Consider the following 66,632-nt stretch of genomic DNA (forward strand, 5'->3'; position numbering starts at 1 on the left):
GGCACACAAGTGAAGAACACATGGTTATGCACTCAGAGTACTACAATACCTATTCTATACAAAGGAGCTCTCGTTAACCGTAAAACCTGAGATTTACCATTATAATATACTAATAGAATGCTATTGCGATGCCTCGTAGACAGCCAGTTACGATAAAACTATCAAGGGCTATATTATACTTGCTAATCGCGGCTCTACCTTCTGGTCTCCCTATCTGGTTAAAACCAAATTTAACAGATCATCCTAAAGCTGGATATCTGCCATTATTAAAGTTCTATCAGACACCGTTGCATTACAAAATATAATTAGAGAACCCCTACCTATTTTTGATAAAAAAATTTAATTATACCATAATGCAGACCTAAAAGATATATTGAAAGCGATGATTTAAATTGGGGTGTAAGGCATAACATTATGACCTACCACAATTTAAAGATGAATTATAACAAAAAAGTTGTTTGAAGAAACATATTATTCCACGATGAAAACTCTTAAACTTGATATGATGGATTAACATAATTAAACTTGTTAACTAAAAACCTTATTAAGCTATAACCATTTTAGAGAAAAAATTAAGATAAATAAATTCTAGTCAAGGATTTTGATGAAAAATGTATTGAATATAAATTGAAACAATCTACTGAATAGATCTAAAACTAATTCAAAAAAATTAATACGAAACATGCATTTTATATTTAATTATAAATGCAAATAATATAGAGGGGTGGACTGCTTTCTATAATAAATTTGGATTAAAAAATTTTTTTATTAGCTTTTATCTTTAATTATATATATAGTACTTTACTAGACAAAGTAGTTCAAGGGGATTTTTACTTTTTATAACATTATTTAATTCCTTTTTTTAAATAAATTAATCATTTATTTATTTTTTTTATTTAATGATATGTTTTATCTCTACATTTACTTTGTTTATTAATAAAAAGAACTTAGTAAACTTCATTGACCCACGTGTAATAAAATTGAGCTGATAGTACGTATTGCGAGCATGGCACGCCAGAGGGCTTAGTGTATTAGGATTTATAAGGGCGAGGTTACATACGCGACCATCTACGACCGAAGGAAAGAGCCGCTTAGGTGGGAATCGAGCCCGCTCTTGGGTGTACGCATCAATGATCTTAACCGGTAAGCTACGATGCCAACTCTCGACCCTGTTATGTTGGTTTTACGTATTAAACACGTTATAATGCACCTGTATAAGGTGGCCTGTGCAACGTAATTTTTTTTTTTTCATGATTACTAATCTGCTACGCTAGTGTGATAAATGAGGGAGTTAAATTGCCAAATATATCATTACAAATCTATATTATACAGCAACATAGTCTATAATATCGGCTTATAATACAGAACGTAATAATATAAATTAATATTTAACTAATCAGGATAAACTATCGTAGCTTGGATCTTTGGTAGTTTTTTTAAGTGTATTAGTTGACAAGTTACAAAACCGTGCTTTTCTTTAAAAAGATTTACCTTAAAAAACTCGTAAGGTTTTTAATATGTAGACATTTTAACCAAATAGTTATGTTTAAGAACTTTTCTAAACAATCAAATAGATAATAAAGTCTAACGTTTATCAGTTAACCCGGTATATTCAACTTAATGACCCACTAACTTTTTGTTAAACGGTACACTTTGTTGTACAGTTGGATAGTTAGGTCAGTGATACCCACTACTAAAATTTATGTTTGTTTTGTAGGTTATATGTAACTATAGATTATAACTGGATAACCGTTTTTGTAAGAATGCAAGGGGTATTTGACAATGGTTCAAAATTAGCCAGGACTGAGTTAGGAAGTTTCAAGAGAGTAACGTAAATATTATAATTAGTATGATTGAGGCTTTATAAATATAAGTCGTGAGAAGGGATTACTAAAGGCTAACACACTTGAAGCAGTAATTATATAGGATTCGGGCAAATCTGGTTCAGGAAAACATATTATAGTGATTTTATTTGGTTTGCATGTTATTAGGGTGCAAATTTACTTTTTTGTATATATTAAAAAGTATAAACTAGTTATTTTTAATAATTTTACTTTTACTTTTTTAAAACTAATTCTTATAATAAACCGCCTAATTCAAAAATATTTCCACCCAACCAAGTGTACACTAAACAGCAGAACCACATAGAGGGCAATTGTATTCTTTACAAAATTGTTTCAAGTAACTATATTAGGTGATTTTTGAGGTATGCACATTTGTGTTCATAACATTTTAGGAAGTTAATCTTTAATAAAATTTTTAAAAAAGGAAGATAAAAAAAATTACAAAACTATTTAGCTTAAAATGTTAGAAGAAATACCAAAAAAATGATAAATGAAAAGAAAGTTTTACAACATATTTTATTAATTAGAAGCATAATTTCGTTGTTTTTTCACAAAAAAACAATTTAGATTTTTATGAGTCAATTAAAAGCCATCTTTCATTTATAGTTGTAAACCAGCTTATAATATGGTAACTAAAGATTTTGTAACTTGCTGATTTTACAGACCGTAAGTCCTCGAGAATAGATATGAAACAATACATTTAATAATATAATAATTAGATATATTATAGACTACAACATGATATAATTATGACGAAGAAAAGCTCTGTAGAGATTTGTTTGATAATACAGGGCCCTCTAGGAGCACCAAACAACCTAACAGAAAACAAGAAGAAAGATTAGCCGAGCAGGCATGGGCAATATTTATACCTGCTCATGTTGCCCTCGATTCCTTTATTACATACTAAAAAATTTTGTTCATACCACCAAAAACAGAAAATTAAGTTATTGCCAAAATAAGTAAGCCTTAGATGGCCTATATATTAGTATAAACCATACCAGTCTATTTTAGTTCTTATAACTTACTATACAATTTCAGATGAGCTCACTCTTAAATTCTCGCTTAAAAAAATGGAATCTATTTGGTTTTAGTATATCTGGATATTTTATTTTAAATTATAACTATCAATAAAAAAATGAGTGCTTAATGGGTTAAATCATATTTTTAATACACAACTATTTTATTAATAAAAGGATTTCTAGCTGATTTTATCGTCTGTTTTATGCTTGTTTGTCTTCTCACTGCTTTCCCGACTGTTATCTTTTTTCCAGCATTGCTTTCAATGGGTTTCTCTGGGCTTGAGGTCTCACTTTCTTTGAGCTCTGATAAATTCAAAATTTTCATTCTTTTAATTATAGTTTTCACTTGTGGTGGAAGTGTTTACCTTTTTACTTGGTTTAAAACCCTTTTTTAAAATCTTTTATTGCTTTCAAGGCTTTTGGATTCTAGTAATTTCAAATAAATTTTAAACGATATTATTATAAATACTTTTCATGTAACTATACTTCCCCCTATAAGTAGATATTCCTGCCAGCTTTTTACTACTTTTGGGAGACGAAAAACTATTACGTACGAGGGTGTTATATTGGAATTTCTCTGACACTCTCTCGCTTAGTGATACACTCAGGTTTATATTAAAACTCTCCGAGTCGATTACTAACGTTCCTAATTGCCGGTGCAAATGTCCCCTCCCCATCACTTTTGTTAGTCTTGAAACGGGGCTTTTAAGAGGAGCTAAAAATGGTGTGTTTAAAGTGTGTTTTGTTAACATCAGATTAACAAGACGATCTTAGTTATGTGTAACTACATGGGGAGGGTCATTTTGCTTTGATATAAGGCCATTTAAGTTAATTTTTCAAATAACTAATAGTACTCACCTCAAGCCTTCATCGAGCCACACGTGTTGGCTGGGCTTGGGCCACTGCCTGCTTGCTCTTCTTGTGCTTAAGATATGCTAGCAAGTCCGCCAATCCAGTATGGTCTTTTGAGGGTTATGGCAAGTTAGTTCACCTTACAACTCCATAACAATTGTATTTATAACAATTTATGTATTCAACCAAACGCCACGTGGCCAAATATGGTTGGGAGGTTAAAATAAATTATTGTTCTTCAGTTATATATGTCGACGTTTTTATTAAATTGACGTCTTCTGTGACTTTTGTTATACAAGCGTTTTATCTATTATATTTTGTTATAGGCTCATGGCTGTAATAGGTTCCCTCTCAGCGGGTATATATTTGGCAGTAAGCAATGTATCGTCTGATATTTAACCAATAAACCTATATAAATATTACAGTTTGGCTCATTTATGAAAACAGTTTTTTTCCTGCCCTCAGACCAATAAACGCTAAGCAGTCTTTTTCGAAACTTTCTTGGGTTACCTTGTTACAGCATTTATTAACCAAATCGTATGTTTCATTGCCTTGGTCATAGGTCCTTCCCAGCTTGGCCTATGGATCTCTACAGTTTCTTGTTTTATGGCTCTTCACTAATTACAGTGTTCTCTGCCGATGGGCCGGTGTTGATCCCACCTACTTTGGGCCAGGTTTTTCAATTGTGCTTTTTGTAGCTGCTACTTATAAAATTCTGTGGATAGGAGTTATCTTGACTCTGTTCTTTGGTTTTCTAGCCGGCGGCCTCCCTGCTCTGGTTTTCCCTCTGCACTATATACAAATTTTAGCCATTAGTAAAGTAAATTACTTGGTGGGGCAGTTTTAAGCGAAACGCTACGTCCTGCCTATATACTTTCACATATCTGTTTAGGCCTGCTAATTTTTTTTAATGTGTTACTTTAATATTATAGAGTAATCGATTACGCGCCTTCCTTCACCTTATTTTTGGTTTTACCGGAGGCGCGCTGCTTTATTACGCATCTCCTCTTCTTTCGTACTTGGGGGTGCCCTTTACAATCATGTTACGTTTTTCAAGTTCAATTGTTTTTCTCAGGGTTTAGCTGTAGCTCTATTTGTGGCATCATCGTGGGCGAAGGTTTTAGAGGGCGTTCAGTCTTGGGCTTTATACAAGGGAAGGTTGATAATACTAGTATCTATAATAAAGCTATCTTACACTTTTCATAAAAAAGGTTTTTTCTTTTGGCGCAGTCCTGCCTGCTGTTTTTAGAATTTACAACGGTTTGGAACATAGCTTATATGTTTTTAGGAATAGGTTCTATTATTCACGCTTGCTATAAATATTTTTAAACACCACGTGGTCTGCAGGTGACGCATTTCGGGAAGCTCCCCATTACCCACTCTTTTTTGCCATCCTCGTTCTTGGTTTCAACAACATTTACTCTAGTGTAGAGTGCTCTCCAGAGCCTTCTGGTTAACTATGCGACTTTGCCTTATACTTTCGTCCTCGTTCAAGTTTCCTTTTTTTTTATCGCTACAGGCAACCGTCACAATATTAAAAAGGAAGGCAGCGTAGAGTTGTCCTATCGCTCTTTTTCTTTAGAGGGGCTATTATGGATGACTATTTTCTTTTTGCCCTCATTTATGGCTTCCCTTCTCGTGCGCAGCAGTCCAGCTCTGACTGTATCTAACCCTCATCGTGTTTTTGACAAGAGCGAACGCATTAAGGCTATGGTTGTCTTTGCAAACTGGCGGCGCTTGTAAGCTATAATTTACAGATTGTCGGTCAGGTTTGGAATGTCCACACAGGATATGACAATTATGGATTTGACAACTATGTGAGCGGTGTACGGTTATTACAAGACATGGAGGTTGCGCTATTTATATTTTTTCCTTATAAATTTCCCCAAACAGTTTCGTAAGGCTGGAATAATTGCCATCCTCGAGAGCGACCAGGCTCGCTTAATTACCGACAACCGCGATCAAGTCGAGTACTTTGGTGCATCACTCGGTGCTTTTACTCTATTTTTGCTAACTGCTCCCGTTGTACTATTATAAACTTTTATAAAGGTTTTCCTTATTACCATTATGGCATCAAAACTCGTATGTGCACGTGGGGGTGCGCATTACTATCTCTATATCCAATAGTCAACAACGCCGCGACTGTTCTCCCCTCTCCAAAAGGTGCTTCGTTCTTATGCCTCGGGTCATTTTATAAGTTATTTTATATTATAACTCCTCGTCACAGGAACTAAATCTTGCTTGATTGATGTCGTATTAAACGTGAGTGGATATGAAGTCTCTGTTTTAATTAGGTTAACTATGCATTTTACTCCTCCCATTATTCAGCCTTCTGTGCCAGAGCGTAGCTACCTGGTTTTAGGGTCACAGTAAAAGCGGCCATACTTAGAGATTGAGCCTATAGCGCAGTACGAGGCACGCTTGTCCTCCCTCATGCTTATCATACTACTTGCTCTTAACAGAAATCAGCTCTTCCCTTTAGACTTTAGTCGTTGATATCACTTAATAGTAATATAACTAGTCACTTTTCAACGGAGGAATTTCCCGAAGACTTGGATATGCAGAGCTCAGAACTTGCAAAGATAGCAGGTCTCTAAGCTTTGACGTGTATTATGAATTAAAACAATTTTTTAACTTTGCTCTCCTTTCGGAGAGTGCAATTAGCTGCCAAAACGATGCCTACAATAGTCTTATGCTACATAACAAGTGCCCCGACCTCGGATAAACGGTTTCTGAGTCTTCGGTTAATTACCTCCTTTCGTTAAAGTCTACGTGCTGCCTCTAGCAAACCGCCTCATATGAAGCAAAATTATGAAAAACTTATTAAAGTAGGAGGCTTAAAGGTGCTGAAAACTACCGTACCCTTTACTTATCGGTTAAATATAAAAATTACTTTACGTAGGACCCCGACCCTGAGGACTTTGATAGATGGTGCCAGTATATTTTTTATAAGAACATCCAGTGTTTAAATTTTTACCACGTCAATACCTTGTGAGTGTGCTTGGCATAAAGTTTTTATGGATGTTGTGTTCCTAAAAGTTTATTTCGTTGCCAGCTTTTTATCGGACACGGAGGCTCTTGCTGCTGACTTTTCCCTTAAATTTTCTTGCCATGGTTAGCAACGCTAGCCTAGAAATAGTTTATATATATTGATTTTTCCCACTTAGAGAAGGAAAAGAGTAAATGCCAGACTTCTTATAAACCGGTAGTCGCCAAGGTGTACGACTATGACATTAAACATAGAAAACTGGTATACAAGTACAATAGAAGCAGATTATAAACACCATAAAAAACTTTTTTCTTATAAAAAATTATGATCCCCTGACTTGTGAGGGATAACAAAATATTTATTAAGAAAAAATAAAATACTATGATTTAAATGCCTTCAGGAGATTTTGTCGTTAATGTGCTGGTTACACCCTGCCCTTCCTCGAGAACCGACTCTTTTAAACGGTCTAAAGCTGGCGGCGCCAAAGCAGAGTCGATGCTAAACAGGCTTTCCTCTATACTAAGGCCTCTGTTCTTCTTAACTGCCATGAACGAGTAACAACGTTCGTTTCAAAAACTGAAGATACAATGCGGTGCATATCTAGTCCTTACCCGGACGCCGCGAGAAAGCAATTTCCTTAGTACTAAAGCCGTAACGTTTGAGTTCTTCAATGAGGTAGCTTACTCTATTTGCATCACCTAAAAGCAAGGAAGAGTGGGTGGATAGGTAACGCTGAGCGCTTAATCAACCGGCTACCGGCAGAACTACACCCGCTAAGCATAATAGAAAGGATGATTGCGTCGGGCTCCAAGCCACTCGACTTCATGTTCTCGTATAACTCAAACATTTGACCCACCTTTGACTTTCAGGTAGACCAAAGCGATAAGACAGGCGTGATGAGTCAAAAGATACCGCAGCAAACTTAGCGCAGGCGTTCAGTAAAGTACCTACGAAGTGTAGAGTAGGTTTTTAAGCGCATAGAAGCTATAAAGAAAACTCACCGTAGGTGACACGATCCGGCCTGACGTCGGTGGGCAGAAGAGAGTTTTCGGAAAACTCGAATTGCTCTGTTAACAACAAGAGTACGAGAGAAAATAAGCAAGAGTGAGCACTGCCGGACCCTTGAAAAATAGAAGAGTCTTTTCCAGCTCCGAACGAATAGAGCAGACATTTAAAAGCATGTTAACGACAAACAGGTCGGGGCGGAAGCCGTGATCCTGCAAAAGGGGCCACCCGAGTCACTACCCCTGTCCCATTCGCCCCTCCAATCTCTAGAATAAACCTGCTTTAACGTGTTCAAGAACTCGAAAGCCTTCTCCAAACCAAAAGCCATGCCCTTCGCGTACAAGAGCCCTTTAGAGAGTCGAGCAATGAAAAGAATCGCATGGAGTTAAAAATGAAGACAATACCACTTAAAGTCACGTGATCTGGTTTGGTGGAGCCGTCCTTAAGCATCTGTTCGTAGCATTCCCATGCCGCGTCAAATCTCTTGATCTGTAAGCAGGTCGTGAGAAAAGGAACGCGGCGGCTGAAGCAAGGCAAGGTAAGGGCAAGGGTAAGGGTCGGTTACCCTCGCTGCAGAGAAGATCAGCAGGTTACAAGAGAGTGTGTCGAGCAGGCCATCAGCCTTCATCATTTCAAAAACTTTTTGTGTGTACTGAAAGCTCTGTTTCCTACCAACCGCCAGAAGCGAATGGTAATTGGTTCTGTCCAGCTTGTAACCTGCACCAACACAAATTGCGTTTTTCATAATATTCGCAACGAATATCCATAACCGTCGCGCAGCAACTCGAGAGATATGCGTTTAGCTTCTTCTAAATCTTCAGCAACATAGCAGCAGTAAAGCAGAGCCCTGTACACCGCTGGACTTCTTTTGTCTGTCAGCTGCAAGCCGCAGAGAATATGGTTATTAGCCATAAAGAAAAAAAGGAGGGCGAAGTACAGCATCGATTTCAGCAAGAATATTAAGTGCAAATTTGATATCGCCCGACCGAGCTACGGTGGCCAGGTATATTTCGTAGGTCCTCAAACTGTTGAGCACCGTACAAAGAAGCTATGAATAAACGAGCATGCGCTCAACAGGAAGGAAGCACCTCAGTTTCACGCCCCGCTGCTTCATAGTTTGGACGAGGTCAACAGCCTCTTTTAGATTGCCCTCTTCTTTTAAAACCTCCATGAAGGCGTCGTGTAAGCTAAAAGGGGACGGATCAACGCGAAACAACTTTTAGGTAGCAGGTGTAGTGAAGAGTGTCTGCAATGCCCAATGACTGCATCTCATTCAGCAACAGAAGTAGTTTCTCTAGCAAATGGATAAAAAGGTACTGAGTCAGTTCACCCTATAATAGACCTTACCTTTATCGTGAACGCCACAAGCCTCCATCAGCAAAGTGTAGGTTACAACGCTCGGTTTAACTCCAGACTTCTAAAGAATAATAGAAAGTTGACTTTCATAATTATATTTACAAAAACGACTGGCCTTCATGAAGTCAAACAGGAGGAGAGCGTCTTGAACGCGACCATTCCTGCAAACTGCACCATTACAAAACGCTAATAAAAAAGAGAAAAGAGGGAGCAGCCACGAGGAAAAACCTGCATTGAAGAACTGAGTCCAGAGGCTGGAGTCTGGTTTGACGCCTTGGTCTATAGCATCGTTCAGTATAGCCAACGCGCCTATCAGGTGTTCGTGTTACTGAACCGAAGCTACCAGCGCGGCCTTAAGCTAACTGTAGACCTTTCATATCTCCATATTGAACCAAAGCAACACAATAGGAGAACATGTGGCTTGTCAAAGGTTTCTTACCACGTAATTTAAGGCCTTTCTAATAAATATGAACCAGTGACGTGAAAGGTGTTTTTTTTATATTTCCACCTTCAAAGATTTTCTTGACTAGCTCTGGTGAACCCAACTCTCCGCAACGAATAATTGCGGGGTTTAAACAGAACAAGGGAGGTAGATTATCCAGCTGGAAGTACTGAAGCAGAGCAGTCGAGAGATCCGAAAGGCGAGTAACGGCTTATATATAAATGAACAAAAAGTACTCCGATTATAAAGAAATTTTAGCGAAAAGTTCTATTGGTTACCTTTAAAATAATTGAACCAGTCAATAAGTGGAGCCGTATCGTCATTTATAACGGTAATTGGATCCAAGCGCCTAACTATCAGAGAAATAGCCTTAGTATTATTAGAAATATCAATATTATTATTCTTTATTACTATTAATATTATTAGTATTTATCGACTACCGCTATTCTTACATACCCATCTTTTTTTCTTCATCCAATTGCAAATGAGAGGAGCCTTTAATAACTTCCACTAAAATTTCTTGATCTACGTTAAGTTTTTTTATAAAATCCAGTTCCAAGACCTGTTAAAGAAATATAATATATATGCTCTTAAAAAATGAATGCGAGAAGGAAAAAATACGATAAAATAAAACCAATGCCAATAAATAACTTACTTAAAATAAATACTAAACAAATAAGTTTTAAAACAAAAAAAGTATTATAACTTTCTTATCTAACCATGTTTTAGTTATAAAATAAAGTCAACATAAGATGTGTAAAAGAAAAGGTTACCTCTTTTAGAGGAATATAGGAATAAAAGCTACTTTTGTTCATTTTGGCAAGGTTAAGGTCACTAAAACTAAATTCAACATAAGTTTTAATATAATCCAGGGAACTGCTTCGCTCTCCGCTTATAGGTCTAAACTGAGAGTCAATTTCTATAGCTGAACGAAGAGAGTCTTCAACAGGTTTTATATTACAATTTAAAACGTTAGGCTTTTTCTTTTCTGATTCACTATCCTCACTTCCCTGTAAGGTTTTAGCAGGAGCCTCCAATTTTATTACTTCTTCATTCAAAGCTTTTCCCTCTAATTTGGTTTCAGTTATGTGTTTCTTGAAGACAGAGATCAAGGCTAGCTTTGGTGCTAACTTGGCAATCCGAGGAAAAAATAGTGTAGTAAGGGGCATTTACAGTGATGAAAAAGTAATTTTTAACGAAAAGAGCGAACTTCAAGAATAACTAGTAATGCGAGCCCATTAGTTTTTTCAGTGGCTAACTTTATAGTAACGCCTTGCTGAAGCACGCGTTTAAAGCGAGCTGATATATGTTGTGGATGGATTCCGTTAGTCTTGTTAAAAATGATTTGGTGACATTATATTAATTATTTTTAACTAATTATTAAAATTCAGCAAATTTTTTTTACAACTTAAAATGACCTATTTTTAGGGCTTTTAAAAAGGATAATTAATACTGATACCTGACATTCAAAAATGAGAGGCCTTATTTTACTTTTACCACCGAAGGTTATTGTAAATCTTTAATCAGGCAAACTTTTTAACCTTTCGTTTATACTGTTTAACACCTTATCTAATTTATGATTTAGTTTAAACGTCACTCATTTTTAAGCAACACCGGTTTTTGGAAAGTAAACGCTAGCTCGAGGGCTAGGTATTTTACTTGCAGAACGCGCCGTGGTTAGAAATTAGATATATGTAAACAATAAAAAGTTAAAAAAAATTAAATAAAATCTAAGCATTAATTTTTTATTTGGTATTAACTCCTTTTTAACATTTATTGAAACTCGTTATCAAATTATTATTAGTACAAGGATAGCAGCGCGACTTAAAGCTTATAATGAAACAATCATTTTAATTATTGAAATGAGGTTTAGCGAAGTCCCCAACGTTTAAGTTTGTACTAATATGAAACTAACATTTTTAACTCTTTATAAACAATAAATTTTTTAGTTAACTAATATTAAACAAGCGCAAGTAAACCATTAAATCCTACTACAAAGAGGTTTTAAAACCATTTTAACAGTATTAGGGAGTGTGTCTTTTAAAGTCAGAATGGGGACCCTTAACTTTAGGGGAAGTAAATCATTTATTATAGTGTGTCCTAACAGTTAAGAAGTATATGCAGGGAGTTTTTATTTTATTGAAAACATCAGGTTTATTACATTTGTGAAGATAAAAGGAACCTAAAAGCTCAAGTTATATAATTTTTAGCTCTAGACTGTTCATATTTATAACCACCCAAATTAGTTTCGTTCAAGAAGAACCCACTTTATTTCTCAATTATTCTTTTCTTAGAGAGATGGCCTAGCAAAAGGTAGGGTTAGTTTGCCTTTTAATTGGTTTAATAATGGGGTAAACTGTGTACCTCTATGAGCTGGCTTTTACTTTATTAGACATAGGGGAATATGGAACTATGAAAATCCGTTTAATTAATTTTTTATAATAATTAAGGCAGCTGCTCGGTAAGTTCGAGCGCAGACTGCTTAGTTAGGCTAATAATACAGAGTATTAGGTGAAGTTCGTATTTGGTTTTCGCCACCTATCGCATCAAGTTATATATACTATATGTGGAGAGGCATGTACAAACTATAAGTATGCTTCAAAGGGCATAACGGGGCCAACCGAAGCGTGTGCCTTCCCAGGGTTTGTATGTAAGTTCTTGCCTCTGGTGGTTTTGATGCTTACAAACACCAAAAAAGACAGTAGGTGCATTAATGAAAAAGAGCTAAGGTCGTTTTAAACTCAGGTCGTCGTGCAGCGTGTCATTATACACCAAGTAAGGTGAGCAGTCATTAGCCGCAGCTTAATTTGCTCTTTGATTCTCGTAAATTTAATGAAGATTTTCTTAAATTTGGCAGATGTGCTTGCAGAATATTTGTTGCCTAATTTGGATATCGTGCCCTATTGTGGTGGTGCATCCGACCTCTTTGGATTTGAATTTCGTTGTGTTTGTTTACTTTCTTCTTTTTTAGCTTTGTAGAAACACATTTCGCATTACTTATTACTAAATGGTCAGATGTTGGGCATCAAGTGTTTCAGTTGTCTGTAATTTGCATGACCGTAGATATAGTGTTCAGGAGGGATCGCACTGTTATTTTTTAACATCGTCATGTTTAAAGATAGTCTTAAGTGAGTAATTAGTATTATTGTGTGGTGTTTCGATAATGTTAAGGTCATTTTTCGTCGACCTTCTAATACTGTCTCCGTTGGTTAATGTTATTGTTACCGTTCGGTTATTAAAAGTGGGTGTGTATCCGCTTTCGTTTAGTTTGGCGGAAAAAGATGCTATTGACCATTAATACAAAACTTAGGTACATTAAAAAAAATTTATTATTGAAGTTAAATTATTTCAGCTGAGAGGAGGGGTCTATTACCGTAGTCGACAGCTCTACCGAAGTGCAAGGAAGCTGAAGCGGATCAGGCTTGAAAGAACTTCTCATTAAAGCCATGCTACATGATATTCTCTCGAGAATAATTAAATTAGCAGGAAAAACTCACCCCATTAAAGAACAACCCTATTGGGTTCGTTTTCATTACTTGTACTACTCACGAGAATTAAACCCATCACTTAGACTGCTAAAATCTACGCGTATACCTTTTTGCCTAAGTAGTAAAGTTAGATTTGGTAAAACTAGGAATCAAACCTAGTATGCATAAAGAAAGTTTTACAAAAACTCCTTAAACCGTTTATGTTACTTACCATTAAATGAAAGTTATATTTTAGCGTTCAAAAGAAGAGATGCAAAGGTTTTACTTTAGCATCACGAAAAACTAGCACCCTAGAAACGATAGCTAACTAGCTTGTTCTAGTAAGGTAAAGATATTTTTACCTTTCAGCCTTAGGGGAGACAACTTGCAATGTTGTTTCGTAGTCTAGTTTTCTCCCCTGCAACGCAACCTATGAAACCGATTCAAGGGTACAAGGAATTTTTTTGTAACTACGGGCACTGGATACTCTGTTAGCCCTCTACAAGGTATTAACGACGAATCTATGCTTACTCACCTTTTGAGTTAGTGCGCTATCGTCATACCTTCGACAGACAGCTGGTTGTCCGCAGTACTCTCTTTCTCCAGCCCTTCGCTCTGTACAAGCGGACACTCCACTTTCTGCAAATCCCCCACATTCGCGTCGCACTCTAGGCCGATGACGCCGCCATTTACGCGCCCCCTAAGAACCTTTACTATTACAACAACATCTACAACGCTACCTGGAAACATTTGCTAACTGGTGCGGGCAGTGAGGAGAGAGGAAAGGAAAGCAGTTCTCATTTTAAAAAGATCGTTACACTACTCACATCTAAACCCTGGAAGGTGTGCTGTCTAATAGGGCTCTTAGGCCAACTTATTTTTTGCGACTTGCAACCCATGCTCTTTATGCACTATTGTGAGAAAAATTTTTATACTGGATCTGCAGAATAATTTAATTAAAAACCTTCGTCGACTGCACTCCTGCAGACGCAACAAAACAAGCATCGTCAAATTAGGGTTTAATCATTGTACACAAAAGGTATATCCCGAAGAGACATCTCAAACACAAGCAAAAGCCAGCACTTTTTGTAGAGATCAGAGTCGATAACGGCCCAGCAGTCATTAACTATGAACTTATCGACGGCTTAATCAAATTGTCGCCCTCAGTGCCACCACGCCAAAAGACTGTTATCAGTACATGATCAGTGAGCCATGCATTCAAACACTAAGCAACATGACAAGAAGCACCTCAAACCAGCAAGGCTGGGTCTTCAATACTGGGATGAAGCAATGACAGATGCAATTTTTATAACAAACACACCCACAAACGATGAAAACCTAACCCCCAGCCAAATATTTGTAATTAAAGAGAGAAATATTAATCACTATAAACTCCTTGGATGTAAGGTTTTGATCATTAACCCAGAACACAAAACCAAATCATTACTGATGTGATGCCCTATATACCTTATAGCACAGCAGATGAATATAGAATCCTTAACCTAAAGACAGGAAAAAGATAATTAAATCAAGAAACATAGCATGCTTTGGACGTATATCCCTTAAAATATAAAATAAAGACGATACTATGGAATAACATAAAAAAAAAATTGGTAAAATATAAACGGCCTATGCACTTATTAATTAAATCCTCATAAACCCTTTGTTAATGACCCTATTATATGACCGCCTGTGCAGCATACGAAACAGGGAAAAGAAGAAGTACAGATTGAAAACAACGAGAAAAGCATAAAGAAAAACATAGATCAAACAACAGATACTACGACCCCAAATAAAGTACAAAGTGGTGAGGAGGAAGAAAACAATATACGGCATATTAAAAGAAAATCATTTGCAGCAAACAAGCACATGTGACAATAGCCACTTCACTACTCCATCGCAGGATATCTAAGAGGATAAGATCCCTAGAACTAAAAGCAAAAGCATCCAGAAAAGTTTGACCAAAACTAAGGACATTCGAATTAGAGGAATTCACAATAACAAACCCGAAAACGGTTGACGAAGACACAACTCAAGGACATCTAAATCATGACACTAAACAACTACACCTAAATAACGCCAAATTTACCATACAACACCAACTATGGCAAACAACTAAAACTATACGAAGAGCCAACTGTCCTTGAACAAGAAAAAACCCGAAATATTATCACAGTTCAAAATAATAAACAACCTAAGCAAGAAGAGTGATTATTAGTCATCGAAGATATAAATCACAATAAAGCCTTAGACACACTCACATAGAAAACTAAAGAAGAATTACTCACCACCATCAACACTAAAAATCAAGACACACAAGACCCAGACATAAACCTATACAAAGAAAAAAATTGAATACTGGTTATCGAATATGTTAACCAAATAAAGTACAAGAAAGGAAACGAGTTAGAATAGAAGAACCTACCATAGGCGATGAACTCGAGATGATAGTTGAAACTAGTATAAAATCCTCTCTATTAACTACAATGAAGCCTTGATGGAGCTTGATCAGGAAGACCACGAACAGGCGGCCATTTCTGGATTTAACTCAATTATTAGTCACAAAGGGGTTGCAATCATTGGCACTGTGAACTACCAGAAGGCGCTAACGGACTATCAACTACATGGAAATTACGCATAAAACATAACAAAAGATATAAAGGAGGACTAAATGCGAGGGGATATAAGCAAGGAATGGGCGTGAACTGTCACAAAACCAAATCTCCTGTTCTCGACAAAAGTACTCTCCGAACCTTAATAGCCTTGACCCGACTAAAGAAGTTAGATATACACACAACTGATATTACCACTGCCTTCCTCCACGTGAAATTGGAAAAGCCCATTACATTCGAGGTCCCCAAGACATGCGCCTAATAAGGAAACTTGGATCCGCATCAAAGAAGACTGTTCAATGAACATTATAATAAGAAAGAAAACTGCGTGGTAAGGGTAAATGTTGCAAGTTACGTGCTTAAAGAGTCAGCAAGACTATTTTTCCGCCATAGTACCTCAAGTTCATTAAAATATGGGTAGTCTCTCATAGACAACTGTGTTTTCCACTATGGAACAAGGGACAAATTTCAGGAATTTATGTAGATGACTGTTATGTTCTTGGCAACGAAAAACACATCATGAATAAGCTAAGAAAAGATTGGAAAGTAGTAACTTCTAATTGCGTTGAAAGGGTTTTAGGCTTTGGAATTGAACAAGAAAGTGGGAGAATCTCTACCAACCAAATAGACCTAATCTCAAAATTATGATAAATTAACGGGACCACAGTGATAATAAAATAAAGACACCCCTGCAAAACTCTCTCAAGCTGGAACCTCCATCAACACACTGCACAAATAAAGAATATGCTAGACTAATTGGAAGCCTACAATACATAACATTACACCCCTCCGGATATCTCATTTTCAACTTCGCAATTAGACAATTCTACATAATAACGACGTATCACATCTAAAAAAAAATTAGCTCGACGTGTATCCGCCTACTCCCTAATATACAAAAAAGGAGTAATAATGACAACTTTTTAGAAATAAGATGCTATTCGGTTTCTTCATGGGCTGGTACCTACGATAAACGTACTACCATGGAATTTATTATTACGATCAATTATTAGTTTCATGGAACTCTAACGTGGACAGATGCAAAATACACAAGTCGACATGCGAAGCTATATACGTGGCACGAGCAAGAGCATCACAGAAATTAAAGCACTAGAAAACTTTATAAATGAAATGCATCCTCAACAGAAAACAAATATCTCCATCTTTACCGACAACGAGCTAGTGTGCAACATAATCAAAGGTGATGCTCTTAACAAGAGGCTAGGTCGTGTGGATATAGTCCACCATTACGTTAAAGAAGAACTAAAAATCTCAAACCATAAGGTTTTATTCACTCCGTCCTCTAACAGCATCGCAGATAGAATGACTAAAAGTTATCTCATCAAAAACGACAATACACCCATAGTCAACTACTGAACACTAACTATTAACAAGCACGTAATAATAAAGTATGATAAAATAAAAATTTTATTCGACGCAATACACAGACTAAAATTCTTCTTTATTTAATTTTGTATTATAGATAACGGAATACGTTAATATTGCGAAAGGATCCTAATCTTACTTAGATCCGAATTATAAAAAAAATCTGATCTAACATCTCACGACATGTACGCTAGGGCCAGAGTATTATTATAGATATAAAAAAAAAATAAAAAAATAATTGAGCAAGGAACTGCTCCTCTAATGGTTTTAATGGCTAAATTAGGGGGAATGCGGTTAATTATAGTTCAAGGTTTAATTGATAGTACGGATTTATAAAATTTTGTACCATTTGACTTAAATAGCCATCTGGCAAATAACTGCGTGCGTTCTACTGGTATTCCTGGGGCACCTAACTTCTCTCAGTAAGGATGCCTAGTATTTTATGGGTGTAAGCTTACTTGCTTAATTTCCTGAATATGTTTAAAGGGTCTATCACAGAGGCAGGAAAGATATAATGGCCCCTTTTACCTGGGTTGGAGAAGTTAAGTCAGGAAGTAAATGTATCACAAGTGAGCTAATGTGATATCATTTGTGTAATGTACGGTTTTATCCCTTTAGCTAAGGAGCTAGCATAATGAAGAATCTTGACCAACACTATACTGAATTGAATCCTTCTCAGTATTATTGCACTGTATAGGCTTGACTCGATTCAAACCGTCTATCGATGAACGCAATCGTCATTGTAAAAAGATAAATTTTAAATTACGCCTTTTTCACCGTGCGTAATAGACCTAGCTAGACCTAACTAGCTACTCCTTTCCATGCATCAACGGTTACGACCGTGATCCACCAGGGATTGATTTAAAATACTCTTGGTAGGAGTCTAGCAATTACGCAGTAATTCAAGTGAATCGAGAAAGGATCTGATTAACTAAAAAATTTTTCTAACATTATTAGTCGTCAGTATCCATATTTACCTGAAATAGTCAAGATTGTCGGTAATTTAAGAGGTACTACTAGTGAAATGGGAGGTAAATTCCTTTGTTTAACTGTGCTGTTAAGTACTGCTTCTTTCGACCCAAGCTTTTGATTCACGCTGTCTAGTCCATAGCCCCCTGGCACCTTTCATAGGTGAGTTTTACTTATTGGGACTAGGAATGGCATGAGTTAGGGGTTAGTCCCTCTCCGTAGTGGTTAGTTGCGGAGAAAGGCTTCGGACATACTGGGTTATCTTCATAGAGAATTAGTAGAATTGTATCTTGATGCTACCTGTACGTAAAAAATTTTATTAATTTATTATCTTGATGCTATCCTGTACGTAAATCCTTTAATATTTGGTATCTTGATGCTTACCTGTACGGAGCATCTTTTCTTCGCGCGCTCTGAAGGGCACTCTCGGATTATAGAGAACTTAGTAATTGTGCTAGCTTCACAGTAATACATGTCTCTAGTCTTGTGCTATTAACTTTCTAGGTCTATGCTTAGTACTGTGCTATTCAGTTGGTTTAATACCTTGATGAAACAAATTTGGCCAAAAGAGTGCTTACTGCTCCTATGGTATTATCTTAAGTTCTCTATAATAGTACATCCTCCAGTGTACTAATTAGTGGCATAAAAAAGTGGTTTATTGTTGTTAATAAGCCCTTAATGGAGCCCCTAGAGTACCGCGCTCCGGACGGCACTCTTGAGTTAGAGTTCGAGTTTTAGAGTCATGCTTTTCTATGACCCCCTGCACGGCTCCTTTCTCTTTATCTTGATGCTTACATGGACAGACCGTCGTTTAAACTCGTTAGAAAGTGGTGGGATATATGTATCTTTTTAAAGTACCCTTAGAGACTTTCGCGTTGAGCAGTGCTCTGTTCTCCTTTTTTTGGGTAATGATACTGTTTTGGTCTTAATAAAGGACATTTTAAAAAATCAAGGACTCTAAAAAGCATGTATAAGAGATACGAGCTTGGTCGCTCGTGTCGATGCTCACCTTGTTTATCTATCTTACTTAGTGCGGTATGCGCTCGGTATCCTAGGCTATCGTCGCGATGTAGGCTTTGCGCTATCATTTAAAGATCCACTCTTGACGACTGTGTAGGTGCTGCACAAAGTGTAGTGCGGTGCTGATGGCTCATAACGCATGAGCGTCGCGATTGACAGTACCCTCTTTATGGAAATTAGGATTATGGTTGATCACCAGATCCGTCGTAAAGCGCACGTAAAAATCGTGCCTTTAGTCAAAACTCAGCAGTCCTGCTTCGAGTTAATGCTCACCAAATAGCATGGAGTTGTCTTGATCTACAAATCAAGGATAGTGAATATGTTTGTCTTGCTCTGGTTAAAAATATCAAGATTATCTCTTATCCAAAAGAGTTCTCAAGTTGCTTTACGCACGGCTGGAAACAGTTGCATTTAAAAATGGGAAAAACTTGAGCAAACACCTTACCTATGGAAGGTTCTAGCTAACCCTTGATCGTTTAGGTGTGTTATGCCTACAATTTCACTGTGGCCAGGTTACTCGAGAGTCAAGTTGTGACTGTTTTGAGACTCACGCCGGTGGTCGATCACCTGGTGGTGGTGCTGCTTATATTTTTTTTTTACTGCCTGCGCCTTAATCTATGATCTTCCTACATTGCTCCCCCAGCTTGGGCCTTTCTGGAGGCAAGGGCTAAGTACCTGGAATACAGATAACTTAGCAAAGGCGATTAGTTGCGGACGAAAGCTAGGTTATCGTTGGTTCTTGAAATGAGTGATACGCGAACAGCACTATTAGTGCCTTCAGGATGTTAATGCACTAGTTGTAAACTGGTTCTATTATATTAACGCTAAGCTATATCTTCATATTGTAGCTAAGTGATTAGCCTTTGCTTGGTATACGAGCATAGCTCGTTGTGGCGTGCGAAAGGGTGCTTACTTCTCATTTAGTACGCATTGTTGGTATAGTACATGAAGTACACCAATACAATGGTGCGATTTAGCAGTATATACTATATTGAGCCCGAAGCTGTCCACTCCACGAAGCGCAAAAATTGTTGTGTCGTCGGGTTACCCTTTCGAGATCCGAACTGAAATCCCGGAAGCGCAGTATTTGTTTGTATTAACTCTTTTAATCGGCATAGCAGAACAGATTATATATATTTTACCCATTGCTTAAATTAGGCTACTTGAACGATTTTGCTAGGCTCTGGTGAAGCACGCGGAGTCTTAGGTAGCAATACAACAGTGACTAGTGGCTATTTAAAAACGTTTTGAGAATCAGTCAAGGGGCATTGCAGGAGTTTGTAAAACAAGAGAAGTGCTTAACCGCCACAGGCGGCAATCTTTCAGCATTTCTTTGGTAATGCCGTCGGGGCTGGGTGCTCCCCATTGCGAGACCGCAGAGATTATAATAGCGATCTCACAAGCTGTCGCTCGGTTTAACCTGTCCATTGTTAGCAGTTAACGGGGGCCGCGATTTCTTATCTTCGTCCCCTAAGGTAGCCCAAGCTAGAGGAATACACTGAGCTTCAAGGTGGTCGGCAAGGAGCATCGTCTTATTATAGTCGCTTTCAGACATAATCACGAAGCTATTAAGCGGTGAAATTGATGGCGGCGGTTTTTTAATTCGTTTAACTAAGTTCCAAAAAGATGGTCTTCCTACGTTAGCTGCTACAGAACGTCCCGCAATCTGGCCTCCCTGCAACTATCATGAAAAGCGGTCAACTCTTGTCTAAGGCATCTGTGAAGGCTGTAGAGCATTAGTTTGTCAACGGTGTTTTGTGTAGTGACTAGGCGTATTAACCGGTGGCGTTGACGAATGTCCTATAAAACGGCTATATCGAGTATGTCCAAAGTTCCTGTTTTTGATATGTGCGTCCGAAGTTGAGGAGCCAGCACTCCCGTTTGATTTTTCAATGCAGTTGGAATAGCCACGGAGAATGGCGGGCATGCGACGTTAACTTAATTTATTCTATCCAGGTCACTTATTAGTAGCTGCCGGTCGGGAGGTTTGTAGACCAATACAAGTCGGCGCAAACTACTCGAGATACGTATTACGTAAATATTAATTTAGAGCATTGAAAATAAAGACAAATTATATAATAATTTCAAAACTAGAAAAAGAATATAAACAAGAGATTTAGAGTAAAGTAACGGTAAGTACTATATAAAACGCCTTAGTACAAAAACAAAATCAACGCTAAAAACGTACTAATAGAACGGATATACGTGAATAAACACAAAAACGACCATACACAGTTACCTCACTTATACCAAAACTTCCAATCAAAATTAACCAAAAAACAAAAAACGCTCTTACAAAAATAACGCATTTGAAGCAAATAAGTTACATAAAAACAGTATATACTATTCAGTAAATAACATTAAACAAATTGACAACAAAATATTAGCAAAGTGAATAAAGTTGAAAATATTTTATAGGAAAACAAAACCCATAACAGAAAAAATCTATAACATCCGATGAGCGAATCTCACTTTTTCTGAACTAATTAAAGATGCATAAAGACCATAAACAGCGAACAAATTAAAACCAAAAAAAAAGAAAAATATACTACAAATGATATTATTCAGAGGGATAAAACTTCGACAAGCATAAAAATAACAGCATTCTATAAGATATAGACAAATCTAAGTTTTTTTGTAGGGGTAAGTACATAGACTAATATATCAATCAATCGACAGTTGATCAACATAGTAGTCATGCTGACTTTTTTCTCCGCTTTTTTATAGATTAAACTGGACAATAAAATATATATATATATATTTAACTGAGCTAAAACAGAAGAGTAAAGGTTAAAAGTAAGACAGGACCTAACTGTAACAAAAAAGTAGTTTTTTAAGATATTAATCACTTGGTTATCTTTAATGTTCTTTAGGAGTGCTTCTCTAGATACTAAAAAAAAAAAATTAATAACCGCTTCATATTGTGTTTCTTTTTTTTACGAAAAAGTAAACGACTTTCTATGTTTATTTGTGTTGCTACGTTAAAACTACCACTGTCAGAGTAGTATTTAAATGTAGAAAAAAAATTTTTAAGACCAAAAATTAAATTTGTATTCCCGACTTTTAATATTTACTTAGTCTTTATAGTAAATTAACAATCAAAATTTACTGAAGTTAGCTATCAACGAGATTCTATTGAGTATTAAGCAGAAATTTTGTCAGGTTAGAGTTTGCAGTTATAAATTTATAGGTAAATAGAATTTTAAGTAGAATTTACCCTTACTTACCAAAGTAGGCCTTAATATGATTGTAATAAATATTATTTTCAATTATAGAGTATATAAAATAATCATTTGTAGCAACAGAGGAGTTTTAGGGGAACTTGGATAATCAGACACTGCCACCACTGTTAACTTAAGGGACGATACCAAAAGACAAATCTCCTCGGCAAAGTATGTAAATGTGCGGGAGACCGCTTTACATTAAAGTGCAGCTAACCGAGATACTGCCGCTTCTTCTAAATCTATATAAAAGAATGTAAATTTTACCTTAGAATTGCTTAAAATAAAGTTAAAAACATAACAAAATCCTAACAGTTCTTAAAAGAACTAGAGATAAAGTTCCCATCAAATTTCAACGAACGGAGTTTTGTAAGTGGATGTTAACATAGGCGATTAATGTGTAATTAATTAGCAAATGATAACGAGCCTAAAATAAAATTAAAAAAAGAATTTAAAAGCACACCCCTACTGCCTTCATTTTCGACTATTAGTAAACTGATCACCTACTTTATTTAATAAAATTTCTAAGCGAAAAAGTAACAACCTTAATGTAGAAGTGGTGAAACGGCTAGAATTTGCCCACACAAGCTTTGAGATTGTTCTTATTTCCGAGAGGCACTCGAAGAAACGAGTTTAGCCTTTATGTAATTTTAAAATGTTCAGCACTCCAATATAAAGCAGAAAAAGGATGTGGGTGGCATTCACTGTGGTATGACCGAAACCTAAATTAGAAATAAAGTAAGTCGAGGCTCCCTGCCGTAGGAGAAAAGCTGAGCGTTAAAGAGGTATTATTTTATCTCTGCTTGGGGGGTTGTACACCTAACTACCAGACCAGAAAAAAATGCGAGTTGGCACCGACGAGAACCGAACCGATGACCTTGAGCTTGCACGACTAAGCCCCAACCACTTAACTACAGCGAGAACTGACACTTCCAGCTAATAAATTACGTATACAACTTATGTAAGATTTGACTGGCAGTAATGCTGGTCGGTGTTTCAGGAGATTTAAGGGCAGCCACTCCGGATGGGAAATTTGTAATTTTTCACCACTTTCGGCTAGAATGCGGTAGTTCCGAAGGCATAAGTCTTGGTACCCTTAAAAATGAAAAAAATAAAACATCTAATTATTTATTTCGGTAACATTTATTTCACCGTTTCATTATAATGTGATGTGTTTCAAAATTATACGGCGTGAAAGTAGAAAAGCCCTATACCCAAATTAAACTATTTTCTCTTGTGCTGGCCCAAAATCGTCTTTCCGGCGCGTGAGGTGGAAAAGCTTAAACCGTGAGGGCGAAGATGGATTCTAAACGATCTTTAACAATTTCAAGCCATATGCCGTTTCTCTCAAGATGGGTCCGTTTTAACAGGATGCGCCTTTAAATTTTGTATATGCGGTCGCTAAACACAATTTATACAAATATGCAATAAATAATCGGGGTTACCTAACTAATCATCTGGGGATCTAAACTTGCTATAAGTTGGCCTATATGAATATATAGACAATTTTTTTTTAATTGGCTTCTTTTACTACAGATCTACAAGGTTTTCAAAATAGACATGCCCACCTTCAATAAAAATGACCGCAAACCACGTAGTAATCTGACTTAAATAAGTTTATTACATTGATTGCGTGGGAGCAGTAGAGCCAAAAAGCTTCTATTAATTTGCGGTAGTACATGAACATATAATTATTACGCACTTATATTCTTTTTAACTGAACTTTAATTATTCTCGTAATAGGTTACCAGCCTTCTAAAAGTACAGCAACTCAACTTCAAGTGGCAAAGACAGCGTGTTCGCTCAATATCCGAAAAATATAAATGACTAAGCTTAGAAGGTATACGTATATCAAACAATTATGGGGCATTACGGGGGCGGCGGTCTCGCGTGCTACACGGTTTTATAACAGTTACCTCGCTTCGTAGCAATTCTTAAAAATATATTCTCGTGACTTTGAGTTTTTAAGTTAAATAATTAACTAAGTAATGAATATACCTAATATTTTGTAGGCATGAAAGTAGATATATAGGTTATTATTAAATTGTTTTATATTATCTTTTTTATATATCTGTCTTATATTACCTTATCACTTTCTTTTTAAGTTGTTCTGGTTCATTTAAATATTTAATACGTACATTAAAAGGGATTTTATAAACGAAATGCCGTAAGGAGTACACGACGCACGCGTCAGAAGGTTAAAGTAAGTAAAAGCTGTAGCGACACGAACAGTGCCACTGAACTACGTAGTTTACTTTAAGACTTCTGGAGACCAAAACTTGTTTAGCTTTTTCAATATAAGCCATTGTTTAAAAAAAATTTCCTTAGCTTGCTAATTTTTCCAAATGTTTATCGCCTACTATTTAGGCGTTTGTAACAACTCCCAGACGTGTAGTTGTACTTCTAAACTATTAAGATAATTAAAAATATATAACCAAAGTATACTGACGTGTATTTATTTGAAGGGTTTTCACTCTTTTTAACACAAAAGCAGTATATTTTATAAAACTCTATGACTTTTCTATAGCAAAGAGGGATTAACAGCTGCATTCACTGGAATTCGGATTAAGCTGCTTTGTGGAATCAAACTGCAAAGGCTCGTTCTTCTGATTTCTTAAGTTTTCAGGGGGACCGAGTCTGTTCTTTATTTCCCGTGCCATTGTAGTGAAGACTTCGTTAAGGTTAGTAGCAGTCTTGGCAGACGTTTCCATAAAGGTGATGTTTAACTTATCGGCGCAATCCTAGAAAGAAAGACCCTTCAAGATTGCGCTCTAATAAAAAAAAATCAAAAGAATACTTTGGCCGTTTCGTAGTCGACTACTTTCTTAGAAGTGAGATCATTTTTGGTGCCAATGAGAAGCTTGTTCACATTTTCATTGGCATACCTGTTAATTTCTTTCAACCAAGTGTGCACATTGTCGAAAGAAGTCTGGTCTGTCACGTCGTATACTATAATAATGCCATGAGCCCCTACATGTGAAGATAACTTAAAATGAGAATTTGTTTACGAGAATCCTCAAGGATCTCACAAAAAAGAAAGTAAACACAGTCTTGAAGAGAAACGGACCTCGATAATAAGAGGAGGTAATAGTTCTAAACCTTTCTTGCCCAGCAGTGTCCCACTAAATATTAGAAATAGTTTAGAGCAAGACACACTCTAAAAGAGATAAGGTACTATTTGCAATTTAATAGTTTTCCCGTCAAGAACGATAGTTTTTATCTTAAAATCTACTCCAATGGTAGAAATGTAGGTCTCTTAAGTTTATAATAAACATAATAATAATAAATAGAAGATTTACAGCAAACAAGTAATCAAAATAAATTTCTACCAGAGTAAGTGTCATCGGCAAAACGAAGCAACAAGCAAGATTTTCCAACACCAGAATCACCAATCAACAAGAGTTTAAAAAGGAAATCACTTTAAAATAAGATATGAGTTAGAAAGCAAACTTCTTCATCTGAAAATAGTAAAAGAGTTCAGTAGAATATTTGTATTTTATTTTATATAACCGATAAAAATGCTTACTATTCTGGGTTCATACTTCCTAAGTAGTAAAACAACGGAATTCTTTGGAGAGGGTAGCGTACTTTTGATGGTCCTTTTATGGTGATAAAAAATATAATTAAAACAACATTACGTAAGGAGGCTCTGGCATAAGTAATGTACACTCAAAAAAATTTTAAAAGGTTTGCAGAAAGCACCCGACTATGCCTCCCTTGCGCACAAAATAAGCAGAGGGAAAACGGTATAGCGACCGGTTGATAAACTGAAAGGTTTGCTAATCTTGCGCAACTTCTGTTTAAAATAATATTTAAATAGGCCAAATTTGTGTTATTTGGTAAGGATCAATTCTGAATCAATTTTGTAATGATCTCATTCAAATCTGAGCTTCAGTTCGAGGGCTAGATATAAAAGCAAAATATGATAATGCCCCGCTTATTTACCACTATGTAACTTAAAACTGGTTCTTTGTTTTACTTAATTAAAGTGAATAAAAGTTTAATTAACTGCTCTATACTTCTTTTAGTATTGTTCTCTTTGAGCACCTCAACCGGTAATTTAAGTAGTTTAACATACTATCTACCAATTGGAGCTTAACATAATTAGTTCCCAAAGCACTAACTGTTTTAATATATTGAGAGCACACAGCGAAGTTAGAGTTAATTAGGTTAAATACATAAATCATAAGGCTAAGATTGAAGGTTGGCGTCAAAGCTCAGAGATTAATGGCACGGTTTCATTAACATTAGTAAAGATCTCATCGGTTCTATCCTTTTGCCGTTTTTTTTCTTCCAAGTTTATTTCTTTCTATTACAAGTTTGTTGGTGTGGACATAAAACTCTCACTCCTTAATTCAATCTGCTACCATTAATAAGTCAGCTGCTTTTTATAATTAAGACAATTTCGCGAGTAGTTTTGAACTTAACCTCAACTGTTATTATAGTCAGTATAGCTTGCGTTCTTAATAAGTTAAGGTGTTCAGATTCTTACATAGAAAGAGTTGGAGGAAGAAGTTGCCAACGTTTTAGTTTTCGAAAATAACCATGCTTTTAGATACAAAATGACAATGGTCGGAAAAATAAAAGTTAATAGGAATAATAAAGAAATTTAAAAAATTTCGGAAACCGAGAACAATACTTGAATTTTTTTGCAGGTAAACCTTTAGTGCTTATGGTTTTCTATGTAGTGGAAACACAACACTCAGACAATGCAGCAGCGGAAGTTGAGAATAGCAAGTCTCATATAAACTTGTCTTACAATGAAACCAAAGGAGGCGAGTGTATACAATTTAAAACGTTCCACTCGAAGGTGACTGCCTTCGACATTTTACACTCAAGTTGATATTGTTGCGATAAATCTTACACATGTTTAAAAAAAAATTTAAAAATTTAAAAAAATGGAAAAAGCAAATTAATAACAAAGGAATTTATTTTTGCGAGCACTAGGAATGGGTTTTATCAAACCCCAAATTGAATTCTGTGCACAAAGTACACTGTCTTCTTAAGAATGTAACTGTGGAGAAAGGTATTTTATGGAGAAGGCTAACGACCGCACCTGCACCACCATCCCATGTACGAACTCAGTGCACGTCGACTAAAAGGTGTTTCATTTGCTGTTAAATTTGTGAGCCCACAATATCCAAACTTAACAGCGATCGTCTGTACTCGCTGTAAAAGAGTGAGTGTGAGAAGTATTCCAAGAAAGTTTACGTGTGCGACAACTCCTAGAAGGGAAGACACAGGAGAAGCAGAATAATTTTTATCAGCTTTGTATTGTGTTTACAATTTTGGCAAAATAAACTTTTTTTAACTAATGTTACGACTCTTTATGTATTTAGAGTAAACTGAGTTCATTTTCTAATTGTATATTAAAAAAAACACACTCTTTAATATTTGTCTTGTGGATAATTTCTGTCACCTTTAATCAGTGTGACAAGTAGCGTGGCCCTACGATAGTTAAACTAAGGGGCGTGGGGTTTAATAATTTTTACCTAGGTGACTCTCGATGTGGGTAATATTTCCCCGTAGTAAATTGGTTGTCGCTTTGTACGTCACATTACAAGAGGTCAGGAGTTGTAACTTGGCTACTTAGTATTAAAGGGCAATTAATTTGATAACAATATTTCGCACTTTTTCTTAAGCCCTCATTTAAAAAAATCTGACTTCTCAACTTACGGCGTTAAAGGAGCATTTTCTAAACGAAAAGGGATATTATAAAGTCAACTTCTTATTGTTTAATTTTACTTCTACAAAGTAACTGTGTTAGTATCTTACACAGACTTCCTGCATTAAGCCTAAAATATGCTAACTGATTAACTTTTATTTATATTTTAGTGGTTAAAATTTAATTAAATTAATTTTTTAGTGGGTTATTTAATAATTTAAAGTCATAGAGATTATAACGCGCTGCCTAATTTTTTCATCATAGTAGAAACTAGTATATAGAACTTTTTAGTCTAGTATCCCAACCCAGTATTCATGAAATGAGAGACGCGTTTTAACTCGGCACACCGCACATAGGTGGAAGCTCAAAAACTGGAGGAGCTTATTAAATAATTTGTTCACCTTTAGCCTTTTTAGGGGGCCGGGTCATTTGCAACCCCCGCCACATTTTAGGAAATCTAAAATCCGACCTTTTATTTTAGTCTCTCAAGTTTCTCGGTTTCCTTATGTTGCTGAGATTTCATTTCAAGTTTCTGCTTTTCATTACAGTGTATAAAAGTACACTCCCTGGGCAAGGAGGTATAGTCTTGTTACTATACAGTAATCGTCAACGCTTTTTTATTTATTATTTTTAGTTTATATAGAAGATTTAACGAATAAAGTTGATTTATCTTCTTATCAAGGCCAACTTATGGCCTTTGGCGATATAAATTCTGATTCTACTACGGACCTTGTAATTTCAACTGACACTGAAGTTCAAGTATTGTTAGCAGATCCAAAAGGGTTTTTTACTTTGCAAAATAGCTATTCAGGTCATTACCTTAACTGAGACTTAAATTTTCAAAACTGCTGTTAACTATTTTTTTTAGTTAACATCTCGGAGTACGACACTGAAGCTGTAAAAATTGTCAATGTTGCACCTGCTGATTATAATCTCGACGGTTTAGTTGACCTTGCAGTCATGTACATCAGGAAGAACAACGCTTCACTAATTTATGTTTGGCTTTTTACTAACAAAGGCCACGCTTTTGGTTTGAATTTACGTTAGCTACACTTATATCCTTTCTTTCTTTACTTTGCTTTCTATTAAGATAGAATCTTCCGGTCAATTGGGTGCTGAATTTACGTCTCAATTGTGCGTGTTGGATGTTAACGGCGATTCCATTCCCGATTTTTTTAGTTGCTAACTTTATTAAATTCTTTTTATGTATTATAAACCTATTTAGCTGAAAGTCCAGGAGCTCTTGGTCGTAATTTTTACATTACACATCTCGTTAACGGAAGTATCGCACACAAACTGTTAGGGCTACTATTAGAAGCTGCTAACTTTCTATTTTTTTCTTTATATTGTCGATTTCGTTATACTTGACTGAGTTATGGTTATTTTGTTATGTCCATTAATCAGGGAAAAACAGGAAAGTATAGATAAAGTAATGGTTCCCCATTCGAATTCCTTTATAGATTTAGACGGTGACTGCTTGGCAGGTTGTGTAGGATTCCTGATACACGTTTCTATAGAATTTTATTTAAAATTCTCGAGCCTACTTTCTACCAGATTTGTTTGTCACCTCGGCGGATCCGGTCACTGGTCTTCCCCAAATAGAGGTGTGGCTCAACAATCACCGTCAATTTAAACGCTATAAGAAAGAAAATCTCCTTCTAGACCCCGAGGTTTTGAGGCACATGGGCATTTTTTCCTTTGGGGACTTTGGTATGGGTTCTGATCCACTCGGAAGGGAAGCCCGTCTTCACGATATATCCTCCTACTTATAAAGACGGCGATGGGCATATGGACATGATCGCACCTTTTTGTCAACGAGCCTCTGGGGAAGAGAAGTGCGCGGTTTGCTTGCGCTGTAACTCCTTGATTAAGTTTTTTTACATACACTCGAACCCAGAATAGCTCGATATATATTTTTTTCAATGTTCCAAAAGACAAGAAACCGTCTGAGTTGTGCAAGCCGCGAGAATTTTACTTTTCAATGGAGGTTTCCTGATCCATACAACTTACATTATATTTATTAAAGCACCCGTTGGTTTGTAATCTGCAGCAATTTATCTTTAATATCTACTTCAGGAGTCCCTCCATATACCACTGGAAGACTCCCGTGGGGCACTGCTGTCCTTTTTCTACGAAAGAGACATGCCTAACCTACCCTTGCGCGTGGCCATCGGTTCCTATATATATGACTTTCTTGGCGAGACGGCCCCCACTGATATAAACGTACTCGCTAGGCGATTACGACGCTGACGGATATCCGGACTTGCTTATCGTGGTGAGGGATAGCAGTGGACGGCGACAGGTATTTTCTCTTGGACTTGGCCCTTTTCTCTCTGGCATCGTTTATATATTGCAAATCCTTAATCTAAGGTTGCCCTGTTAAGAAATGAGATACGCCAGGCACCAGAGCGGCAGGGGGTGAGTCGAACGGCAAGGCAGTTTGTAGCCGTTTCATAGCCTCGTTTTTCTATACAAGGGCATGAGAATGATTGAGAGCGAGACGCTGGCAAGTATTGAAAATCCGCTCTATGCCACCTTCTTCGACATCTTCGAAAAGGTAGCCAAGTTTATGCTTTGTTCAACACCGAGTCTCACTAGCTTCCGTGCAGGGACGCCTTGATATACTTGTGGCGTGCGGTAAGTGGGATATGGACAGCAAGACAACGCGGGTTTTCACTAAAGCCTTTACGTTTCGCGATATCTCGGACTCGTTTTTTGTGAAAACGATCGGTTTGCTTTGCTCGCGCCCGACTAATGCGGATATTGTCACCTAACGGGAAGGGCAGTAATGAGCAGGCCGAAATCTGCAAGCCCTGTCGTCGGGGCCTTCTTAGCAGCGCAGTTTGTGGACATCCACGGAAATCGCGTGACCAGAGTTGGCTCTTTCATGCCGAGCGCCTGCTACTACTCTTTAGGGACGCCATACGTCGTTGTCGGGCTCGGACGAACCACCAATTACATCGACTCTTTAAGTGTGACGGTTCCATTTTCCTCCAATAATGTCTACCATTTCTGTTGTATCGCTTGTGTTTTTTCTAACACGTACTGATAGCTGAGGCTCAACCACCACGAGTTTCCTGCAGTCATTCCCAACTCTCAACTTATTATTTTTCCCCAATCAACAAATGATCCGCCAAGGTTCTTAACTACTAAACACTGTTATCGCTATCGTACTACTGGGCTGGCTGTGTAACACCGCTTACAAGTTTATTACTACTGGTGCAGATGGACCATTAAGATATATTTGCTCCCGCGGAGGGTTGTTCTCTGGGTGGCGGTAGCAGCGCTCTGTTCATGCGCTGTATTGGCCACGATCGTCGCAACTTTCCATCTCTTGGAGAAGGTCGAGTATTGCAGTACCCTTTCCTACCCAGTCTCACAGTTGACGTTATTGCAGAGCGAAGACGAAAAGGAAAAAAGAAAAATGAGGCATCTGTTTAACTATCGCGCATTATAAGGCGATAGAAAAAATCAAGCGAATTCATAGCTTCTCTCGTCCCATTCCGTCTTTTGCTCGAGACCTCTTCTTAAGAAAAAGGCCAGAAAGACCACCATGCCTTTGTCTTGCTGGCCTCCCCCTTCTCTAAATTTATTAAGTTTATATTAAAGTTATTAATAACCACCGAGAAGACAACTTTTATATAAATTTCATTCACGGAAGGAAGCTTTAAAAATACCTTGTACGACTGGGTTTTTGAAAAAGAAGCCCGGAGCGCCTGAATTGCTCATCTAAATAAAATTTAATATATAAAAAACAACTTCCGTGACGCAATAAAGGCACTCTTTTCACAGGTCAATTTTTAAAATAAAGTAAAACTATATACTTCGGTTCTTTTTTCTTCGCGCGTAAACTCACCATCTGAATTTTGTTTTTCAATAACTTCAACTATTTTATTGCCTGTTATTTAGCATTATGTAATAATTATAACTCGGTGCATACAACAAATGCAAATAAAACCGCTCTGTGTGACTATTCTTTTTTCATAACTGCCGTTTATCACTTTAAACTCTAAAGGACCGCGAATGTTCTCTAACAAAAAAATACATATCAAAAATTATTTACTAGTCATGCTACCTTACCATCAACCCCAGCAGAATTTCTTATTAAATTTTTGAGACACAGAAATTCATTTCTAGTGCCTGCTATACCACCAAGTTCTGCAAACATGTCTTCAAAAGCACGAAAAAAGGGAAATATAAAATCTTGACTGCTTGCAGGTAACTCAAAAACTTTAGAATTGGGAATATCTCGTCCAGTGTTACTTGGGCGTTCAAAGTCAAAATAAACTACGTTCATATTACGTAAAAAATCCTTTTCCGGCGCACTTTCAATGAGGATCTCGTTTCTTAATGTTTTTGGGTTATTTTCCTTTTCAACTACAAGGCCTGGAATATTTGAGGGCCTATCGTCTGCACCATTTTCGTTTATGCCCTTTAAGACACGCTCTCGAAGAGTTAAAGGCTTTGAAAAGTTTTTCGGTCCATTGTCCTTATTTCTGGTAAAACGAAAAGAAACACAGTTACTAAGTGGTAATTATATATATAATATACATATATTATATAATTCGGACTTTACAAAGTTTTCTCTATCGTAAAAAAAAAGTTCGTTCAGAAGGTCAAACACACTCCCAACCATAACGCCTTCACAATAAAAAGCAAAAGATCTCCTAAAAACGCTTACGTATCGTATTTTTATAAGCTGCCTAATTCATTAATTTTCATCAAATAATTCACACCATAATTTTTTACTACCAAAAAGGTTTTATCATGCTAGTACCCAAGGTCAAATCATTTTACCGCACATGCAGTCGAGGCTATTCATATTGTACCGATAAACGATTTTAGGTTTAACTGAGTACTCTCAACTTAAAGGCTCTTACTTTGCTAAGGGTTGTCACGGTAATCTGGAAAATAAAAATAAACAATAAACTTTTCAAAAGGCTTGTAAAAAAGTTGTACTTATATTGTACATGTACTATTCCACTCCGAATATTTTTATATTCCTACTTTTATTTTACAGTTTAAGCTCTATCTTACTTCAAGAAGGGGTTGGTCACAAGTTAGGATAAAAACAGTGTACATTTGAGAATTTTTACAATTGCGTACCACAAGCTCTTTTTTAGTAAGTTTATTTATATTGTGGTAATTTCCGTAGTAGTTTATTACAAAAGGTTTTAGTTGTGAAGTATAGATTGTGAGTCTTAAGCATATGTCATCTTAGAATTTAGCTGCAAATTTTAATGTAATATTTCTACTTATAAATAAGAAGTTTAGCACATTTCTTTAACCAAGGATGATACTAACTAAGGTAGTTCAACCAATGATAAATATTGAAATATGTATTACTTAACAAAAATTATGTATTTACCTACTACAAGCAGTTCTAAACAACTGCTGCGCGTAATAATGTTGCCCTCAATATTTCACACAATGGTTAGTTATTAACTGTATGTAAACCTTAAACACTACTATTTAAACCTTCATGCATTTGAAAATAACTAGATATAAATATTTAAATGGCACAAAATTTTGAAACGTAATCAAATAGAAAGCGCGCAACTTCTTGTTTATAATAAGTGAAAGTTCCTTATATATATAAATTTAAACCGCCAAAACAATCATTTAAATAATCTTTAGAATTAGCAAAATACTGGCGATTTGATTAAAAATGGATAGCAGTAGGCGGATGTATTCTTTAGTCTTTATTTAAAACTTCTGTTTACGTTAAAATGAATTTTAGAGTTTAGTTCTTAGCCGGAACTCTTTAAAGGTTATATATGGCTTATATAATTTTGAATGATCAGTAGGTTAAGTTTAGGTTCTCTGATTGTTGTTTGTAGTGTGAGAGAGCTATGGGCGCAACAGATAGTAAGTTATAATTTCAATTTTACTCTGCATATTTTATCAGAGCTCTTCTTTTTTTAATTTCTCAGTATAAGTAGTTTGTTATATATATGCGGTTATGATGTTTACTTAAATAACCTATGAATTTTAAACCCGGTTGGACACCTGGCTTGATTGATGAGACTTAGTACTTATAATGAACTTGTAAAATGTTAATTATTTTCCGGGGAAGGACTTGAAAATTTTTTCCCCTTAAATTTACTTTTTTATAATAGTGTTATTATTTTTAAAGGTTCTCCGGTAGCCAATCTCGGAGGTTTAAAACGCTGCTAGAATACTATGATACATTTTTTAAATCTAAAAAATGTTTGAGTTTTGCATTTGAGGAGCACATATATAAACATATATACTTAATATAAAAGCAACTCTCCTCTTTAGTATTTCGCGTTTCTCTGCTTTGTTGTTGTTCGTCCTGTCAGCAGAATTTAGTAATTGATTAAAACTGAAACCAAAACCAAACAAATAACCTTGCTTCATTAGTGATCTAAAGGGTTACTAATAAGTCGAAACTTTGTTTATAAAGAAAGTTATACTTAATTTTACTAAGTTTACGGCGAATTTCATATGTTCTATTGCGTGTTATGTAAATTGGTAACTTTCTTAACCTTAATTGCATTTTATGCATATTTTGCAGTATTTCATTGACAAAGTTAGAACTCTAAGTTACACATGCGCGCAACTGTGTCTTTAAATGTGTGATGTAGTATTTCGGTTCTTGGTTTGAAAACGTATGGGAGTTTGTAAAATAATTGATGTAATACATTTTTAAAGTTTAGACATATCGTTCATTTTTTACGGCTAATATTGTTAATAATTTTTATGTAATTAATATTTTCATATAGTTTACTTTACCCGAGTTTTACGTTCCTTTAGAGTCCTTGACAGTTAATGTGGTTTGGGTGTTAGAACCCGATACCTTTTTAAACGACTCTATATTGTGAGGAGGGCATGCACTTTCTGACGTGGAGGAACTAACAGTTTGGAGAGAGTTCTTTTGCACCTATTCTTGACCCCCGTAAAATTAAAATAATCGCAACTATTGTAATTTAAAGAAATGGAAATAGATATGAAAAGCATTTAAAAAATAAGGTGTAAGTTAGTACTCGATACTGGACCCTGCAGCACCCGCTTTTTAGCTTGGAGGTAAAAACATTCGGGTAAACTAGAACCGGTGACAAAGTTGAAAAGTTAATGTTGAAATTCTAGGTTTCTATGTAGAGACGCAACCCTTATTAGTATTCTTTGAGGGAATATTAGTCTTCTTAAGTAACGCATCACTCCTTGCAAATGAATTAAGTTCATATTTACTTCTTGAAAGTTATCATGTAATTGGTAGTACATAAATTACTTAGAGTCGAAATCGAGATCAACTAATTAAAAATAATATAAATTTTATTTTGGTCGTGATTTAATCAATGCTTCTTAAAAAAGACTGTGGTGACCAGTATGCTTCTTCAATTAGCGCTAGAACTAGGTCTCAAGATAAATAGGTACTATATTTACGCTTTCTAAGAAAGGCTAATCCGAGAACTCTGAATCGTCTGCCTGCAGGCGGGCTTTTTTATAATCATGAGAGACTCTGCACACTATTGTTATCTGTGATGTGCTTTGAGTTATTAATTTCTGGTGATGGTTTATTAGAATGACAAATATCAAAAATTAAAAAAGGTATGCCCACCTATTAAGTGTTTAAAAAGCCTCGCCTAAAAACTATAATTTATAAAGCTAAAATGCTTCAAAGCAATTGAACATAGAGTTTCCTCTTGCTCAAAAGTCAAACCTTCATTGAAGGCAGTCCAACTTTGTAGACTATGAGCCACCTTAGTTTTAAATCTAGATAGTTTTTAATCTACTCATCATTAAGTTGAGGGTGTGTCTTTACACTGCTCAATCACACTTTACTTGAGGTTTTTAATGAGTCGCAGTTAATCTTTACATAACTTACATGTAATAAAAATTATCTAAAAAATATATGTATAGGAATAAAAAAATGAAGAGGAAAAACGCAGAGAGAGAGAGAAAAATAAAAGATGCCAAGATTCTTTTCATTTATATTTCTCTTGTTGTTTTTAGTTGACCTTTCACGCAAATTTTCGTTTAAACTATTGAGCCTTTTAACTAATGAGTGGAAAAGGAATGGGTAGAATTAATGTCTTTTTATTAAATTGCTTTACACTACTCCGGAGAGATTTTTGCCTTGGAATTTAGATTCCAGTTTCGTAATGTTTACTGTTTTAACAAATAATGGTTCGAGTTATTATAGTAACCCTTTAGATCACTAATTGAGTTTATTTTGCTTGCTTGTTCGGCTTTGGTTTGAGTTTTAATCAATTACTAAGTCCTGCAGACTAAGATGAACAACTACATAGCAGAGAAGCGAGAAAAGGAGAAAAATCCCTTAAGTCTTTTATTAGGTGCATACATATATATATAGTCCGCTAGTGCGATAAAGGTACATTTTTAAGATCAAATGGCATTAATTTCCTTTCACAATCTTCTAACCTTAAAAATGCATCCTAGTTATTTAGAGTTTTAAGCCTTTAAGATTGATTACCGAGGAATTTTTAAACATTTTCATTTTAACATTTTAGCTCACATTCTTTATAAGCGCATACTTTTAGAGGGGCGTTGGTCTTGCGTTATTTTTATTTTAATTCATGAATCGATCGGCTTTCGTTAGCAGTTAAATCTTTAGAATACTTAATCAATACTAAAACTTATTAATTTTTGGAGTTGTTTCAAGGTTTCTACGTCGCCCGCACACCGTCGCGCGGAGAGGGTGGAGCCAAATGCACCGATCCCTATTACACTTATTAAAGTATATCCTAAAGAGGGAGTGGTTATGTTCGCTTGTTTCTGACATGCAGCTAAGTTTAGACTCCCCAGAAAGTGTGCTGCGCCAAAAAAAAGATATATGTATGAAAATATAGATAAAAATAGTCCACTCTACTAGCAGTTGGGAATCCCCTTAAGACCAAGAACTTTTGTGATTTTAAATTGTAAACTGTCTTTTATACGTTAAGTTAGGATAAACCTTTCCAGGAAGTGAAATCTCAATTTTTGGATTGCATTAAATCAGTGAGTGCTAATTGTTATGCCGTCATGTGAATTAGCTATAATTGGGTTATGTTCACAGTTTTAATTTAGCGCTAAATTGTTTCACAACGCTTGCAAGTTAGCACACTCAATGCAGGCGATTAAGGCGGTATTCAGCTTTATGTATCGACATAATGCCGTATATGTTAAAGATATTCTCAAAGACTATAATCTAAGAACCTAACGAGTGTTCTTGGTGTCTCCTTACCGACGAAATTCAGCTCGTCTTATTTGTCCATTTTCTGGATGTACGTGGGAGTGCTTTGACTCTACGACTCGCAGTATCTCCTTATCGGTCTAAGTTCTAATTTTTCATGGCGGAATTGCCACCCTAGGGAAGAGTGGCACTCGAAATGTAGTAACCTACCTATTTGCAATCTTTAGTAATCCTCTACTGTCCTGGGTTTTCTTTGACTTTAGCTGAAAAGATAAAGTAAGCTATCCTTTTTTCAAAGGAATGCTTAACAACCTAGGGCCGTAAATACGGTTATCTTGTTAGTTTTAAGTTATTAATCTCCTCGTGACCTAGGATCTATACAGTTGCTTTCTGCACAGGTTTCAAGACTAGCTCTTAATAATGGGAAAACCTCGAACGGGCCAGAGACCTTCCGTAGGTTTTCTAGTGCCAACGATTTTAAAAGGTAGTATCTTATGGGCATGGTCTCATTTAAATAATGGTAGCGCTGTATTAAGGACGCCGGTAGGAGGCCGTATCTTACGTCTGTTTTTAATATACTAGCCCTTGATCTGTGTATTAGACTTTAAAATTTGAGGTTTGTAGTAGATTACCGGGTGACTTACGAAAAATGCCCTTAATTGGGCATTTTGAGGGAAATTTAACTAAAATGTTTTGCAGTCTACAGAGAAATCACGTTGTGTTGAAGGTTACGTGTGACCAGAGTAGCTACATGTCACCTCTATCGAGTTTGTCTGTTACGTCGAGAAGTTGCAGAACTTCCTGAGCACCAAGAAAATATATTTTTTTTCGTTAATAACACACTCTTACAACTCATGTATTTTGGAAAATATCGTCTTCGTTACAAACCAAAAGCCGGGTGTCTCAGTTGCCCATAACCTAAAAAACCTCTGCAAACGTATTCCAGGCCCTTAGCCATCTCAAGCGTCCTCGCCAAGTTTGTTGTTAATATGCCAACCACTACTCTTAACGTTAATTGCTGTTGAATTTTTTGCGGTTGTTGGAGCATTAAAAAGTCGTAAACGACATAGCAAATAATTTGGAAATTTTATAGTTATGCAGTGGTGTGCCGCATTCAACCACATTAGATGTTTATCCAAATTTTTACTTCAGGCTTATTCCTATTTGCTTCGACAAGAGTAATAGAATTAATCACAAAAAAAGAAAACTAGTTCTCTTAAGGGTTGCTGAGAATTTAAAAGTATAATTATCAAAACATTGATATCTCACCATGTTCATTGCCATTGGTAAGTGGTTAAATTTTTTCTGGGACAGTATGACGTAACCTGCATAAATTACCAGGGAAATTTAACAAATATATAACTTTATAGGTGTAATCAACGTACTTATAAAATAACTTTTAAAAGTATCTTTCATTATAATTAATTATATAGACAAATTTTCTTACTTTGAATAGCTTCCTAGTCAAAGTAAATTTTAGGTCGTAATACCTTAAAAAATAAAAACTACACGTCAAATACAAGAACTCCTGGTTTACGGTCAAAACCCTGTCCAGTGACCAATAAACTACAGCGATCTGTTCATCCTCTTAAATTATAACTCTGCTTGGAGCCTTCCGCTTTAGCTTATAGCCACTTAGTTGTACGTACCGGCATGTATTTCAATATTTGTCCAGAAGACCTTCAAAACTTTTTTGAACTGCACGTACCTTTTATTTATAGCTCGTAAATTTCGACATTCTTTTCTCCCTTTTATAAATAAAACAGTCAGACGTTCAGCTGAGAGCAGGTATACAAGAACAGGTGGCAAAGGCGTTATTAACTAACTTGGAGGGTAAACTAGAGATTTTGACTTATTTACTTTAATTAAAAAGAAAAAAAACCTGTTCTATGTCCATTTTATATAATAAATTTTTTTTCGTTAGAAACTTTCCCTTACCACTTTTTTCTATTTAGGTGGGATAGATACCTTAGATGAAAAACAGTTATTGGCCAGAAAAGAGATCTTTGGGGAAAATACTTTGCCCGAGAGAAAAAAAAAGAGGTATTTTTTGTTTAATTGTTGTTCTTAAACAACTTAAAGATAACTTTGGGTTAGCACTAAGTTTCGAAACCCACTTTGTTCTTAGCAGCCTTTGAATATTAGGTTTTGGGAGTTCATGGTGGATGCCTTATCCGACGTTACTCTTATTGTTCTAATAGTATGTGGTATCCTATCCCTCATACTTGGCCTCACTATTGAAAAAGGTTTTTTCTGGTCTTTCTTTGTGTACTGAAGAATCTTTAATGGACTTCTTAAGCTTTTACTGTATTGTATAGATAAAACTGTGGGCTGGATAGAGGGCGCCTCCATTCTCGTCGCTGTGCTGATAGTAGTTTTAATTTCGTCGCTTAACGACTTTCAAAAGGAGAAGCAGTTTCGTGAGCTTTCAGCAATCAAAGACGATGTGATAGTAAGCGTGACACGCAACTTTAAACGAATGCAAATTCCAGCAAAAGAACTTCTAGTTGGAGATCTGCTTCACCTTTCGACGGTCCGAGCTTCATATATAAAGTTAAAGGTTGCGCTTCCCATTTAATCTTTCAGGGAGATATCGTGACTGCTGACGGGTTGCTGTTGAAGGGCTACGACGTAAAAGTGGATAATTCCTCTCTCACCGGTAATAAAAATTAGCGAGTTGAAAGCATCTCGATTTTTATTTAGTGTAATCCCCTTTTACTTAATAACTAACGCATTAAAGGCGAATCCGAACCGGTTGAGAAGTCTCCGAATGAAGACCCCGTTATCTATAGCGGGACTAAAGTAGATGTTCAACTTTGTGGAAGTTTGTTGGTCAATATTTGACTTTGTTAGATTTTGGCTGGTTACGGGATTCTCCTTGTTTGCGCTGTGGGTGTGAGATCCCAGACGGGGATCATACACCGGTTGGTCTCTTCAAACGCTTCAATTTCCGCTGTCCGTACTCCACAGCTCCGCTATCTTTTCAATTTATTGCGTTTCTATGGGGCTAAGAAGCTTTCTATATATAATTATCTCTTTTACTTTTTAAGCAAACGTTTCTTAGCTAGAAAAACTACTACTTGACAACTCTTTTTCACTCCTATAAATGAGGAACTTTTAATTTTCTTTTATACTAAACTCAAACTTTATATTTTATACAAAGCAGGGGAAAAAAAGAACTTCAGAGCATAAAGAAAGTGAACCGACCGGCGAGTCCACACATCTTCTGTCGGAGGAGCACAAATATTCTTCTAGTAGTAGCAGTGATGTGAGCGAGCCAGACGAGTCCGTAATTGAAGGTTCCGGCTCGGTACTCCAAAAGAAACTTGAAGATTTAGCGGTGCGCATTGGTTATTTTGGGATGGTCTGTTTTTACTATTGCCGTGCGGATTCGGGTCACTGTTGACCCTCGCTCAGATGATGGCGGTGCTGACCTTCTTGATTCTGGTCATCCGGTTCTGCATCAAGACGTATACTGTACGGCGCTTTGATGTGGCAGACCTCGCCGAGTTCCTCAAGTTTTTTATCGTGGGCATCACCGTGCTCGTGGTGGCTGTCCCGGAAGGACTGCCATTGGTGGCGTGTTCTTTGTCCACATGCTTTCTTAGCTAACTCTTCTGCTTTTAGGCGGTAACTATCGCTCTGGCCTTTTCTGTTAAAAGAATGCTCCGCGATAAAAATTTGGTTCGCCATCTGGACGCGTGTGAAACAATGGGAAGCGCCACCACCATATGCTCCGATAAGACTGGTGGTGTATCCAACCTCGTGGGCGGACTTGTTGTTACGTCACAGCCATCCATGCAGGCACGTTGACCACCAATCAGATGACGGTGGCCGCTTGCGAGTTTGCCCATGTGCAGAAGGATTGTCTTCAGTATGACAAAGCACCTCTCGGTAGAACAAGCAAAGACATTGTGGAGCAGATTGCGTCGGTCAACTCCACGGCAGAAGTACCTGCAATAACACTTTTGTTTGGAGAGATAGTCATCCACTCTGTATCTACTATACAACAGGTTCTTATTGAGGATGACGGCCGTTGTGAATACCTCGGCAGCAGCACGGAGTGCGCTCTTCTATACTTCCTGCGAGTACACAATATCGATTATGCAAAGTACCGGAAGACCTGCGAGGTGGCTAAACTCGTGACCTTTTCGTCCGCCCGGAAACGAATGAGCACTATAATATACCTTCCTCAAGAAGGTGTTTTTCTTTTAATTTTTTCTTCGCAAACCCGTTTTTACTTTTTTTTCAGAAATATACAGAGTTCTTTGCAAGGGAGCCGGTGAAGTCGTTTTAGGGCGCTGTGCCTTCCTATACAGGGAAGATACTGGAAAAGGGCCGCTGACTCCGGAATTACGGGATTATTATCAGCAGCGCATCGATGATTATGCCCAAAAAGGTTGAGCGTGAGTTTCGGGTTAACTTTCTGGCTGAGCGCCGCTCTTGTAGAGTTCAGTTGGGTATTTCATTGAATCAGGAGATCTATTACAGTCTTCACTAGAATACTTTTTGTCCATTTGTATTGCTCTTCCATGCTTCTTGTAACGAGCCCTGATACTGCAGGCCTGCGAACACTGACATTTGCGTACAAAGACCTTTCCAAGGAGACTTTCGAGGCACGCGGCGCTAATACAGACTTTGTGGAAAGCAGCCTTATTTTCATGGGGATTGTCGGCATAAAGGACCCCGTCAGGCCCGAAGTTGTTGTAATAAGCCTTGTTTATGGATTGCTTGTCTTCTCGCGTGAGCGGCTTTATATTACTCTTCCTGTAGAACGCCATCAAGCAGTGCCAGAAAGCCGGTATTGTCGTACGAATGGTCACTGGAGACAACGTCCTCACTGGTTATTATTGCTATCCGCTTTCCAAAATCTGCACACACCTAATCCATTTCCAAGCATGCACTATTGCTAAAGAGTGCGGGATACTAGATGCGGACTACAGTTTCTTTTCGGTTATGGAAGGCCCTGACTTTCGCAACCGCGTCACTGAGGCCGATGGTCCTTTCATGACAGCTTTATTGCTTTCCAGCCTGCTGATTTTCTGAGATGGTATTAGGAGTAATAAATATGAGAAATTTCAATATGATATGGCCGCATCTACGAGTGCTTGCGCGGTCCTCCCCTCAAGACAAGTATGTACTGGTGGACGGGCTAATAAGGGCAGACAACGTTCTCCATCTTATTATCGTTTCTGTGTTTTGCGTTAGTTTGACTCTTTCTCTTAAAAGGGCGGACGACAAATTGTGGCCGTCACAGGAGACGGCACTAACGATGCGCCTGCTCTCAAGAGAGCGCACGTGGGGTTTGCTATGGGGATTCAGGGCACCGAAGTAGCCAAGGAAGCTTCCGATATTATTTTGATGGACGACAACTTCAATTCTATTGTTTCTGCCGTAAAATGGGGAAGTACGCTGCCCTGATATTTTTTTCGATGACTCCACTCGCTATTGCTCTATTTTACAAGGAAATATATACGACAGCGTTTCCAAATTCCTCCAGTTTCAGCTCACTGTGAATGTTGTGGCCATACTGGTGGCCGTCGTCAGTAGTGCGGTAATCGAAACCTCTCCGCTGACGGCCGTCCAGATGCTTTGGATCAACTTGATTATGGATTCCCTCGCCTCCCTTGCACTTGCCACCGGTTAGAAAGCATCGCTCACAGTGCGCGGGCACCAACGAGTAGCTCACTTATTGTTATTCAGAACCTCCGAGCGCTGCACTACTCTCTCGAAAGCCATATCGGAATGACAAGGTCTACCATGTGGGTAACTTCTGCCGCTCTGCCCGCTTACTTGTCACTTAGCCGATCGTCACCGGGAAGATGATCCGCTTCATTGTTGGCCACAGCTTGTACCAGTGCTTGATAGTGTTTGGCACCATCTTTCTTTTCAGAACTGTGAGTGCATTTGTCCACGTGATAGCTAAGACACCTACCACAACATCCGCACAGCAATTTTATATTCCAGACAGCGGGCTGGTGTCATTGGATAAGCCCACCGTGCATTTCACGATGGTCTTCAACCTATTTGTCCTCCTTCAACTCGTTAATGAAATCAACGCTCGTAAAATTCATGGCGAGCTCAATGTTTTCAGTGTAATGTGCGCGTCGTCTGCTCTCCAAATATTTCCTTAACTTCGCGACTTCTCTAGGGATTGACAATGAACTGGCTTTATTTGGTTATCATGGCCGCGCAGCTTCTTTGCCAGCTCGTTATAGTCCAGTTTGGCGGAAAGGCTTTCGGAGTGGTTCCCTTGAGTTGGTACCACTGGCTGATGTAATAATCTGTGTAAAAAGTTTTTGGCCTTTGGAGATATTTAAATTTTCACTGGTCATAAGATGCACAGGTCTGGCTTTAGTGGAACTCCCACTGAACTTACTTCTCCAATTCATTCCCACTCATTTTATATCCAAGACTTTAAAAGGAGCTCGCAGGTAAAAAGTTCTTTCATTATGTGATTGTCAAATGCTATATGCAATATTGAGAAGCAAGGCAGCTTCTACGCGCTTTGTGCTTCTTTTTTTACATTTCATATAATATAATTTTTTAAAAAAGCTATAGTATTTTTTTCTGTGTGCATGTAAATAAAATAATGCTTAGTAGTAAACCGCACTCTACTGTTGTAACTGCGCTTGTTGTGCTGACTTTCTTCTTTGAAGGTCCTCTGAGCTGACCACCATCCATTCTGGCGAGGGTGCAGTTCTGTGGCTTCGCAGCGTGGCGAGGGTAAAGTCGGCCGTCCGTGCAACCAAAGCGTTTAGGATGGGCCTTCAGAACGTTCGCACTAGCCAGCCAGTAAAGAGGTTTTTCTACTAAACGAATATCGTTTTACTTTGGTTGATGACGAATATATTATTTTTTAGTAAAAGTTCTGAGTTTTGCACTCCTCTCCTTCCTTCAAGTTCTTAACTCTCGCTATTATCCTCTTAAAAATTTTTGCTTTTTATCAAATAAAACTCATTTTCTTCACTTTGGAACTCGCACAATACAGCGGCGCGTGTCTCTTTTTTTAAAGTTTTAGTTGATTTTCCATTATTCGTATTATGAAAATTTTTAGTTATCACCCTTTCGTTTATGTGTAAAAAAAATTGTAAGAACAATGATGTGGTCTATCTCTTGATTTTTAATTTAATTAATTCGTCCTTGGAAAAAAATTGTTTTTAATTTTATGGTTACTGTACCAATGTATACTGAGGAGGAGGGAGGAAAGGAAGGATTGTCTTATGACGCGAATGCTATTGTTTTCTTTAAGCCTTCAGTATGCGCTCCATTCTAATTATCCATTTTTTATTCAAAATCATTAGAAATAATTAAATGATAATTCAATTGAGAAAAATTTATTAATACTGAAGAAGCTGTTTAAGAAATACACAATGCATTTTGCTAAAACTCTCACTGAGATTAAAATAGTTAGCGCAATTCGTGTTTTCTTTATTGATTCACGAACAGTTTATGGTAATAACATATTGGTGGTTAGTAACTTTTTTTTTAAACAATGTTAGTATCTTATAACAACATACATAATCAATGGGTGTATATGTAGCTGATAGCAGCGCTGTATTAAATAAAAATGCAGTGTGTGCTCACCACTTCCCAAACAATAAAATTGATAATCTTGTTATAAGCCGCTAGAAATTGTTTAAGTTATATTATTCTTTTCATTGGTAAACTGTAAATAACAGTAAATTATTTGTATTTAGACATAGTTTCTTTTTACCATATGGACATTGTACCATATCGTTTATAAAATTTGAAGAAAATTAAAAATAAAAGATAATAAGCTTGTAGTCAGAGGCAAAGTGGCTAACAGAATTTTTATTATAATAGAAAAACTATGTGACTCATACCTTTTCCCTATCACTTAGCAGCAAAAACTTACTGGAAACAAGTTTTTTAAGATAATATATTTGTGACCCCTGTAAATTATATATTTTTACTTAAAGAATTATATGTGTAAAAAGAACTATAAATAGTAAGAAATCTTTACTATTTTAATGTCTAGTTTCTTAGGGTTTAAATTTAAGTTTGAGAGATCTGTCGAAATTGTGTATCCATTTAACGAACTAAATGCATTGGGTGTGAGGCGCCCTCTTTTAAAGTTGGGGGACACTTTAACCCTAATAATCATATTTTATTTTCCTACTCTTTAACTCTAGAGTTTCTTTTGCTTAAAAATTCATATAATCGAATCAGCTTTATTGTTAAACTTTACTTTTTTTAACTTGAAGATATGGACGCAGAGTAAAAAAAGAAACATACTATATATTCTTTTGCAGCAGACAATATTCAAGTTCACAGAAGAGAGCTTGAAGAATGGAAGTTAATATTGAATTAGTTCGTAGTGTGACTCCTTAAAAATATGTCGCTTTCTTTATTACGCATGCTTTTCTACCTAACAAATGACAGTCTGTTGGGATGGTCGGCATATATAGTATCAGTGGTCAGCACCCTTATTTTAACCCATCCGGCCAGAGACTAGACCATCCAAATGATTACAATTACTAACATTGGTTCAATCATGTGCAGTTAGCTAATTTTTTTAAGGGTTTCTGACCATCGGTGTAGGTAGTTTTGCTGTGCAAAGGTTGATGGTATTTTTAGAAGACTTTCTTTTTATAGTAAACTCTTTGTACAACTGCTTTATTAAAAAAACTCTTAAGAGATTCTCTTTTCTTAATTTCCTTAAAAGGGGCGTAGTGAAAAATTCTTAGAGCTACAAAACAGTTATAACTCAGATGAGCTTAATTATAAGTATAGATAGATTTAAACACTTAATCATAATGCTACTTTAACGAAATTACATAAACTCAAAAAACCTTTTAACTATTAATAATCCCTTAAAATTGAATTAATTTTAGATAAGCAACTTCAGTCAATGAAAAAAGCTTGTTATATAGTTAAGTAAAAAAATAATTAATGATTGTTTTCAAGCTGGCCAATTTTTTTCTTTAGTCGAGTGGTAGAGCAGTGGTCTGCTTTGCGCGTTTTGTAGCGTCGCTGGACTAGTAAAAATAATACAGTTTCTGTGCTAAATAATTTTAATTATGCATCCTCACTGTTTTAGATAGTGTCTTACAAACTCAACAGATATGCCAAACATAAATAAACATAATTTTTTGTAATGTGGTAGGAACAGGTTATTTTACACTTAGAAATATTGGCATTTTATTGTAAAGGGTATAAATGCAGATAAAAAACCAAACAATAAAGGCTTTTCTTGGGAAAGATTAACAAACAAAGACAAAAAAATTTAATGTTATAGATCTAGTAGGTTACAAGCGTTAAACGTTACCACAACTACTAACTTGAACGCTGTTGTGATTCTGTCGTTAATAACCCTTACTGGTCTACCTAGACGCACATATTTGTATCATCGTATATACCTCGAACTGACGGAGACACACAGCGGTGTTTGATGCCCTCTTTGTGACGTTTCGGTTTTTTTTTCGTTTTAGTCTTGCCCAGGGTTTCTGTTTTGGGTGAATGTTAGTAAATAAGCTACACTCCTTTGTCGTCCGTGTAAGACAACTTCATAGCCCAAGACCATTTGGACTATAGCATTATAGGAAAAATCCCTTTAAGCTTTTAAATATCATATTTTAGCAAACTGCTTAAACTAGTGCATTTTCTAAATTACCCAAGTTACCCATAATATATCATAGATTTTTACGCTCAAAAAGATATTTAACGTACACAATCTAAAATTTAAGCTCTGATTCTATTACCTTCTTCACAGTAAAGCGCCTTTCGCTTAGTACTTCTCTAAGTTCCTTTTTTCTTTTTCTGTTTTCAGTTCCTAAGTTCCAAACCTATTTCAAGCGGCCTGTGCACAGCTTTAACTTAGTTGTGTGTTCTAATCCACTTTTTTTTCTAAAAAACTTAGTTACGTCTTGCTTGCTCTTAGCTCTAAATAGTTTTATATAGATTTCCACTGTGAGCGCTTGCAAACCTTTAATATTAGAGTCGTATACCTATTGAGACAAAAACCTAACTGTTAACTTAAACCATCTTTTGCTAAAAAGCCGATGGAGCTTTCTATATTTATATAAAATTTCCTGACTTGAGTTATACGGGGGCCTCAACTTCAATAAAAATTTATGTTTATTTAAAAACCCTTTCTTGCATTTTACCATTGTGATATAATAAATAAGCTGTTAGACTTTCATCCTAGGACCAAGTACTTAATATGTTACTTTTTTCTTTTACAGCTGTTATTTTAATAGCCAAGGCGGTGCCTTACGCACCAGCTTGTTGCCTACCTTTATTAACACGGAGAAAATAGTTGCATATAAATAAGCTAATAATTAATATACGTATAACATTGCGTAATACTTTTAAATTTTATTTATCTGTCGTTTTACGTGTCGAGTAAAACCGGAGGAGGGCTTAAGTTCTGTGCAGTTATGTCTTATTTGAGGCTTGCTATCCGACGAAAAGGGTACACCAAGCGACACAAAGCTTTTCACTGCTGCTATACTTTTATATATCCTCGTTTAAGTCATCTAAATGACAGTAGTTACGGATATAACTGGAAACGATGGACCGTTTTTTTATTCAGTTTTAGCACAAAGACCGACAGCGGTAGACTTTTTAGCAGTGGGAAACTTTACTCATCCTTCAGTTCGAAATCTGTAAGCACATATAAATTTTTGTTTCTTTCAAACTTAGTGTTTCTCTCTTTTTTTTTTGTTTTTCTTTAAACTTTTATAATTTGTTATAGAATTTTGGCAAAGTCATCTTTTTTAGAAATTCGGGAAATAACCGCTCAAGGTAAATACATAAAATAAGAATTATTGCCGATATTATAAGTATCTGAAGGTTTATTGACTTTGTCAACTGAAAAATCTTATTAGTTTATTTCAATGACTTAAGTTCTCTACGTATACACTTTTAGTTAGTTAGTTTAGTTCTACTAAAGTAGAACTTAAGCCTATTTAATCTTATAATAATTTTTTTTGTTTGTCAACTTACTTTCTTCTCTATTATAAAGGTTTAGTTTTTACTTTTTGTAATATTCCTGTTAACTTTATTTTCTTTGTTATAAATTTTTTTTTAAAAGAACTCAGGTTGTTACAGTTTTCCATACTATTGATTTCGTGTAAAGTTTTTTTTTAAGCAAGACACTTTCAAACATTTAATTTCCCCGAAGTGAAGTTTATTAATAGATTTCTAAACATACTTTTGAAGGTCTACTGCCTTATTATGAAGTCCCTATTTATGGGAAAATAGCGGCTATCTTTTTATTCAGACCCGACGTATATAATTCTAAATAATCTTTAGGTTTTATAGCATTGACTTTATATTTCGTTAAGCAGAATTTTCAAAAAGATCTTCTTTTTATTATTACTGAACGTTATGATTTTTGCGTGCTCAAGTACAGTTCATCTACAAAAGAGTTGATCACAGTCTCTTCAGGAAGCGCACAGGTTAAGCGAAATATAATAAGAAAATATATTAACGTTTTTTTAAATTGTTTTTAATAAAACTTTTCGATAAATTTTTATAATTACAAAATAAAAACTTTAAAAATATAAATAACCAATTTTACAAAAGATAAAGTTTATATAATATTTAGTTATAATAAGAATTTCAAAAAAATTAAGAAAATAAGGGAGTCCAAGTGTTTATCTCTCTTCAGCGGGAGTCCGTCATCCTTGAATTTATTTATATAATAATAAAGTTTAAAAGTTGTATATATCACTTTTGTAAAAGTGGGTATGACTTTCTGGATTTTTATAGTGTGTTTCACTTTTTAGCGTATTGGGAAAATTTGTAAAGCGATAATAGTTGATTTGATCTGTAGGACTGCGTTGGTTATCCTGCTGATTGTGGCGTTCTTGCCGCTGTTGATCCCTTCTGTCGCATGATCTGTTTACATATTTATAACGGCGTTTTAAAGGTAAACTACTCTACTTGCAACCTATTTATATTTTAAGTTGATTTTGTAGATTCTTCCTACGAATGCCTCCACTGGGCAGTTAAGCGAAGCGTATAATGTCAGGTTTGCTGGCTGTCTACGGTGCTTGGTGGTGCACAGACGCCACTGAGCTATTCTTTGTAGGCTCGATGTCCCCAATGTTTTGGATATAAAGTTTTCCTATGCATCAACAAAGCCAACGATTATTGTAATGCGTTTATATAACTTTCCACTTTCCCCCTTTTTATGTTATTTAATAAAATTAGGTTCTATACCGAGACTTTCTTGGGCGAACTAACGTGGCTACTTATGAGGTTTTTTTTTAATTCTATTATTTTTATTTTCTAAGCAAAAAGTAGGTAGACGTTCGAGAAAAAGATCTAACCCCTGGGCCGTGGGAACACAGCGATGTCGAAGACGGTGCAGCCATCTTAATTCCCGTTCCTCCGCCTGTATGTATATGTCGTTTGACTTTTTTTTGGTTGCTATAAGGAAGTATATCAGTTTCTTTTACTTAATATTATATTTTAATAACCTGCTAAAGGCTAATTGTTAATAGTTGAAGGGTTGCTTGATACTAGGAGAGCAGCTGATCACGCACCACAAAGACAGGCAAGGTTGGCCGCTCCCTCTACCAGCTTACACTTCACTCTCCTGATCTTTCCTACTATAAAGGACGCTTTAATAGCGCAGCCGTGAATAGCACCTACATGAAATGCTACTGCCAGGTGGACGCCGATGGCCATCGCTACCTGCTCTCCGATTATTTGGGTTCTTTTTTTTTGTCACTCTGTTCGTTTATGTCATTCTTTTCAAAAGGTCGGATGTATGTCGTCAAGTTGTTCGAAAACGAAATCAAAGTAGAACTTTTAGGAAAAGTACGCCTTTTTTTTCCCGTATTTTTTTTGCCGGACTTCTGCATTTTATTATGGAATGCAGACATCGTCGCCGTCTGCCATAAGCTACCTTGATAATGGTTATGTTTACGTGGGAAGTAAAATGGGCGACTCCTGGTTAGTGAAACTCGAAAACAAAAGGAGTACACTAACTTCTTGCGCCTTCACGAATATGTTGCGTTATATTCCTTTTGGTTTAGACGAACATAATAGTTTTCTAACGATCGTTGCGAAGGAAGGCAACCTGGGGCCCATCGTCGACTTCTGTGCCCTGGACTACGACGGCCTCGGTCAAGGTCTTGCTTCCACGCCTGTTCCTTTTATGCACGTATCATACCTCGGCACCACCAGACCAGATTGTCACGTGCTCCGGGGGCGACGCGGACGGCTCCCTAAAAATAATGCTCAACAGTTTGGGAGTACACCACATGGCCGCACTCCGACTTGACGGCCTCACTGGTCTCAACTCGACTACTGGTGATCTACATTCTTTACTCTTGTCACCTTCCGGATCGACAGACTTGTGGGCGATAAAGCGACAGTCTGCTTTATATGACGACCTTCTGTGCCTGAATTTTACTAGCCGGACAGCCATCTTGTCTATTACTGGGGAATTTGAAGGTCTCTGCAGCCCTCCTTCGAGAAATTTGTTATAATTATTTTTTTCCTGCAGAGCTGAGCCCTGAGAGCGTTCCCGGTTTTCTCTGTACCGTAACTTCTCTTTACTGTGGCGCAATTGTAGGGAACAGAATGCTGCAGGTTTTATTTCATATCGGAACCATAAAAATAGCATTTTGTTTTGTCCCAATTAGGTGACCGAGAGGTCAGCAAGAGTCATTGGTCCTCAGTTCGAGCTCATCCGCGAGTGGACGCCTGAAGACGGTCGTACTGTTTTGTTCATTACGCCTGCTCCATGTGTATCGATTCTATCAACGGTAGAAAGCCGTATCACTAAAGTAGCATGTAACGGCCGCGAGCTTGTTCTGGTTTTGGGAAGGAGGCTGGTTCATCTCAACTTGGAGACGTGGCAGTCAAAGTATATTCTATTATTAATAACTGGATAATAATAGTCACTTTCTTTCGCCCACAGAAGCGCGGACTGCGAGCATGAGGTGGCCTGCGTATCTGTACGTGCTGTGAGTGAAGGCGATACTTGCTTAGAATACTGCGCCGTTGGCCTTTGGGAGGAGGCCTGCGTTGTAGTTTACAAACTGCCGGAGTTGAGCGTGCTAACCAAGAGAAGCATTGGAGGAGGTCCCCTTTTCTTATGAGAGTGTAAATTGGCCCAATGACAGTTCCCGGCAGATTACATCGCCCGGGCGCTCCTCATCGCCCGCTATGGAGAGCACGATTTTCTCTTTTGTGCGTTGGGCGACGGCACTATGATTTACTACAAGTTCCATGTACAAGATGAAATCCTGAAAGGGGACCAAGTAGACTTAAAAACGTAATAACCCTTCCTAGGGAAAAGAGCTGAACTGCGAAAGGCAGTTTTATATAGGGACGCGCCCGGTGAAGCTTACGCCTTTTCTTTCGGGAAACCGCGAGGTGCTTGTTATAAGGGTTTGTGATTTGAGATCCTCCTTTTATCCTGAGCCAGTGCGTGTTTGTCTCTTCGGACAGGCCGACAGTCATTTTCAGTATGAACGCCAAGATTGTTTGTTCAGTGGTCAATTTGAAGGTTACCGCTCTTATCAGGTTAAATTGGCTTTTATTTAAGGCCTTTACTACACTCCAAGGATGTTCGTCACATGTGCCCAGTCACCACGCCACTGTTCCCCAATTGCCTGGCGTTATGGTCTTTCGCTTGCCCTTATTTTTAGGAACGTTCGTTAGCCCTTCTGTAGCACTGAAGGGGTCCTTAGTATCAGTACAATCGATAGCGCTCAGAAGCTGCACATTCAGTCGCTTTTTTTGGGTTTTGCGTTTTAGTTAACTATACTTTCCTTTATATTTACGCTACCTCCAAGGAGAAATGCCTCGCCGTCTGGCCCATATGAAGGAGTCAGGGACCTTTGCTGTGTTGACTACTCGTGAAGAGCTTCGCAACGACAAACAACTTACTGAGAGACATTTTGTGAAACTTTTTGATGATCAACTATTTCAAAGTATGTGAGTGTACTTCGGCGGGAACTTGTTTTCATTCAAATTATATAGTGACTTCTTGCTATGAGCTGGACGACAACGAGCATGGTTGTAGTATAGTGTGTATGCATCTTGAGGAGGTAAGCCCATAGAAAAATAATGGTCGTAAACCCTCACCCTCTCTTTGAAAGATTGGTATACGTGCCGTGTATGTTGTCGGAACTGCTATTCCCCTCCCGGCGGATCAAGAGCCCCAATCCGGCCGCTTGCTAGTGTTTGCGGTGGAAGATGGTTACCCTTCTGCCAATCATCCGCCAGCTAAACAGTAGCTAATCGTAGTTTTGTAACAAGACAAGCTTCATTTGATTTCCGCATATGCTGTGTCCGGAGCGGTTTACTGCCTTTCATATTACAAAGGCCTTCTTGTTGCTGGGATCAACGGAACTGTATTGCTCTTTTTACTTGCTTGCATGGTATGAAATTTATAAAAGGCAGGTTTCAATGTTTAGCTTTGAGAACACTACGGACAAAGGTTGGGCATTCTTTGTGCAGCGATGTGTGAATAGTAAGCCAAAGACATTACGAAAGGGCTTGTGATGAAACAGGAAGAGGCGCATTCCAAGCAAGTCGTTGTGTTAAGCTTGAAAGCCAAGAACGAATATTTTCTTGTGGGAAATCTGTTTCGCTCGTTGAGTTTGCTTAAATACAACGATCTTACCAACTCCCTTGAAGTATATAATAACTGAAAGAAACATTCTAATCAACGCTCTGGTATTATTTTTTATCAATTAGCAAGTTGCCCAGGACCCCGAGAGCAAAGTCACCACTGCCGTGGAGATTGTGGACGACAACTGCTTTATAGGTCCCCCTTACTTTTGTTTATGTCAGCGAATGAATGTGAACTTTACCACTGCAGGCGCTGAACACTGTTACAATTTCTACGTTATGAAACGGACTGAAAGTTACTTCTTTAAGCGATGTTCGGGCCTACTCATTTCCTTTATATTCCTGCCAGAACAAAGCGATTCAGAAGCTGTCGACTCCCTCATTCCCTGCGGAGAGTTTCACATAGGCGAGTATGTCAACCAGATCCGGCCGGGTTGCGTTCCTTGGCATAGGACTCATAGAACTAAACCTACTTTCCTTCTCTTTTACTATTTAGGTTGCCTTATTATCAGAGATCTACATGATGCTGAGGGGTCCGCACGTCCTCTGTTAGTCTACTGCTGCGTGTCCGGAGCTGTGGTTACTGTTTTTATCAAAAAGTTTATATTCAAGTAGTGGACATGAATATAACTTTAAGGGCATCCTCGCGCTTTTAAATCGTGATCAATTTGCATTTTTACTTCAGCTCCAGCAAAATATCAACCAAGTAGTAAAAGGTGTCGGCGGCTTTAGTCACGCAAAGTATACTAGCCTCTTTCCCTCACCTTCTCGCTATATAATATTTATTTGTGACACAAAAGATGGCGGTCGTTTTCAAATAGCCGACGGGAGTGCGAGTCTTCCAACTTTATAGATGGCGACTTGGTAGAATCGGTACTGAGTTTGGGAGACGATCTACTGGAAAAGGTGTGGAATCCGATGCAGAGAAGTAAGTCACGTTAATAGGCTTTCTTGGTAGATTTGCAAGGGCTTGTACAAGTCCGAGGGCGGCGAGCGACACCAGGTCAACAAGAAAGAACTACTGAGAATTGTGGGAGAGCTGTCGAGAATTCACTGAGCGCCGCCGATGTACAGCATAAACTTTTTTTATGGAAAAAAAATAAAGATGAAAGCTCGTCTGTTTATTTGTGCAGCACAGTACGCCTTAAAAAAATATATATATATTTTTGTCTAAGTAAGAGGGAGTCATGAGGGAGTCACGCTTTTTTCACTATCTGTACGACGTCGTCGGGGTGTAGCACGTGGTGGAGCCCGACGCGTTGAGGCGAGAACTTTGTGGACGTGCCCCTGCAATGCCCAAATTACCCGTCCGCAATTAACAATATCCTAGACGCGCTAGTACCAAACTAAAGCGTAACTGAAGCTGGACACCAAGTTCCTGTGTATTTTGCTACACTACTAACGATAGATCAAAAGCCCAGTAGCGACAACAGCAAAGAGATAGTTAATACGACAGTCGCCACTGTAGATCCAGTTCGAAGCACGAAACCATTCTTGAGGTCCGGAAATTCTCCTACTTTCATTAGTTGACTAAAAACAAGTATATGATCTAATAACGAGTACCTCTTTTTTTCGTATATATCTTAATAAGCTTAAGACTTTGCCAAATCTTTTCTACTAAACGATCGAGGTTGAGACCCCAACTACAACTAATATATTCGGGCCAAATAAAAAATTGAGTTGAGAGAATGCGTTCCGGCCAGCAACGTAAGTACTCACGCACCTAATTACGATGGAAAAAGGACGGCGAGCTAAAGCGTCGATCTCCTCGATAGTCAAACAGTCGATCTTGTTGTAGCACTTGTGATAAACTCGTTAGAGACATTATAAGGAGCAACAAGAAAGCCACTAACATAAAGACAGTGCAAGTACTTTCGCTTGCCAAGCACAACATCAATAAAGTCGTCTGCGCGTATATATATGTATATATATATAAGAAAGTTCTAATAAAAACTCGGTGAACGCCGAGCCTGCCACAAAAGCCCCAGCGCTACACATCCGACTACTTATTATAAGGTATGTCGGATAAAAGTTTCCTATATTAAGAAAGTTTATAGCCTTTATCATAAATAAAATAGTACAAAATTTATATTAACGCACTTCACAAAAACTTGTAAACAGTAAGATGAGCACACGCGACTTTCTTAGTTTGCAAAAAAGGGGAATTGTAAACAAAGAATTATTAAGATTATTTACATAAACATTTAAGGAGCTTTACATATTAAATAGGTTTTTAGTTAACTTTGGAACAAAATTAAAAAACGATTAAATTATCTGATTAAGCCAAATTAGCAAAAATTTAACTGCAACAATATAGCTTTTCTACATGTTATTAAAGCTTTTAAATAATTTTTTTTACTCTTGAATACGTGATAAAACTACATAAATAAGAGTAACAAATTTAAATTGTAACTTTAAGCTAGAAAAGTTACTATAACTATTTTTAGTAACAACGAGCGCAAAAGTTCCGTGGCGGACTGTAAATAAAAAGGCGCTAAGACTAAAAATATTTAACCAACAGAGGCGTCTTCACGAAAAATAACGTCCGCGTTATAAATTTCTATACAAAAGAAGTAAAAGCGAGAGTATCAGCAATAGAAAGAGTCTTAACGCACTGTATTCCTTCAGAACTCGCTCTACAAGCTTTTCGTCTATCATAGTCAACTTTACTGTAGAGGAAAAGTTAATTCCGCCAGAAGATCTTAACTATACTTATAAAATTGAATTATAAAAAAAAAAACTTAAAAAAGGTTATAAAGAAGCGAGTCTAGTAGATTGAGTTAGCTAATAGATAGTCCATCGAAAATGGAAGGTTAGCAGAGGTCAATATATATATATATGGCACACCGTAAAACTGATATTTGGAGGAACTCTATTAAGGCGAATTCCCATCGAGCTCAACTCTTGAGTAATTTTATCTCTATACAAAAAGTAAATTAATAATAACAGTTTATAACGCGCTGCATTCGCGGAGACAACTTTTGTTCTTCAAATCTGCTGGCGTCCAAAACCATTAGTATCAAGTCGGCCGTTCTCGCTGCCGCGATGACTTGTCTACCCCGCCCGGCCCCTTGCAGAGGAAAATTTAAATTTAAATTACTTGTAATTGATAAGGTTGATAAAAAAAAGTTTTTACCTTGCGCGGCTCCTTCAATAATACCAGGCAAGTCAAGCAACTGAATTTCAGCGCCCTTGTACTTTCAAAAATAAATTAAGAAAGGTGGTAAGGATTTAACAAATTTTGGGAGAAAGTTTTAAAAATTACCTTTATTACTCCCGGAATACAAGTTAAGGTGGTAAACTCATAATTAGCACAAAGGCTTTCAGTATCTGTTAGAGAATTAAGTAGAGTAGATTTCCCCACTGAGGGGAACCCAATCAGTGCAACTCGCGCATCACCGCTTTTCAGTACTTCAAAACCTTCGCCCTTTTTATAGAATTTTTGTTTGTAAAGGAAATTAAAAAAAAACTCTTAAAAAGAACCTTTGGACCTTGTGTGGAGGGTTCCAAAAGTTCTGCTCGTAACTTGGCTAGCTTAGCTTTAATAGTTCCCTTATAGTAAACAAAATTATAGCTGTCAACCACGCATTGCTGCCTAAGTAAAAACCAGGTGATACTCGGTAGCCTTGTTTTTCTGTGTACGAGCATATTCAAATTCCAAATCAGCAATTTTTTCTTGTATTCCCATTTTTTCTCTTAAGAGAGATCGCACAGGTGAGCACACACCTTAGTTATAAATTCAAAACTTCCGTGTAAGGCCCTAGTGAACCCTTTTCTTTCCAGCGAAATTTCCTTGATGAATCGTATGCGGCCCTGCACAATTTTTTTAGCTTTGTATGTTTTTCCTAATAGACCACTTCGGGGCTATAAAGCCTTAAAGTACGTTGACTCGCCTGTAGAAATTTTTTCCGTGTTTTATCGTTATTGCTGATAATATTGCTTTGTCTAAAAATTGACAGCATTTTTTCAGTAATAATTATTTCGAAAAACAATGTAAAATGGTAATTAAATATTGATTAAAATATATCTTTTACAGCCCTTATGCCTTTTACTTAGATCTAAGGTTATAATTTTTATGTAAGAGCTTTCTAATTGACAAGTTACTATAACAAGCCTTGTAGTTTTTGAACAGCTCTGGTTAATAACTGTTATCTTTTAATATTTTTATGGCATATGTGGCGTGCACTTTTTTATCTTTCATTTTGAGTGCGAAATACATATTTTCGAACTCCCTAGCTAGAGCTGCGTCCACAGTTATGTAAGCAACAGCTATCAGTGAAAAATCAAATTTTTGAAGTGTATATGTGCTTCCTGTAAGGTATTGAAGTGCTGTTGACTCATATGTGACGTGGCACTTTCTAGCCTTGTACCTCCCCCCCACTTCCTTTGTGAGAGTATAGATTGCTTTATGTCCCTACGCTGTCATCATAAAATGCCTAAAAAGATAGTCTCTATAATAAAATTCGACGTTGCTGGTTCCCTGTAGTCTTGGTGGGCTAACTCCCCCGATGACGTGGATCTGGGGCTAATTGCCATCCTATCTACATTCAGTACCGTCCCGAAAGAACTTTGGGTATCTATTAATCCTCTACGCTTAATGGGGTCATTGAGCTTGAGCTGAATTTCAAGAAGGAAGCTATTTCTCATCACTCATACTCACCACCTACTTAGCTCTCCAAGGCCCAAATGAACTTCCCAAGCTTTGAGCGGCAACTAATCACAATAATCGCCCCCAGCGGGTTACTAAACCGTACAACGTCATCATGCGAAGTTGGATGTCGGTCGTTAAAGAGTACCTATGGGAGGCCTCTCGAATTTACTATAGGTCCTTATTTAATTGGCACGTACGATGCTTAAATGCCACGAAAATGATACTCGCAGGAAATTTACAGTGAGTCCACTTGGGTGAATGTTAGGCCGAAGTCAGTCCAAATTCAATGCTGACTGGACACCTAACCAATACAGTTGCCTCTGAAAGGCCTTTTAACTTCGACGGATGCGCCTAGGTTTCTGTGTTAAGAGAAACGCATCCAAGCATGATCGCTGCAATCTTGCTCGTTTTAGTCTATATATAATGGCATATAAGCCTACATAGCGTTGGTCAAAGAGAGACTCTATAAACGCTAGATGAGCGTTTGATGTCGTCTTATACATGATTTCGACACCTTATTTATAGGTTGAAAAATACTAATTTTCGAATGTTGTATAGACCTACTAACTAGTAAAAATTACAGAACGATGTTGGTAGGGCACTGGAACACAGTTGGATATCAGTATCCCTGCAGGTAAAAAGTTTTACTATTTTAATGACTTTACAGCCCCCACTGGGAGGCTCATAGTAACTCCAGATGATATCTCTGTACCTCTCTGCTAACCTTAATGAATTCAACACAACGCCCTCAAAGCCGGTTAGAGTGAAAAGAGCATTCAAGATTGTTTCTAGTTTAACTATGTTGAGCTTTCAATATAAGGACCTCCTTCTAATGAACAAGGTTCAGACTAGGATAAACGTATCTATTTTGAATATATAATTCAGTCAAGTGGCCCCTTTTTCAATGCCAAATATTGCTCTCCATTTTAACCTAAGGTTAGTGTACTAGTATTCAATATATTTTGGTAATTTGGAGGATTTAGTCTTTAGCAGCTTATCTTAAGGTTACAGTACAACTCAGTTCCGGTTTAGGAGAAAGAGCTAACCGCCTTAGATGGAGGACCATATCTTGTATAATTTTAGAAGAGCCTCTCTAATCCTTGCTAGTCAAAGTGTACGTAAAGTTCTCGGTCACGATACTATCGTGAATTATCTTCTTGGAGTTAACCGTATAACTTTAAGATTGTGGTAAACGCTTAGGTTCACAGGAGGGCTTAGATTAATCCATCTACTAAGATAATAGGGCCATTGGAAGATCGTCTCGATAGGGCATTCCGACAAGTTAGCATAATGGTAAAATAAAAATTTTAATGTAAAACCTAGCTGGCTAGCATTCTCTATCAGTGCAATTTCTTAAAAAACAAGGTATTTTGGGAGTACAGGAAGTAAGTCCTACTACTTGAGGACAGATGAAAGGTTACTTCAGCCAAGAATTGAATTGGTAACGCCAAAGCAAAGTAAGCTATATTGCGATTAATAATAGAATTTTAGTTTAAATCTTTTGTATATGTTTTACATTACAATTTTATTTCCTAAGTCGATCCTTAATTAGCTCCAAGTAAAACCAGCATAGACTGCTGGGGGTAATGGTAAAACTGTTCTTAATATTGGTAAAGCTGTCTTGAGTAGCACTGTTTATAAGTTGGAAAGGTTGAAAGCTTCAAAGTGTTTTATTTAGTTACTAAGAAAAAATTTAGTAAGATTTTTATTAGTGTGTACTAACATTTTTTACGCCTGGTTCTAGACACCCCTTGTTTTATTCTTATATTACTAGTACCTTGAGAGGAATGAAAGAGTTTGTTGTCTCCCTCTATATTTATAAAATAAACCTAAAGCAGTCACTTTTAAAATGCTGGGGTTCTACTTTAGTAGAACAAAATAACTTACTATCACTCTAGAAACGACAGTTAATGAAAAAGTTCTACTAAAGTAGAACGAAACCTAGCCCCTCTCACCTTCCCCAGTCAGAAAGAAAAAAAATTTTTTTTTCTCTTCTTGAACTATTCCATACCTTTTGGTTGATGGTTTACCATGGTAATTTTTTAAAAATGATTGGAAAGTCTACACTAGATTTCCAACAGGATAAATTTATATTAAAGTTCCCGAGGCATAGCCTAGCGATCGTCCAGCGATAAAAAGAGTGAAGTTAATCTCGTTCCCCCCTCTTTCCCCCCCCTATTTTGTTCTACTAAAGTAGAAATTTTGAAAGTAACTTTAATTGTCTCAGCCTCTTTAACCTCTCTCCCAATGGTCTGCTTTTACAACTCAGAGAGAGACCGAGTTTTAGCATCTTTTTATGAAGGGAGGAGACTTAAACCTTCGAGCTTTAAGAAGAAGTTTACATCCTAGTAGTTCGATGAGACAATGAAAAAGAGTCTTCTCCTTTTTCCAGGTGAGAGAACAGAACTTGAATAATCCCTCTCATTTATAGAATTAGCGATCTTGGGCTAAGAAGAAATCCTGGTTATCTTTTTACTACTTGCCCTGTACTCGGGTAACTAACTTTAGATCTCCCTTAACAAGCGCCAAGCTGATAATTAATTCTAATAATAACGCTAATAGTTAAAATAAAGAGAGAAATATTTATACTTTACATTGAGCCATAGATTGAGGGAGGTTTGTAATCGTGCTGGTAAAATCTTGTATTCTGGGGCTTCTCAAGCTAAGGGTATATTATTTTATCTCTATCTTTTCTCTGTTTTAGCTAAGAGGCTTGCATGTCATAATGAGTAATACAAAACAACACTATTGGCATTGGTTTTAGATGCTAAAATTCGTTGAAACCTGGTTTGATAACTAACTCTCTGGAGTAGGGCCAACTGCACTAAACTTTAGTTCTTTCTTTTAACCGCGCGGAATTGTTCGTCTCGTTATTTTCGAACGATGATCTTCGTTATTTGTATGTATACCTTTTTAACTACCTTTAACGTATTGATTTTTATCATTTAGAGTTAACATTCAGCAGTTCTACTCTAAGGTATTCTCCCTCGAGGTGCTTGTAGGTGTCGTTGGCTTTAAAGTATATGCGCTTTTGAGCTTTCTATCTTTTCGTAAGGCACCACAGTCATTTTGCCTCTTTGGGGTTAATTTTTAAATGGTCTTCCTTGGGCATTACCTAATGAAGTTTTAGCTGCAATAAGAGACCTAGGTTTTCAATTTTGAGATATAGTATTTTATTAGTAGTAGTATGATGCTCGTGTTAGTGCTCCATTCTACTACGTACCATCTTTAGCAGAGCAAACAGTCATATCGACGCTCGAACCTCTCCTCGCCTCACTTATCGAATAAATTTTTTTAGTTAACATAAAGAATCCTAGTTAACTAATAGCTAACTTAGTCTTCCAATATATATGTTAGATATCTAACCAAGATGATGAATAAGTTTTACGTTATTTCATTCATTCCATTTCTTTTGACCCATGCTATTGCTTCGTGCTGTCTTCACAGTAGTATGTTAGTTTATCTATAAATAGAATTAGTGGAAAGAGAAGCGGCCCCTCATTCTATTTAAGTAACAATTATTATTTACCTTGCTAGGAAACAGTACTATAATTACAATAATTAAGGTATTGAATACACATCTATAAGAGCATGCTCTTGCACGCTCTTGCTATTTGTTACTTCAAGCGCATGTGTGCAGACAACCTTCGTTGGGCTATAATAACAATGATGTAGGCTTTTTGGCCGTCATGAAAAAATCTTGTTAGACAACTGTGTAGGTTGGGCTACGCATGGTAGCGCTCTGTTCTTGATGGAGTATTTAACTGTTAGCTTTCATCAATGAAGTATACCCTTTATTAAAGCAAGGATTGTTCTTCGTCCCTAGCTAAATTTCGTGAAGTGGCCGAACAAGGTCGGCCCTATAGTAAAATGCGAAGTCCGACTTCCCTTGTAGCCTTGATCGGGTGACCTCAGACTTCGCAAGATTAAGGAAGTTCCGGTTCAATTGCCATCCGAGGGGAGGTTAAACGTTTAATGTCGTCGTAATGGAACCTGGTGAGTCTAGTAATACTCTGTGATGATTGTGATCCTTTCGCAGGTTTGAGTCAGCATCTTTGTTATTGTCTTATCTTTACAGAAATCTTTAACAAACAATCAGCGTACCTATGGCTGCCTTACTCGGTCAAAAAGAGATCAGAGTGGGCGTTTACTCCGTAGGGTCCAATGTGAGGATGGACTGTGGAAGAAAGTCTGCGCGATCCGAAAGATTCTTCTTAAATATAGAAAACAGGAAGTTTAAAGGAGATCTTTCGAAGGCGCTATCCCTTTATACTGTCAAGAGTAAGGGGGCTACGTTGATATACCTATATATGCCACCTACCCTTTGATCTAGGTGTCTTCGTTGTTAGGTTCGGCGGAGTTACTTGACTATCTTGAAGTTGAATGAAGTAATTAAGTTGATACAATACAAGTAATTTAAGTAATTAGTCGCTAACCAAAGCTTGGGTTTTTTTGATTGTCTCTAATTAGGCGCATAGCTAAAAATACCGTTGGCAATACCGTTGGCATTACTACTAGATGCTGATTCACTAGCTGAAAACTGGTGGTGTTATATTTGTATCTTGCTATAATTCTGTGCTAAAGTTGACTGTCCAATGAAAGTAAGTTTTTGGGCTCTCGTATTATTCAATTGAATATAAGAGCTCGGAGTGGTTTGTAAGCATTTAAAAAAGTGCTTACTTCTAATTTAGCTAGTATGGCTCTAGTTTAACCATATATAAAGGTGCAGTATACAATTGTGTTATTTCCTAGTAAACAAAAGTTGTATACGTAATTTATCGACAGAAGGTGTATGTGAGTCGTCACTTAGTAGCTCAGAGGTTAGAGTATTGTCGCACTATCTCAAGGTCGCGGGTTCGATTCCCATCAGTGACAACTAACATTTTTCTGGTCTGGTGGTTACGTGAACAGCCCCACAAACAAAAATTCTGATAATTAGTACATACTATATTGAGCCGGTTCAGAGGAGTCCGGGCAGAGTATCAGAAGAGTACTAAAATAGTCAAGTAAAATAATTAAAAGCCCGGCACACGCTGACCTGATCAATGTCATCTAAAGCACGATTACCACATTCACGACTCTGTTGGAGCATTCCTTTGAAGTGAAAATGTGGTTACTCTCACAAGCTATGTATAATTTTATTAATTTATTAAAACTCACTATTATGAAGGATGAAGGAATAACTTTAAATATATTGCTTGAGAGACTTTGACGGCATTCACGGACCTATGGTTTGTAAGATCTATTGACATTTGTTGACCTAAACTTTTTATAATAATTTTTTTTTTGAAGATTTAAACTATAAGCGCACTGACTAAAGGCAAAAATAACTCTTTAGAGGGCCTTTAAAAGTAGAGATATAAATATTATGATGTTCTCTGAAGAATATAATGATGTTACGTCCCGTTTTGTGGAATGGATGTAGACCGTGCAAACAACCCACGGGACGTGAGTAGGGTGCTTACTGTCGTTGGTTCTAACACGCTTTTAGAACTAGCACTTGGACTCTTCTCAGTCTTACATAAGCACATTCTTGAAAGACGCCCCCAACATATGGCACCGCTTGTTCTGCTATCTATAATTAAAATGCGCCATCAGCATCTTTCGACAGCGCCGGTGAAAAAAGGTTTAGCGCTAGCTTGTCTTCGGCGCTCTATGACAGCATGCCCACTCGGTTACGACGTCGACTTTAACATTGGCAAATAATTGTCTTCTGTTTGCCAGACAGGTATTGGGACGGTAGGTTACTTCACTTACCGTGGTGGCGAGAGAGTCGCCATGGTCAGTGCGTTTTCAAAGCAGACAACACCATCTTCCAGCAGGGAGGACGTGCGATTTCGAGAAAACCAGCAAACTTGTCTCAGTTAATAAAAAACTAAGTGAGGATCTTTGGTATGTCCTTCCCGTTGCCTACTTTGAGAAGAACTATAAGGTGGTCGGACGAGAGTCCGTTATGATCTTTGATCGCCGTCGAGAGACGTATATATTTTACTATGGCATTAAACAATTTATCCATGGCCTTTGGTCTTGCTAAGTGGGTTGGGCACTGTAAGCCGGGGATGCACTTCTTCTCTCACCAATGGGATGTGGTTATACGGGTTGTCGACACGACTGTTTTATTTAAGGTTCTTGCAGTTATGATACCCAAACAGAACTGTTTGATAGTCATTCGCAAGAAAGAAAAAAAAATTACGTATAATACACTGGAAATAAAAAACACAACAGGTATGCAAGATTTTGATGTATAATATTTAATGGCAGAAGGTTTCAGTAGCAAAGGCTATTTCGCTTACACCCTGACGTCGTTATTCCAAATATAAAAATGCACATGGCACATATAATGTTCTTCAAAAATCACACGCTATTTACATTCATGTGACACTTATCTGAGGTGTAGTTGGTCAACAAAAAGTTTGTGTTTACATCATTCTTGTTACTTTAAAAAAAATAAAGCACTTGACCCGCGTCGATATGTGTTCGTGTATAGGAAAATTTTTTAAAGGTCTCGTGTACATTGTCTGCTTTATCCCTCTTTTAATTATTTCATTGCTGGGAATAATTGGTACTTTATATATATATTAAAATAGCTTTTTTAACTATTTAAAGTTGTGTAAATTTACCCATTAAAAATATTTGTTAACTTTCTTTACAAATACGACTTACATAATTAAGTATAAACAGCTTTTCTTTTTTACGCTCGATATAAGAATTTATTTCTAGCATTATTATAATACGAACTTATCTACGTTATAACTATGACTCAGGAAGATAGAATTAGACTATTTACACAGTGTACTGTTTACGAAATTTTATTCTATGTTTTTAAATATATACAATATACTCCTTTAGTTGCACAACTTATTGTTACATTTTCTTATTTTATTAAACCTTAATAGTTGAAACTTAAGTTTGAAAAACTTAAAACATTTTTGTAACGCGATGTATACATATATATATACATTTTAGTCTGGATTCTACTTCTTCCTTTAAAACTATGTTGTTGTGGCCTTGGTTCTTTTTTTCAAGTTATTGTAGATTTTGCGGAAACTATAATAAAGGTAATGGTGATTAATTTTACACTATATACATACTTGTAATGCACATAATTAATTTTTTTTGTTTTGCTAATATTGACAGGGTAATTTACAAAATTTATTAGTGTTTGTAAGTGTTAAAGCTAAAAGGTAATTTTTGGAAAGTTAACTTGTAACTATTACGATCTTAAGCGTTAGCTAGTTAACCTTTACAAAATGAATTAGCACATTTTTTGTATAGAACTTTTTGTTAAGGTTTTAATTTTTTTTTTAATTTGTTGCTATGTTAAGCTCGGCGCCCTGGTGTAATTATTTATCAGAATTGTAGCGTTGTTTAGTTAAATTTGTTAAAGGAAAAAAAGAGTAAAAGTTAAGGAAGTACGAAGTCTAGAATTTATTAGTTCCTTTTTATACTTTTTATTATATTATATATATCTTCAATTTTTTTCTTATGCCTAACCTAATCTGCGTTCTGTTAAAGTTGTTAATAGAAAGATAATTAACTTGTTAGATAACACAAAGTCGCTCTTTTATAATGTTTGCGAAACTGTTTATTGTAAAGAAATTTGTTTGAACTTTTTTTGCTTTAAATTTTAGTTTGCTTCGTAAGTTAATGTGGAAAGCTACAAAGAAAGCACTGTTTTAAATGTTTTCAAGAGATTGTTACAAAAATTGTGTTACTAAACTATAGGGTAAGCCTGCCTTCACGCAAATTAAACTGAGATAAGTTATATATTTATAGAATATATATTACCTTCCGCACTGTTTAATTATAAAAATTTAAATTATCTTACTCTTTTCTTCATGTTGAGATGGTTTTAGAAAGTTTAGGAAACTGTTGAGACTTCAAGGGTTTATTTGAACTTAATTAAAGTTTCCACTACAAGTTTAACAACCTAATTTGAATTGTATTGTTTAATATTATAGAAAGAAATTCTAAAAGTTCCTGTTATTTTAAAAACAAATGCTTATTAACTTGGGTCTGTAAAATATCATAAGCCTGTATAAAACTCACAAGTAGCTGCAGGGAAAAGGAATCGTGTTAAGCTCGATTTTTAATACATTCTGTCTTTGAAAAATATTTAAGCCGTTTTTTGGAGTTCCTGTTTAAAAAGGAGTTAAGTTTGGTATTTTACTAGTACGAAATTCGTTGCGGATTTTTTACAATACTTGCCTATAACCAGTATATAATCTAAATCTTTTTTTTTCTCGCTAAATGTTTTGATGGTATGTATATAACTTAACTTTTTTTTCTACATATATTTTAGGCGCCCTTTAAATTTTTCCAGTGGCTATTTGAAGAATAATTTTGTAAATATTAAAAGATATCACTTTTTTTTTGTACTGGCTACTCCTACTCGTTAATAAAAGTCCTGAACGCTTTACTTGTACCCCCCTTAGCACGCATGCCCCTGAAAATGTATACTGAACTGTGCTTGAAGGACGGAGGGGTAAATGTTGCATAAACCGTCGCCTGTGTTTTACAGATTACTTGTATCTAAGCTGTTGGTTACTTTTGTTGCAACATAGTATAGTTAATAAGTTAATTAGATAACTCATATCGGCTGTAGTATATCAATAATAAGTAAATAAATATTGCAGCCTAAATATCACAGACCAATTTGATTTAAAACAAAAAAGTAGCAGTGAGTTTTTATATCTATGATTATTTGTCTTCCATAGAAGAATTTATAGTAATTATTATAATTTCGGAATTTTACAATGCTTAATAGACTTTTGTGTCACATTATCTATATACATATTTCGCTGTCTCACTGCAGTCGAAATGCACACCACTTTTAGATGCTTTTTTTTTTCATCCTATTTGTTTGAGGCGCATCCCTTGCTACTAAATAAATTGTCTTCTTTGGGGGAGGGTAAATTTTAAGTAAAAAAAAAAGTTTTTAATAAAAGATTTTATTTAGCGTAGAGCCTTAAAGTATTGGGAAGACCTTTTAAAAAGTAATTGAATTAAAAAATTCAAATAATAAAAAATAAGTACTGTCTAAATAGTTATTGTCGTTATTATTACTTAATAAAAGTATATATTTTAATTCAGTGTTTATAGTAAATAGTATTACTAGTTTTATTTTTTAGTTTTTCTTGCACTTTCAATTACTATCCAAGGGCTTTTGTGCATGTTAAGTGATTTATAAGAGCATTGCTTTTGCATCTGAGGGTAGTGAGTTGGGGGCTGGGTTTATGTAACCGTGAAAAATGCTTCAACCGAAGCGCATTTACAATTTTTTTAAAAACATATTTTTGTCTGTTAGTATTTAAGTTGAAAGAGCGGAATGCTGAGGCGCTAATGGTGAATTTGTTTAACGGCTTTAGGCATAAAATTGGTAATGATTCGGTCATTTGCAGTTCCGGGGGAGT

At 36.6% G+C, this 66,632-nt stretch overlaps 8 protein-coding genes across 17 annotated transcripts; 4 read left to right on the forward strand and 4 right to left on the reverse strand.

Annotated features, from left to right (window-relative positions):
- The first annotated feature begins 1,153 nt into the window (after positions 1-1,153).
- Positions 1,154-6,995, forward strand: LOC135145723 (PGAP2-interacting protein-like). The gene is made up of 23 exons (XM_064077860.1): positions 1,154-1,233; positions 1,718-1,831; positions 3,460-3,587; positions 3,715-3,844; positions 4,042-4,073; positions 4,141-4,220; positions 4,278-4,389; positions 4,441-4,493; positions 4,648-4,740; positions 4,791-4,873; positions 4,927-5,009; positions 5,063-5,167; positions 5,235-5,428; positions 5,485-5,565; positions 5,618-5,705; positions 5,765-5,878; positions 5,943-6,009; positions 6,237-6,304; positions 6,380-6,443; positions 6,501-6,558; positions 6,618-6,706; positions 6,771-6,829; positions 6,883-6,995. The coding sequence occupies exons 1-23, from the start codon at positions 1,154-1,156 to the stop codon at positions 6,993-6,995; spliced, it is 2,088 nt and encodes a 695-aa protein (XP_063933930.1).
- Positions 6,996-7,064: 69 nt separating this feature from the next.
- On the reverse strand, positions 7,065-10,707 carry LOC135145713 (uncharacterized). 2 transcript variants are annotated; one of them, XM_064077848.1, is made up of 21 exons: positions 10,281-10,707; positions 9,964-10,069; positions 9,786-9,860; positions 9,574-9,717; positions 9,436-9,519; positions 9,294-9,374; positions 9,181-9,233; positions 9,057-9,126; positions 8,927-9,003; positions 8,798-8,874; positions 8,647-8,734; positions 8,480-8,588; positions 8,275-8,426; positions 8,114-8,198; positions 7,987-8,057; positions 7,825-7,921; positions 7,706-7,771; positions 7,617-7,651; positions 7,461-7,560; positions 7,316-7,402; positions 7,065-7,245 (listed from the first exon to the last, which is right to left on the reverse strand). In XM_064077848.1, the coding sequence occupies exons 1-21, from the start codon at positions 10,674-10,676 to the stop codon at positions 7,091-7,093; spliced, it is 2,208 nt and encodes a 735-aa protein (XP_063933918.1). In that variant the 5' UTR covers positions 10,677-10,707; the 3' UTR covers positions 7,065-7,090. The 2 variants fall into 2 exon arrangements, with proteins under 2 accessions (XP_063933918.1, XP_063933919.1); XM_064077849.1 differs by lacking the exons at positions 7,065-7,245; positions 7,316-7,402 and having other exon boundaries at positions 7,474-7,560; positions 7,706-7,825; positions 7,892-8,057.
- Positions 10,708-24,641: 13,934 nt separating this feature from the next.
- LOC135145717 (ras-related protein Rab-1A-like) lies at positions 24,642-25,915 on the reverse strand. Of its 2 annotated transcripts, none has more exons than XM_064077853.1 (7): positions 25,885-25,915; positions 25,709-25,781; positions 25,512-25,600; positions 25,358-25,437; positions 25,250-25,304; positions 24,980-25,152; positions 24,642-24,923 (listed from the first exon to the last, which is right to left on the reverse strand). In XM_064077853.1, the coding sequence occupies exons 2-7, from the start codon at positions 25,720-25,722 to the stop codon at positions 24,720-24,722; spliced, it is 615 nt and encodes a 204-aa protein (XP_063933923.1). In that variant the 5' UTR covers positions 25,723-25,781; positions 25,885-25,915; the 3' UTR covers positions 24,642-24,719. The 2 variants fall into 2 exon arrangements, with proteins under 2 accessions (XP_063933923.1, XP_063933922.1); XM_064077852.1 differs by having other exon boundaries at positions 25,850-25,901.
- A 2,437-nt stretch (positions 25,916-28,352) lies between these two features.
- On the forward strand, positions 28,353-31,321 carry LOC135145724 (T-cell immunomodulatory protein-like). Its single transcript, XM_064077861.1, has 18 exons — positions 28,353-28,425; positions 28,482-28,658; positions 28,716-28,877; positions 28,942-29,025; positions 29,073-29,145; positions 29,252-29,451; positions 29,510-29,557; positions 29,622-29,689; positions 29,745-29,834; positions 29,924-30,020; positions 30,082-30,149; positions 30,218-30,265; positions 30,324-30,404; positions 30,457-30,577; positions 30,634-30,848; positions 30,900-30,985; positions 31,073-31,190; positions 31,245-31,321. The coding sequence occupies exons 1-18, from the start codon at positions 28,353-28,355 to the stop codon at positions 31,302-31,304; spliced, it is 1,869 nt and encodes a 622-aa protein (XP_063933931.1). The 3' UTR covers positions 31,305-31,321.
- A 31-nt stretch (positions 31,322-31,352) lies between these two features.
- LOC135145716 (uncharacterized) lies at positions 31,353-32,487 on the reverse strand. Its single transcript, XM_064077851.1, has 6 exons — positions 32,419-32,487; positions 31,928-32,343; positions 31,806-31,877; positions 31,672-31,745; positions 31,525-31,576; positions 31,353-31,430 (listed from the first exon to the last, which is right to left on the reverse strand). Exons 1-6 carry the CDS (start codon positions 32,481-32,483, stop codon positions 31,375-31,377), a joined length of 735 nt encoding a protein of 244 aa, XP_063933921.1. The 5' UTR covers positions 32,484-32,487; the 3' UTR covers positions 31,353-31,374.
- Positions 32,488-38,623: 6,136 nt separating this feature from the next.
- Positions 38,624-43,928, forward strand: LOC135145706 (plasma membrane calcium-transporting ATPase 3-like). 6 transcript variants are annotated; one of them, XM_064077838.1, is made up of 27 exons: positions 38,624-38,708; positions 38,771-38,837; positions 38,960-39,047; positions 39,150-39,250; positions 39,323-39,537; positions 39,591-39,663; positions 39,745-39,806; positions 39,858-39,959; positions 40,171-40,368; positions 40,422-40,580; positions 40,632-40,752; positions 40,809-40,954; positions 41,018-41,204; positions 41,257-41,403; positions 41,568-41,710; positions 41,778-41,847; positions 41,902-42,003; positions 42,062-42,174; positions 42,234-42,411; positions 42,470-42,646; positions 42,708-42,757; positions 42,809-42,901; positions 42,956-43,099; positions 43,156-43,280; positions 43,343-43,438; positions 43,664-43,807; positions 43,868-43,928. In XM_064077838.1, exons 1-27 carry the CDS (start codon positions 38,658-38,660, stop codon positions 43,911-43,913), a joined length of 3,198 nt encoding a protein of 1,065 aa, XP_063933908.1. In that variant the 5' UTR covers positions 38,624-38,657; the 3' UTR covers positions 43,914-43,928. The 6 variants fall into 6 exon arrangements, with proteins under 6 accessions (XP_063933908.1, XP_063933907.1, XP_063933909.1 ...); XM_064077837.1 differs by having other exon boundaries at positions 42,809-43,099; XM_064077839.1 differs by lacking the exon at positions 43,868-43,928 and having other exon boundaries at positions 42,809-43,099; positions 43,351-43,438; positions 43,664-43,754.
- Positions 43,929-47,474: 3,546 nt separating this feature from the next.
- On the forward strand, positions 47,475-53,657 carry LOC135145714 (uncharacterized). The gene is made up of 38 exons (XM_064077850.1): positions 47,475-47,635; positions 47,725-47,774; positions 48,192-48,259; positions 48,320-48,430; positions 48,808-48,903; positions 48,953-49,005; positions 49,066-49,129; positions 49,188-49,235; positions 49,281-49,373; positions 49,481-49,538; positions 49,597-49,692; positions 49,741-49,799; positions 49,861-49,960; positions 50,018-50,113; positions 50,169-50,276; positions 50,337-50,438; positions 50,491-50,576; positions 50,630-50,699; positions 50,757-50,853; positions 50,908-51,071; positions 51,123-51,220; positions 51,282-51,365; positions 51,418-51,498; positions 51,557-51,615; positions 51,665-51,735; positions 51,788-51,925; positions 51,975-52,042; positions 52,094-52,193; positions 52,254-52,348; positions 52,398-52,434; positions 52,491-52,633; positions 52,695-52,764; positions 52,819-52,863; positions 52,918-53,001; positions 53,065-53,147; positions 53,206-53,309; positions 53,369-53,474; positions 53,527-53,657. Exons 1-38 carry the CDS (start codon positions 47,511-47,513, stop codon positions 53,623-53,625), a joined length of 3,309 nt encoding a protein of 1,102 aa, XP_063933920.1. The 5' UTR covers positions 47,475-47,510; the 3' UTR covers positions 53,626-53,657.
- A 60-nt stretch (positions 53,658-53,717) lies between these two features.
- Positions 53,718-56,256, reverse strand: LOC135145710 (developmentally-regulated GTP-binding protein 2-like). 3 transcript variants are annotated; one of them, XM_064077846.1, is made up of 14 exons: positions 56,176-56,256; positions 56,052-56,120; positions 55,834-55,995; positions 55,705-55,765; positions 55,548-55,638; positions 55,416-55,488; positions 55,184-55,274; positions 55,084-55,128; positions 54,422-54,474; positions 54,292-54,368; positions 54,132-54,217; positions 54,020-54,081; positions 53,911-53,963; positions 53,718-53,855 (listed from the first exon to the last, which is right to left on the reverse strand). In XM_064077846.1, the coding sequence occupies exons 1-14, from the start codon at positions 56,254-56,256 to the stop codon at positions 53,765-53,767; spliced, it is 1,095 nt and encodes a 364-aa protein (XP_063933916.1). In that variant the 3' UTR covers positions 53,718-53,764. The 3 variants fall into 3 exon arrangements, 2 of the variants coding, with proteins under 2 accessions (XP_063933916.1, XP_063933915.1); XM_064077845.1 differs by having other exon boundaries at positions 54,020-54,084; XR_010283542.1 differs by having other exon boundaries at positions 53,842-53,855; positions 53,911-53,966; positions 54,020-54,084.
- Between the last annotated feature and the right edge of the window lie 10,376 nt (positions 56,257-66,632).

The sequence above is a fragment of the Zophobas morio genome, unplaced genomic scaffold (assembly GCF_036711695.1).
Source record: "Zophobas morio isolate AGI-343-1 ecotype UQ-CSIRO unplaced genomic scaffold, CSIRO_AGI_Zmor_V1 ptg000178l, whole genome shotgun sequence".
NCBI lineage: Eukaryota > Metazoa > Arthropoda > Insecta > Coleoptera > Tenebrionidae > Zophobas > Zophobas morio.

Bases quoted from the DNA above. Each gene is read 5' to 3' on its own strand.
- LOC135145717 (XM_064077853.1), bottom strand. The intron at 25,438-25,511 runs GTAGAAATTTAT...TATAAACTTAAG, and splicing joins TGCCGATGACACTTACTCTG to AGACCTACATTTCTACCATT. The intron at 25,153-25,249 runs GTCCGTTTCTCT...CTTCACATGTAG, and splicing joins TACCTCCTCTTATTATCGAG to GGGCTCATGGCATTATTATA.
- LOC135145713 (XM_064077848.1), bottom strand. From the start codon at position 10,676: ATGCCCCTTACTACACTATTTTTTCCTCGGATTGCCAAGTTAGCACCA. The intron at 9,718-9,785 runs GTAACCAATAGA...TTTATATATAAG, and splicing joins CTGGTTCAATTATTTTAAAG to CCGTTACTCGCCTTTCGGAT. The intron at 7,246-7,315 runs GTAAGGACTAGA...CGTTCATGGCAG, and splicing joins TGCTTTCTCGCGGCGTCCGG to TTAAGAAGAACAGAGGCCTT.
- LOC135145706 (XM_064077837.1), top strand. From the start codon at position 38,658: ATGTATTTCAATATTTGTCCAGAAGACCTTCAAAACTTTTTTGAACTG. The intron at 39,048-39,149 runs GTATTTTTTGTT...TTTGAATATTAG, and splicing joins CCCGAGAGAAAAAAAAAGAG to GTTTTGGGAGTTCATGGTGG. The intron at 40,753-40,808 runs GTGGTGTATCCA...CCATCCATGCAG, and splicing joins CATATGCTCCGATAAGACTG to GCACGTTGACCACCAATCAG.
- LOC135145714 (XM_064077850.1), top strand. From the start codon at position 47,511: ATGACAGTAGTTACGGATATAACTGGAAACGATGGACCGTTTTTTTAT. The intron at 49,374-49,480 runs GTATGTATATGT...AATTGTTAATAG, and splicing joins TAATTCCCGTTCCTCCGCCT to TTGAAGGGTTGCTTGATACT. The intron at 51,366-51,417 runs GTGCTTGTTATA...ATCCTGAGCCAG, and splicing joins TTCTTTCGGGAAACCGCGAG to TGCGTGTTTGTCTCTTCGGA.
- LOC135145724 (XM_064077861.1), top strand. From the start codon at position 28,353: ATGTTGCTGAGATTTCATTTCAAGTTTCTGCTTTTCATTACAGTGTAT. The intron at 29,558-29,621 runs GTATGGGTTCTG...CTACTTATAAAG, and splicing joins TTTTTCCTTTGGGGACTTTG to ACGGCGATGGGCATATGGAC. The intron at 30,021-30,081 runs GTTCCTATATAT...CGTACTCGCTAG, and splicing joins ACCCTTGCGCGTGGCCATCG to GCGATTACGACGCTGACGGA.
- LOC135145710 (XM_064077845.1), bottom strand. From the start codon at position 56,256: ATGGGAATACAAGAAAAAATTGCTGATTTGGAATTTGAATATGCTCGT. The intron at 55,129-55,183 runs GTGCGTTAAGAC...TCTTTTGTATAG, and splicing joins GCGAGTTCTGAAGGAATACA to AAATTTATAACGCGGACGTT. The intron at 53,856-53,910 runs GTACTAGCGCGT...TGGGCATTGCAG, and splicing joins TTCAGTTACGCTTTAGTTTG to GGGCACGTCCACAAAGTTCT.
- LOC135145716 (XM_064077851.1), bottom strand. From the start codon at position 32,483: ATGGTTGGGAGTGTGTTTGACCTTCTGAACGAACTTTTTTTTTACGAT. The intron at 32,344-32,418 runs GTCCGAATTATA...TCGTTTTACCAG, and splicing joins GATAGAGAAAACTTTGTAAA to AAATAAGGACAATGGACCGA. The intron at 31,431-31,524 runs GTATTTTTAAAG...TAATAAATTTAG, and splicing joins CAAAAACCCAGTCGTACAAG to AGAAGGGGGAGGCCAGCAAG.
- LOC135145723 (XM_064077860.1), top strand. From the start codon at position 1,154: ATGCCAACTCTCGACCCTGTTATGTTGGTTTTACGTATTAAACACGTT. The intron at 5,168-5,234 runs GTTAACTATGCG...TTATCGCTACAG, and splicing joins GTGCTCTCCAGAGCCTTCTG to GCAACCGTCACAATATTAAA. The intron at 5,879-5,942 runs GTGCTTCGTTCT...TCCTCGTCACAG, and splicing joins TGTTCTCCCCTCTCCAAAAG to GAACTAAATCTTGCTTGATT.